This window comes from Hydra vulgaris, chromosome 11, assembly GCF_038396675.1.
Source record: "Hydra vulgaris chromosome 11, alternate assembly HydraT2T_AEP".
Taxonomy (NCBI): Eukaryota; Metazoa; Cnidaria; class Hydrozoa; order Anthoathecata; family Hydridae; genus Hydra; species Hydra vulgaris.
The window spans coordinates 45,425,023-45,482,237 of NC_088930.1; the positions used below are offsets into that span (position 1 = coordinate 45,425,023).

Below are 57,215 nucleotides of genomic sequence, written 5' to 3' on the forward strand. Positions count from 1 at the left end.
ATCACGCTTCTCAAGGCTTACCGTGTTACATTTACCTTGTGATGATACAATAATGATCTGTGGAACACAACGTCTTGGTTGGATGTGGACTGTATTGATGTAATGAAACACTTGTTGTATTTCACTTCTTGTATTGATGTTCTTCGATAAAACACTTTGATAAAACTCACTTCGATAAACTGTCTTGATAATACTGACTGATTGACTTCCATATACTGACTGAATTACATGTCGATTTACATATCGCTTATATTGTAAAATGAACCTGTGTGAACCTGTTCTGGAAGATTCTAGGTGCTTCTTTTCGATGCTTCTGGAAGCTTCTGGATGCGTCTGGATGCTTCTGAATGATTCTGGATACTTCTGGATGCTACTGGATGCTTCCAGATGCTTCTTCTGGAAATTTCTGGAATCTTCTGCATGCTTCTGGAAACTTCTGGATACTTCCTTTAATTATTAAAAAACTTCCGTGACGTTGACACGGACCAGACTTAAGGAAATGAAACAAACCAAAAAAGTTGCACTTGTTTTGTCCGCTGCAAAATGGCACTTGTCAACGAAATTCTGCCTGTGTGCTGTCAGCTGATTGCTCATGTCATGGCATGCTATGACTCCAGACTCCTGAACTGTTTGCTGTGGTAGTATAGTGCGTTTCGTTTTTAAGACATATAAAATTAGGAACACTTTTTAGCGTTGTTCGATGTTGGTTGCATATGTTTTGTCCAATACTGTATATGGTAAAGACATTCTAAGTACTTGCATAATAGTTTTCTCTATTTTTCAATTATATATTCTTATTTGAATAAAACATAGATCCTCTTACACCATTTTTTATTCTTTTCCTGTCGTATGTAGATGTAGTTATGCTCTACATCTTGGTAGAGGCGTAGGCTGGGGAGGGGAGAAGAAGGCGCAGGGAGAGCGAATGCTTCCACTGCAAAAAAAAATTTGAAGCCGGCGGCGTCAGGGCTTTTTTTATTTGACATTATTTTATTACGTTTTAATTTCATCGCATAATAAATTGTGAAAAGACGCCAACGCAACGTTGACGTCTTTTTAATGTCCACAATGTAATCATAAAAGGCGCAGATACATGTTTCCCATTTTAGTAGGTGCCTAAAGTTGTCAAATCACAAGTCTATATTTTTCTATAAACTTTTCGCGTCATCTATGAATTAAACATGTCAAATTTAAAAAAAGAATATGTCTTGAAACGAATATAAAAAACTAAAAGACGCCGAATGTTGGAAAAAATTCCGAAAAAATGACAGTATTCAAATGTATTTAAAACCTAGAGACTCGCCTAAAGATTTCATTTTAAGTGATGCTAATGATAGTGACTCAGTCACAGATCGTGTTGATATACCACCACAACGTGATGATAGTGACTCAGTCACAGGACTTACAGTCGTCACAAAACCTGCTGATAAACCACCACAGCGTAATGTTGATAATAGTGACTCTTTCACAGATCGTGCGGATATAACACTACAACGTGATGATGATAATGATAGTGACTCAGCCACAGATCGTGCAGATACACCACCATAACTTGAGGATGGTGATAGTGACTCAGTCACAGATCATACTACTCGGTGAAGCCCGTTATTAATCTCCAAGTAAGCTACCCAATAGATCATCACATATTTTGTAATGAAAGCATCACACTTGCAGTTATTCGAGACTTACTACAATACGGACCGTGCCAGCCAGGACTCTGTGATAATTTTAATGATTTCTCAAGAGATGACATGGAAAGGCAATTTAGCACAGCATAGTTCTAAAAATAACTGTTAAAAGGTTTACGAGAAGAGAAACATAATCGTCACTAGTTATTTAATCCCCACGAGTTAACACTATGTTTTGTTTTGTATGCTAGCTTTTCAGCAATTATAGAGCAGACTGTTCTTGGAGCGATTGCGGAAAAGATTGTTCAAATTTTACAAAAGGTGTCTCCAAAATTGAGAAGCACGAATCATCAAAACCCATGAAGAATCTGTTAGACAGTTATTTTTAACAAAGCTTTGCATACCTAATGACAAAACGGTTTTGGCAGAGCTTGTGGCCTCAGAGAGAAGACAAATAGAAAAAATCAGGAGGATTTTAAAGACTATCATAGATGGAGTAACGTTTTTAGGCAAACAAGGATTGGCTTTTTGTGGCACAGAGAATTTGGTGGTAGGGGTTCCTGTAATAAAAGTAATTTTCTCGAACTTATAAAGCTTCTTGCTAAATATGACAATATATTAGAACAGCATGTCAATCAAAATGACTGCAATGCCTTCTTTCTCAGTCCAGACATCCAGACCTTATACAGTCTTTGGCATCTGAAATTAAAGCAAAAATATTTTCAGAAGTGAAGAATGCAAAGTATTTTGCAGTTATTATAGATTACAACATATTAAAACAACATGTCAATCAAAGTGACTGCAATGCCTTCTTTCTCAGTCCAGACATCCAGAATGACCTTATACAGTCTTTGGCATCTGAAATTAAAGCAAAAATATTTTCAGAAGTGAAGAATCCAAAGTATTTTGCAGTTATTATAGATTACAACATAAATATAAGTATAGTTGATCAATTTTCTATGTCTTTCAGAAATTTGATCTTGTTGTTCTTCTAGTCTTTTGGAGTAAGCTGTTAACACTGGCTTTTCATTTGTCTCAATATTTACAAAAGAGTACTATAAATATGGTTATTGCTGCATGTTACATCAAAATCTTTGAATCTCAACTTAACAATATTAGAGAAAACTAAGATTCTACCCAGTTAGCACACTTACGTTTGGCCAAAGTGTATAAATACATTGCGAACGTCGGCTATTTTTCCCGATACAAATACAACGTTGATCCAATGATCTAATGTGTATAGATCAACGTTGACCAAATGTGTATAACCCCACACCCGTTGGATTATATACGGTGGATCAACGTTGTGTTTGCATCGAAAAAAGGCAGATATAAATATATATATTTGTATAATTTATAAGAATTATTTTTCATTCAAATATTTCAGTTGAGTACGGAAAAACCTTTTTCTACTATATTTTTCTTGATTTTTTAACAAAATATAACGCAATAAGCAAAACAACATAAATAATGCGTCTTTAATTTGATGCTTTTTACTAGCTACTATAAGTATTAACAAACGTTATAAGATATGTTGATTTAGAAAAATGGTTACAAAATGTATGCATAAGAAAAATGCATGTATAAGTGAGCAGCCGTTGCGCAGTGTAGCGCACTTACCTCAGAAACGAAGGATCCGTGGTTCAAACCCCACCTCTGGGAAAGTTTTGCGACATCGGTTATGTCGCAAATTAATTCTCCTCCACGGTGCTGCTCTGTGATAAGACGGTATATATATATATATATATATATATATATATATATATATATATATATATATATATATATATATATATATATATATATATATATATATATATAAAACAAAATATAAAACAAATAAATTTAATTTTACATTGTGTAAACCTAAAATAAAACGTTGAATTAATTTAAAATACAACGTTTCGCTAACGTAAAATACAACGTTTTGCGAACGTAAAATACAAAATTGAATCAACGTAAAATATTACGCAATGCCGACTTAGAGTACAACCTGGGCCAACGTTGTTTTTTGGTTACTGGCAACGTCGTATTTGTAACTAAAATGATGTAGAAACAACGTTGGCGGTCGATATTTGATCAACGCAACGCGCAACATTTTTCTAACGTTTTATCAAGATTTGTGTGCTTGCTGGGTAGTTTGAATGATCTGGAAAAAGAAACCAATGACCTTGCTTTAAAATGCAACATAGCAACAGCTTATAAGCAGAAAAGAGTTGGAAAAAAGAAACGACATTATGACGAGCTTGCAATAAATGAGAGAAAAGAAGATCGAAAAGAATTTTGTGGTTGATACTTACCTGGTCTCACTAGACGCTGTGACCAGCACAATAAACAATCAATTTCAACAGTTTGTGAAAAGTTCAAATGCATAGATCCAAAGCGTTATGAGGATAGGGATAGCTTAGAACTTATCAAATTTCTCTCAGAGCAATATCCGATTGATATCACAACTCTGGATGATGTTGTTAAAGAATTTCTTTCATTCAGAATTCTTTTTAAAGAAATCGACACGAAAGAGATGAACATTAACAATGTGTTAAAATTTATACTAACTAATGATCTCTGTGACATTTACCCAAATATCACAACATTGTATAAAATATACATGACGTTTCCTATTTTGAGTGCATCAGCAGAGAGATCCTTCAGCGGATTAATGCTCCTTAAGTCATATTTACGGTCCATTATGAGCGAGGAAAGATTGTCGGCATTACCATTTCTAGCAATTGAAAGAGACTTAGTGAATGACCTTGACCTTGAAGTTGTGTTAAATGGTTTTTCCCGGATGAAACCTAGAAGAATGAAGCTTAATTAAGTTTCACACACCCTACTATTGTTGCATTGTTGAGAATAATATATTAAATTATTATAATTATCATAATTAAAGTTATTGAAGAGTAATTAATTGTTGTTTGTTATTGTGGTGTTGCCAACATTCAGGGGGAAAATTTACATACCCCCGCTTCTGAGGGACTTGCCATCCCCCAGGCGCCTTTTCAAAAAACATTCGCTTCCTCAGTTGTCAAACCCTGGCTACGCCTCTGCATCTGGGGTATATCTTACTACAGTCCAGCAGTAATCATCCGACATCGAGAGAGGGTTCTATTTTTCCTGTTACCTGTTTTTCATCGTCGCTATGCCTAATAAAAACGCTCATATGTGCACAGCTATCAGGGGAAAAGTCTAAACAAGAGTTCAGAAAATGAATATTGCATGACATGTTGCAGCCTTATTTCTGGAAGATTAAAAAAGTTTCATCACAAGTTTTTCATAATTACCTGAGTTCTTATTTCTTAAAAGGATCTCAAGCAAAAGTTTGAGGGATTTTCAGGTATTCAGCTTAAAACCACAGAGAATTTATACAATTGTTCATCTTTCAGAAGATTACGTATCTGAGGACTAATAAAGACACCTTTTTTATTTGGCTTAACTCAGCCATGCAAATTTCTTTTTATAGTACTTGATAGCAACTTTACTTAGAACCTTTACACAATTTTTTTTGTCGAGACAATAAACAAAGATTCAAATTTATATGTAATGGTATGATGTTTATTTTATATATATACACATTATATATATATATATATATATATATATATATATATATATATATATATATATATATATATATATATATATATATATATATATATACATTATTAAAATAAAAGCACTTCTTTCTAGATCCCTTCTGATTAGCAACTGGTGGTTGTAGCTAATAAAGTCAAAAGGGAGCTGACTGTTGACACAAGACTTTTTTATATTTACGGCTGTTTACATGAAGGGGTCTTATATTCAATATTACACCCCACAAGAAATGATGATAGTTCATTGCCATTACGTTATAACACTGCTTTAAAGTCTTTACATTTGCCTGCAGCAGATTTCACTGCTGCAGGCAAATGTAAATAATTTAGTCCAAAACTACGGCTTTTTTTTTGATAAATTTATGAGTCTGATCAGGTCACTTTATTCATTCTGTGTTATTACTTAATTCATGCTTTGTTATTACTTAATTTATTCTGTGTCTCAAAAATCGAAAAAGAATTAGGCTTTTTAATGTTGGTGATTTAGCTTTAGCATGATTTGATTATTTATCTTTAGATTCCAGAAGCATGGAGGCATAGAAAAGCTCTCCAAAGGTTTTATAGCAGCTACTATTTACTTTAAACTACATAGCTTTAATACCTGATTCTACAAAAAATCAATAATAACGACACTTTTATTTATAAAAAAAATCTCTTTAAGATGGAAAAAACAAAGAAATAAAATAATAAATTAAAATATTATAAATAAATATGTTAAATAAAAGAAATAAGATAATAAATAAAGAACTATAATCATAAGATCGTGAACAAAAAATATACTAAAAGATTATTAAATCTGAAGATTTTGAGCCGTAGAACTGCGGGAAGTTTTTTTTAATCTGATACCTTTATTAGTGGTATTTTGTCAAGAATAGCTTTGTTGTCAAAGAATAAATATAATCGTATCGTAAAAAAATCGCTGTCTAATTAAATTTTGATATGTAGCTATCAACCAGCTATAGATTTGTAGATACTTTGTAGCTTGCTACAAAGCAACGATGTGTAGCTAGTGACGCATCGCTACAAAACTGCAATGTTTAAATTTCAACTATTCTAATAATTCGATAGGTTCGACACTAAAAATCAAATTTTTAAAGATGTTAAAGACATTTGGAAAAACTAAAATAAGAAAAAAAAATCGCTTGAAAATGGCTTTAAAGCTAGCTAGTCGCTCGCTTGTCGCTAGCTCATTTCCTACCGTGTCTTTGCCTTGATTTTTGCTCATGCCAGTTTTTATTAGACTTAAAAAATTAAATTTTTAACTTCTGGTTATTTTGACTCATTGCTTGGTTTACATGAACTTGATGCAAACATCGTGCAACTCAATATTTTTCTCTTTTGTTAATGTTATGAATGCAAATAGAATTTTCAAACATCAAAGCTATAAATTTCTTGCATACTAAAAACCAGTTTGAAAATCTATAGTTTAAAAAAGTTATGAAAAACTTTTTTTAAACCTGGAAAAATAAAATTCTAAAAATCGGGAGGAATTTAGGGAAAAATAAAAAATAAAAAAATAATTAGTAAATTTTTACTGCTACAATTATTTCACGTTTAATAATAAATAATCATCATTGAGCCATATATATAAAATCACTAAAATAAAAACCGTAATAAAAAAATACAAAATTGCGTACGAGATCAAACGTCAGTTTTCACACCAAACGGGAATTTACTTAACCGGAGTCAAAATTCAATAGAAAAAACTCTTTTCTGTGCCTACATGTCAAAAACAATTCACTTTTTTTATTTAACAAAGGTTTTTTATTGTATGTTAAAATAATATATTTTTCATTTATGCAAAGATTATACCTTTTTGAGGATAGATTATAGAGTTGACATTTTTAAACAATACTCAACTTGGTTATCGGTTTAATGCCTGCTTCCTTAAGTTTCTAGATCTCCTTAGAAAGTTCAGTGTCTTTTTTATACCTGACCAAGCTAAATGATTTTAAGTGGTTTGCAAACCTGATCTTAAAGGAGTTTTCGCTAATACCAATGTAATATTTCTTTGCATGATTGACGTTAGGTGGTGTTAGAGTAGCTTTATAAATAATGTTTTTAGTTAGGTATTGATTTTAATCACAGCCAACCCATTATCTCCATACAACCCAAAATCAAATTTGTTAAATAAAATTGAGAAATTTGGAAAAGAAGTAAAATTCCAACCAGCTCACCTACCTCGGCACCATCAAACGCTCCCATGGTGACGTCAAATAAATCGCCTGATTTTTTTATCCCAACTTCGTTATCGTTTAATAATAATATCCATTTATTATTTCAATAATTTTAAATATATGGCTAAATGATTGCCAAATGACATGAAACTTAAAGTCCCATAAAAAAAGTTGTATTTTTTTTTATTTAAATAGGTAATATATTTTGATCTATTTTATATATGCCGATGTTAAACCGACAAAGAGCTGTATGAAAGAGTTGTGTTGCATTCCAACAGAATATGACACAAGTCTCTCTCTCTCTCTCTCTCTCTCTCTCTCTCTCTCTCTCTCTATGTATATATATATATATATATATATATATATATATATATATATATATATATATATATATATATATATATATATATAGATATATATATATATATATATATATATATATATATATATATAGATATATATATATATATATATATATATATATATATATATATATATATATATATATATATATATATATATATATATATATATATATATATATATATATATATATATATATATATATACACATTAATGATAGATAATCAAAGAGCAGACGGTTTGATAATTGGTGCTGCATGAAAATTTTTTTTTTAAATTTGGTTTTAATTTTTTTGCTTTTGTTTTGTTTTGTTTAGGTACCCCAAGAAGTCCTTACGGTCTTATCACAGAGCACCGCGGATTTTAATTTAATTATTGCTATATCAACGCTGTATGATAACTTTAAGGTTTTGGTAGAAGTCACTGATAATATAGTTTATTACTTTTTGAAAACAAACATAAAAAGTGTAAGGGATTTTTCGTTATAACAAGGGACATTTAGTACACTTTTATAGGGCTAGCTTGATCACGGGATCAAGCCTCCAATGAACATATGTATCTTGATACTTTTTTTTTTTTTTTTTTTAGAATTCGGTGTGCCCAGAATACTTTAGACAAGAGTCTCATAAAAGAATAAATAAAAAAATAAATGAAAACAGCTGTGAATGTCGCATTAGAAGGTAAAAGTATTAATGGAACTGTAAAAGCATTTTAATAGTGTTTCTTGAAAAAATTTCAGTAATGTATCTCAAAAGATGTGTACAAAAAACAAAAAATTATTCTAGTGAAATTGAACATGTTCAAAATTCTAGACAGTCACAATTACTTTCTAATTAAAAGAAAGAATTATATGACTAATTAAAAATGACAAGTACACTTTATCGTGGATTAGCCCCAAAATCACTTAGACAACTTGCATATCAATATGCATGTGCTATTGCCTTCAATTGGAACAATGTAGGCTACTTTTTTGAGAATTTAAAAAGTTTATTAGCCCAGTACATTATTAGTTCAGAGAAAGTTAGGAATGTTAATGAGTCAGGTATTACTACCCAAAAACTAATAAAAAAGTAGATTGCAAAGGTATCAAGCAAGTTTTATAAGTTTTTTTAGGAGAGTATGAGCAGATTGTTTTGGAACGATTAGGAATTAGGACAATGAAATTATATTGTAACACAATGTGATAATTGGATGGTCTTTCATCCTGGGCTTCCAATAACTATATATGGCTTAGCTTTGGCTAAAAAAATGCAAAATTTTGTGAAAAGTGTTGCGGTATATTGACTGTTAAACTCGTCGTGTAGACTAAAAATACCAAACCCATTCGAAATTTATTGTTTTTATTTGATCATTAAATACCGGTTTTTGCATCCATTAAAAACAACCATGACATTCATTTAAAACAACTATGACATTTAAAGCATCATGACAATCAATGAAAACAATCGTAATTTCAATTAAAACATTTAACGCATGCGCAATCTCAACATTTTATATTATTCAAAAAAAAAAGGTTTTATTTTAATATACATTATTTTAATATGTATTTTTATTTTTTTTATTCAATTTTCTGAAATTATTTAAAATTTTATTTTATTTAAAATATAATGTTTATTTTCCAACTACTGTCGAGGTATGTCATCTGACCTAAGACACGCTTCGAAAAAGCTTTCGCAGTGTGAGTAATAGTTCAATACGTTAACATTAGGAATAGATAAGCATGCCTCTAATTAGTTCATTTCTTCTAGCTGGGGCCGTATTTCTTTGCACGTTATTCTTAAGATAAAAAAAATCTCTTCACACGGATTCAAGAATGGTGAATATGGTATAATATATTGTTTGAATGTTTTGGGCCCTCATTTCAACATCACGATGGATTCTGACATTATCCATCACTAGGGTAAATTCTTCCTCTGTCCTTAAAACTTGTACAACTTCATCTATATATTCTTAAAAAAAACTGTGGTTTAAATATTATTCACTGCGAAGCTGTCAGTGTGACTGACACACTGACAGCTTCGCAGTGAATAATATTTAAACTATAGGCGACCAATATCATCGCTGCCTAGGGCGAATGATCGGGTTTGGTGTTACTCCTCTTCTTGCCCATGAATGACTACGAAACACGTGTAAATCAAAATCAACTTTCATTAGAAAGACTGAAGTATACCACCTAATATATTCAATTCGAAGATTTTTTACATCATTGTTGTTTCTTCTTTCATAAATTGGTCGAGCAATTTTATATGTGTATCCAAGACTGGTCACCCATCTCCAGACAGTTGTAATTAATACATTTACATTTAAAGCATATTTAATTTTAATTATAGTTGTTGTTGTATCATCGTTTATAAGCTCTTCAATTCTTCTTCTAATTTCTTCATTATAAATAACGTGACGAGCGCCACCTCTAGAACCAGGAAGTATTGAATTCGTTCGATCATACCTCCTTAAAATTGGTTGTATTGTGTTTCGATTAACTCTTATTAACGATGAAGCTTAAGATTGAGTTTTCGCTTAATCAACGACTAGATTTACAACAAGATCTCGCATATTTTGGAAAACGGAATATTGCGGCATGAAGATTAAGATTGAGTTTTTCGCGGCAATCAAGCTTCAGATTAAATTTTTCTTTGATCAAAACAAGTTTTTCGTCTATTTTAAAGACAAACGTTCAGATAAAATTTAGCGAAAAGTTTTTGGCTTATGTAACAACATTCTGGTTTTTTTACAGGGTGGTCAAAGTTACCCCGTAGGTTTATACTCTTTTGGGGTAACTTTGGCCAAGTAAATAATATTCATTTTTAAGTAGTCTGATCGTTATTTATTATAACTATAATATTTTTTTGAAGCATGTTATCCAAATAATTTATTTTGAAAAACGGTTTTTAGCATGAATATATTTAAGGATTTTACAAAAAGTATATTTTCTTTTTAAACTATTTGTTGTCGTTGTTGCTAAACCATAATTTTATTAACTTTATAACAAAATTAAAATTTATAGACACTTTTTTTTAAATTTAATTGCAATTTAATAAAATTATATAATAGTTTAATAAATTACTGCATTGCAGTTTGCTTGTGTTGTTTATATTTACTTTTGTTTAAAGCATAATGCCTCGTAAATATAATAAGCATAGTGTTGGAAAACGTGCATGCAACACTTATTCTAATACCATTCTTTTGAAAGAGTGTATGGGTGCAATTAATGAAGGTATGTCTATTCGTCAAGCCTTAAAAAGGTTTAGTATACCAAGAAGCACTATACATAATAAAATGAAGTCAAAGCATAAAAATGCATTGGTGCACCAACCATATTTACTGTCTATGATACTCATGTGTTAAATGATGTTAATTTGATTTAAAAAAATCCTTCAAATTTTCAACCCGGTAAATTGAGGTTCCAAGTTCGATCCCCACCACGTCCCTGGTAGTACCGCGCTCAACTTGTTTCTCCGCGCAGCGGCCTTGTTCGTCAAGGTTCGTGTTTCGGAGTTATAGAGTTGAGAGAGGGTTATAACCACTATTAAGTAGCCTCCTCATCTGTAGTGGCTTTATCGGCCTTGAGAAGGTGAATAACAAAAAAAAAAAAAAAAAAAAAAAAATTTACTAATGATGAGGAGCAGTTATTTTCATCTAGAATCAAGGTTATGTCTGGTTGGGGATTTCCATTAAATAAACTTGATGTTAAAATGTTAGTAGCTGGTTATTTAAAATCGCAAAATTGTTCTGTAAAAATATTGAAAAAGAATGTTCCTGGTTATGATTGGGTCTCAAGTTTTATGAAACGTTCACAGTTAGCCCATAGAATTGCAGCAAATATTAAAAGAAAACGTGGAGTTATAAACAAAGAAAAATTAAAAATTTATTTTGACCATATTAGACTTAAGCTTGAAGGAATTCCACCTTGTAACATTTGGAATTATGATGAAACTAATTTGCGTGATGACCCTGGAAATAAAAAAGTTGTTATGAAACGTGGAACTTTTCATAACAAAAAAAAGTACCCTGAGAGAATGAATAGCAGTAAGGCTTGTTTCTCTTTAATGTTTTATGGAAATGGTGATGAAGAAATTCTTCCAACATACACAATTTTTAAAAGCACACATTTATACGATTTATGGATAAAACATGGTCCAAAAAATCTCGCTTTAATAATCTGGCTGGTTTGATGAAGTTACTTTTGAGGATTGGTTTTTTCGAACATTATTGCCGTGCATTAAGAAACAAACTGGGAAAAAAGTATTAATAGGTAACAATATCTCTTCCCATTTAAGTCATAAAGTTATTCATTTTTGTGAAAAACATAACATTAGATTCATATGCCTTCTGTTCAATTCAACCCATTTGCTTCAACCTCTTAATGTTGCATTCTTTGCACAATTAAAAAAGCATGGAGAAGTATACTTCCGGATTGCAAACTTACTTCTTATGGTAAAAAAATAGCAACGTTACCAAAAGAAGATTTCTTTAAGTTGCTGAATGATTTAATGACATCCATTTATGAATGTTCAAGAAAAAATTTAATAAGTAGATTTAGAGCTTGTGTTTTGGTGCCATTTAGAGCTTGTGTTTTGGTGCCATTTAGAGCTTGTGTTTTGGTGCGATTCCTCGTAAAGCTTTAGACCAGAGCCTTTTAGACATATAAAAAAAAACATAATAAAAAAAACCGGTATAAATAATAAATTTTGAATTGAAATATGTCCTGTTAAATTGGGCTTGGTAAAAAAACGACACGATTGTGTTTTAGGTATCCCCTAAAAAATTTTAAATGTTTAAATGTTTTAATAATCCTGCAAGAATGCTTTTGTAAGCTATAAATTTTTTAAGTTTTGATGGTTGGGTGCCCATCATATGTTTGCATAGCTAATTTTCAACTTATAACAGGAGATGCATTTGTCAAAATTGTTGACAGATGCAGCTGTTATAAGCTAAAACAATTTTTTTCAAAGACAAGATAGACATACATTTTTCTAAAGCAAAGTGTGCAAATATTTGATACAGATATCATTTTGCTCATAATGAGTAATCGCATGTTTCATTTGGTCTTTAAATGTGAATGCTGTATATAAATGTTTAAAGTATATGGCCTGAAATCAAAGTGAATCGCAGTATTGTAGATACTTTTTTCCACGCAGTATTGTAGTTCATAATAAAAACAATCGCAGTATTGTAGTTCATAATAAAAACAATCGCAGTATTGCAGTTCATAATAAAAACAATCGCAGTATTGTAGTTCATAATAAAAACAATCGCAGTATTGTAGTTCATAATAAAAACAATCGCAGTATTGTAGTTCATAATAAAAACAATCGCAGTATTGTAGTTCATAATAAAAACAATCGCAGTATTGTAGTTCATAATAAAAACAATCGCAGTATTGTAGATACAGTTTACGTAGTAACGCTGTTACAACTGCTGAAAAAAAAGCAAAAGTTTTTATGCTGAATCTTTACTTATTACTATAATTGGTTTTCATTTTAAAGTTCCTTTTTTCCAGTGTACATGCAATCTTGTTAAAGAGCAGTAAAAACCCTGCAAATGCCTAAATCAACAAGTTTACTTTCCCAGATATTACAATCCCTGATTGGTAAAAACAACTTTTTTTCGGAGTTAATATTTATAAATAATGACACCATAAAATGATTCGCCGAATTAAAAAGTTTAAAAGTAAGATGTACTTATGATAAGCACTCGTACTTATAACTTATTATTAGCTTATGGAGCTTCTCTGTGCTTTTTTTAAGTTTTTTTTTTAACTTGGTATTTCCTATTGGATTTTTAAAAACGGTTTTGTTCTTCTTAAACACTCTAGAACAATAATAAAACAAAATATTTATTAGTAAAAGTATTCTATTAAAAAAATCTTATTAACAATTTGAATAATAAATTATTACCTAAATTATATATTACAAACTGTGTTAATTCTAGTAATATATAATTCCCAAAGCCAAATAAATGACAATATGTTTGTGTGTGTGCGAGGAGAAAGGCGGGACTGATTAGAAAGCTTTTTTTCTGACTGGAAAAAGATCTTTATTTTCTTGAAGTTGTCAACTAGTTTATAAAGTTGTAAATTGATGACTTCTTTTTTTTCAAAGTTCTTCAAAAATTATTAGGGAGATGCTACTTTCCTCCGCAAACACACATTTGCATTGACTCTAATAACATTATACTACTCAAAATTTAGTATCTAACTTTTATATAAATTTATGGTAATAAATTAATATATAATATAGTAAATATTCAGTTGTTATTCTGCTTCTTGAAAATGTTTTGAAATTTTTTTCTTTACTAGAATTATAAATAATATATTATAATATCAAGTTTTTTATGTAATTGTTAATTTTTAAGAAAATCGTAGTCAGATTTTTTTCAATCAAAGTATTTAAAAAAAAAATAGTTTATCACTTTCCAAAGCACCTTGTTTGAAAAAATTTAATTTTGTTATTTGTACTAGTTTTTTTAAAAGCTGTTATCCCACATTCCTTTTTTAGTATGAAAGTAATGAAAGAAATATGGCACTCTAAGACGTTCGATTTCTAAACCACTTTTTATGACGCGATCTGCAAAATCCCAATCTTCTCCTCCCCACTTATTTTGAAACTTTTCAACATCCATACCTAAATATAAGAAGTAATAATAATAATCTAATATACTCCTTGCGTTCACATAAATATAACTAACGCGGTAGCATTTCGCACTAAGTACATCTAAATTTTGTAAACGTTTTTTTTTTTTGTATGAAAAAGAGAGGGCATGATAAATCAAAAAAGTGTTATTTTTTCTTAAATACTTGTAATGGTATTTTAAAAAGCTCTCTAACTTATGACTTTGAATCTGAATCTGACTTATTCTAAACCTACCTCCCATATAATCCCAATCACTCTTAAAGATTCCAAATATGCCATATCCAAAGGCTTCCCAGAATCCTGCAGCATTATGAATGTACCTTCCACAAGCTAATCTCATTAAAAGTGGAGTATAACCCATTTTTCCTTGGACGCAATGCTAAAAAAAAATTGGTTATCAAACTTTTTCAAAGAATAATAAAGTTAAACAGTATTAAAAATAATTAAAAAAAAAATACTGTTTATAACAACGTTATACCTTCCGTGAGTCGTCAATAAAGTTTAAAGGAAACTCCAAATGCAAATCTGTCTGCAAAGCAATGCTGTCTTGTTCCTTTATCGAATTAATAGCATTTTGAATAGCAGATGTTTTATGAAATCGGCCAGTTTGTGTTATAACCTAAAAATTATCGGAGTTGCTTAAAAATGGGTAAATTGCTCGTTATAATTATTTAGTAGTTTTAATATAACTTGTTAAATTTTCTATTTGCATCAAAACTAAGATTTAACTTTTCTAATTGTTTTAAAACTTAGTTTTAACTTTTCTGTTTGTATAAAAACTTAGTTTTAACATTTAATTTTGTTAATTTTAACTTTTCTTTTTGTATCAAAACTAAGTTTTAACTTTTTTGTTTGTTTCAAAACTTAGTTTAACTTTTATGTTTGTATTAAAACTTAGTTTTAACTTTTTTGCTTGTGCCAAAACTTAGTTTTAGCTTTTCTGTTTGTATCAAAACTTTGAGATTTAACTAACCAAGTTCGTTAATTTTTTTTTTAAATTACATTTTGCTATTCATATTATAAAAAAAAATAAAAATAAAAACGTTTACATTAAAAAAAAAAAGGATTTATAAAAACAGGCTTAGGCTCCAAGAGGATACAGTTGACTTCAGAAAACCTATTGACTCATTGTGAATTAACCAATGAAATACTTGTTAATTACAAGTATTTCATTGTTTTATCATTTCCAAAGTGCTTTTGTTCCCATTTTTTGTAAATTTATTACCATGGTTGAATAGAATCATGCTGTTATAGTATTTTTACATAAAATTAAGCGTTCATCTAAATACTAATTACATATAAATAATTTTGTTTTCATTTGTATCATGAATAGTTTTGCATGTTCATATTCTTTTTCTTTTATAGATCTACATGCATGTTTTTGTAGAGGAAATATTTTGAAAGGAGAAAATTTGTATTGTCAGCAAACATTATTGCGTTCAGTTCAGAAAACCTTTACATTCTAAAATCTAAAACTCTATTTTCTCGGAAACCCAAAATATGGGCATACAGCCTCCTTCTCGGTGGTTCTCGGTCGTTCTCGGCGATATATAAAATATATGATAAGTTTATAGTTCATAAAAGTTGTAAACATAAAAAGTATTTTAAGAATACTATTGCAGATTGAACCTTTTAAATGTCATTTAAAAGGTTCAATCTGCAATAGTATTCTTAAAAGCTACGACTTTTAAAGGTCCTAGCCGTAATTATTATTTCTTAATTGTTACATCCAGGACTGTTAAATTGTTTATTTATATATTTAATTCTTAATTTTGAATAGTTATACACCAAAACTAAATAATTTTTTTTTGTTATTTTAATCTAAAAAAATTGCTATACCTGCCAATGAGGAAGAATACTGCGTTTCATTAGTTCTGTGATATTCACGTCAAAACTTTCAAAGTCAATAATAATCAAATTAAAGTTTTCGTCTTTAGTTTTAGCATATATATTTGATAAAGATTCAACGTATTGTTGTACCCAGGCTCCTTGGTTTTTAACTAAAAAAATAACTCAATTATATTATAAGTTTTAATAAACAAGCTGTTATATAACAAAAAAACAATGTGCTGTAAAATACAATATGTTTGCGTTCACTATATACGCAAATTTTTTATTAACCTTATTACAAATAACAATCTGAATATTAACAAATCTGAATGGAAGACAATCTTATGCGGTATGTTATAAGGATTTGATCTCGGTCCACTTCTATTTCTCATCTACATAAATGGTCTACCAGACAAATTACTACACCATTTCAATATGTCTGCTGACAACTGTAAAACAATCGGGGTTATCAAAGCAATATTAACAAAGCAGTAAAGTGGTCACACACATGATTTATATCTTTTAATGTTAATAAGTGCAACGGACACCGGTCTCATAAACAATAAAATATCAACTGCAATATACACAATGAACCTCTGAAAAGGTGTTGTAATGAATGATAATTTAAAGGTCAGAAAACAGTTATTATTAACAGTATGCTTGACATGCTCAAGAGTGCTTTTTGAGGCCGTAGTATTGTAGTATGGTGCGCATTGTATATATCATACGTCGCCCACACTTGAAATTTTAGGTACAAGCCATTTCATGGTCAAGATATAGCCAAACACGTGCAAAGTCAATACCGAGCCATGAACAAATTTCTACCATAAAGCACTAACCCTACTCTCAGCGGCTATCAAGATTTAACTGACAACGCTAACTGAACGGCTAGCAAAAGGAGATATTATTGAAAAATACAAAATTAACAGCAACATTGGCATAATCAACTTTGCGGTCCCTCAACAACAACCAAACATAACATTTTCAATATAAAGTTTTAGAGCTCGCAGGCACACCAAACAACTCAAAGCACAACTTGTTTTAAACTTGCGCGGAAAGAAACAACTTCCTCACCAAACGTGACCACACGGTTGGTGGAACCATAACCACGCTTTAAGCCAAAACGCAGTGAGCTCAACAAATCTAAACAAATTTAGATTTGGTGAGCTTAAACACAAACTATCTTTACTATAACTTTTTGAACGCTAAAGAATTTTCATTGCAGAACGGCTTGGCGTGCCGCTCTTTGTCAATAAATTGTAAATTTTATTGATTGCGAATAAATTAAATTAAAAACTTAAATATTTTGCCATTGAAAATTTAAATATTTGTGGCTAAATATTTTGCTAAGTATTGGAAATAATTTATGACAAAAATGCATCCGCTATAAAAAATATTTGAAAAAATCGTAACCGTAAAAACGGACTTAAAAATAAAAAAATTCCAGCCACATCAATACCAATTAATAGATTTGTGTATGCGCATGTAAAAATTAATTTTGTTTTGCACTTATAAAGTTTATAAGTGCAAAATTAATTTTTGCCATGTTTATAATATTAACGGGTGATGCGGAAGTTATCGGACAAATCCTAATTTCATTATTTGAGCATAATAATTAGTTTTGTGGTTTTATGCGTAGGCATACACGTTCTATAAAATATAAACTATTATTTGAAACACAATTATTTAAAATGAGGTTAAATGCAGCTGAACGAGAATCTTTTAAAAAGCGACTAAAAATGTTTTTTGTAAATAAAGCTAATATAAAAAAAAAAAAAAAATGAAAATCATTTTGAAAAGGAAGGATTTGCTCGAAGTACAATATATGATAACCTAAAAAGACTTGAAACTGTTCAATCGTTTTCTGATAGAAAGCACCCTGGTCGTCCGACATTCTGGACTAGAGAAAAGAAAACCGAATTAACGAGACTTGTCAACAATCGAAAAGGGGTCAGTCAGAGAAAAATAGGTATTAAATTCGGTGTAAATCAACCGACAGTTGGTCGTCAGTTAAAAAAATGAATATTAAATATAGAAAACGTGAAAAGACTCCAAAATACACTATAGAACAACAAATAAAGGCAAAGAAAAGAAGCAGGAAACTAGTTAACCAACTCTATAACACAAAATCGCTTCTAGTCATCGATGACGAAAAATACTTTTGTTTTGCAGAGGACAACATGCCTGGAAATTCTGGGTACTACACAAACAACAAAAAGACATGCCCAGAAAGTGTTCGTTTTATAGGAAAAGAGAAGTTTCCAAAAAAATTATTAATGTGGATAGCCATATCTGACGGTGGTGTGTCCGAGCCATTGTTTCGCACTTCCAAGGCTGTAGCGATCAATTCATCAATCTATATTAATGAATGTTTAGAAAAGCGACTTCTTCCATTTATTCACAAGTATCATGGAGACTTTAACTATTTATTTTGGCCAGATTTAACAAGTTCTCATTATTCTAAAGATTCTCTAAATTGGATGGACCAATATGTCTATTACGTTGATAAAGAATCCAATCCCCCAAATGTGCCTCAAGCACAACCAATTGAAAATTTTTGGGGACATTTGGCACAGAATGTTTACGAGGGAGATTGGCAAGCTTCAGCAGAGCAAGTTTTGATTGATCGCATTAAACTAAAACTACAAGAAATTGATTTAAACTTTTTACAGTCGCATATGAAAGGCGTCAGAGCAAAATTGAGATCAATTGCAGATGGTGGTATTTTTTCATATAAAAGATAATATATTTTTATTAAAAGATAAATGCTTTATTTAAAAAAAAAATATAATAGTAGTTTGTTTTTTTATTTATAAATAAGTTATTGACGTTTTTATTTTGTCCGATAACTTCCGCATCACTCGTTAACATCTTTTTTGGTATTAGGCGCATAATATAGAAAGATTATTATGTAAAAGTATTGCCAAGATATATGTAGGATATCTCGACAGTACTTTTATACACTGTAAAAAATGTCACGCCAAATTCTTAAATGTCCCAGCAAAATGTTTAAACTTCACGCCACTTTTAAATCTTTACACATAAATGATCTAAGTCGCGCGACTATTTACAGTTTACAAGCAGTTATAAATGTCACGGAGTGTATAATTGTTTAAATGTCACGCCATACGAATAAATTTCGCGCCACGCGCTAAATGCCGCGTGACTATTAAAACATAGTTTCCGCAGAGAAAAAAAGAAATATCACATTAATTAATTTTTCGTGGTTATTATGTGACTATAATGTCTAAAAGAATTAAAATTTCCTATTTATTAAAATTTATGCCAGTGGTTTTGGCTGTAGATGATAATTTGTTCACGCTTAAATCTAAAGGTAAATATTACTTTGCAACGAGTTTTACTTTTTATTACATTCCATTAATTATTAATGGTGTAATAAAAAGTTAAATTTTTTTTGTAAAAACTCGGTAAAATTTAAAATTAATGTTTAAAATATTAGCTAAAAATACACTCTACATAAATTGTCATAACTTATGACAGTAAAATAAGTTAATAACAGATTTGAGATAAGTATTTTCAATGATATAATAGGAATATCTATTCTTAATTTATAATTGTTATCCTTAATACATCATTGAGTATTTCAAGCTCGTACAATGGCATACGCTATGAAAATGATTATCTTTACACAATGTCATTGTGTACATTGCTATTATTCGCAATTGGACTGCCAATCGATTATTTACAATTGTTATTGTTAAAAAAAATTTTTTTTAGGCTATTTGTGTCACAGTTTCTGTGTGACCTGGCCTCACTAGCTTTTTCTTAAAAAAATAGAAGTTTAAATAACGATTGTTCAAATACATTGATTGTTATGTCATATAAATTTAATTTATCTATTGGTATAATTTTGATATCATCTAAGTCCTGCTTTTTTGTTTTTTGCTGCACTAAAATATTTACTTTTATTGCACTAAAAGTAAATGGTTTATTGCAGTAAAACCTGAAAAGTTAAATTTCGATTTAAATTATTCTAGAATTTGTTCTGATAACTTGATAACAGGTTTAGTTTTTAAAACTCCATATAACTGATAACAGGTTTAGTTTTTAATTTTTATTTTGGTATTTTTGTTTAAGATTATCTAAACTAGTAAACTGTAGAGTTTACATAATTTAACTCTTACATTTGGCAGAAATGAATTAGTTGAAAACCCAGCTGCATTTTTAATCAATCATTGAATCCATTTTTTTCTGTTAAATGTTTTTACAGACAAGGTTATTCACAAATTGTATAAACTAATCAAGTCAACACACAATAGTAATAATTACAATAGATACATATGCTAATACCTTTAAGTATACATAGTTACAGTTAAGAACATGTTTTTTCAATTTTAAGATAATAATTTTACTTTTAGTATATATTTTCCAAATTTGTGTCAATAGCATTATCAAAGTAAAATTATAAATTAAGCTTAAAGTACAATTTGTAAAATATTATCTATTAAATAATCTAATTGCTATTTTTATACTAATATTGTATTCTATGCCTAAAGATATTACTATCTAATGTTGTTTAGTTAAACTTAGTTTGTAATAGAATAGTCATAGTTTTACCCAATTTATGCATAAAATATACAAAAATAATTTTTTGTTGTAGTGTCCTCAAAGATCAATGTATTGCCAGATGACTTTGATTTGATGTTTTCTGACATGGTGTTAGAAGATGAGATGATAGTTGCTCTTCCTAATCCATGTGAAATCGTTGTCAAGGTTATTGGTAAAAATTTACTATAAATTAGTCTAAAATCATTATGTCCGGTTTTTTCTAATTATTTTAAAAGTTTGTTCTAAACTAATAATATTATTATTTCCTTATGCTTATCTTATGTTTAATATATGATAATTATATTTCATGTTTTTCAGAATCATACCCATCATTCCAAAGAATATCATACAAACCGACATTTCTTCAAATGTTAAACTCTGTTCCAATTTATAGCCAAGAAAATTCTCCTGGTACAAGTAAAAGCTTGCCACAATCATCGTTTATTTTACAGCCACAAAGTATGAATGTCCGAGCTACTGTCCAGTCTCCACTTTCTCTAGAGATTGGAGTTAAGGTATGTAGCTGTGAATTTATGTCGGAAAATAATGCACATATCGACAGACATTTAGGTATAAGTTCAATATGTAAAATTGTTTGTAAAATTTTTAATGCCTCATTCAAATCAACAAGAGGAGTATCAAGGCACATTTGCAAAAAAAATGAAAAAGCAGTTTTACCTTTTCCAAAGATAAAAATAGACTCGCAAACAACATTAGCAATTAAACTATGTGGTCAGTTGAGAGTGCCTTCAACAACTGTCAATACAATATTTAGTATTCCGCCAATATTTTACTTAATATTCGGAAGTTAATAAAAGAAGAGCATTTTTATACTTTTGACAAGTATTTTTTACAAGTGGATATCCTTAGTAATAAATATCAAAGAGAAAAATTTTTAAATGATTTGTTTGACATTTTGAAAATAAATGAAGTTTTGTTTGATGGTGGCAAAGGTTATAATTTTTTACTATTTGACATTATTAATTTTCTTTTGAAAATTGATGAGTTTGTAGAGCTTTTAAGTAGGAAAGATGCTGAATCAAAATATCGTACAAATTTCTCTACTCACAAGCCATTAGAATTTTCTCTTAGTTTATATTGTGACGATATAGAATTAGCTAACCCTATTGGCAAACACAGAAAACTTCATAAACTAACTATTTTCTATGTTCAATTTCATTCCTTGCCATCATATATGCGTTCTACGTTAATATCAGTTTTTCCACTTGCAGTTGTGCCTGTAAAGTTATTTAAGTCTAATAAAAAAGGGGCTTATTTTCAGTACTTAGAAGATTTTATTAATTCCTGTAATCTTTTGAATAATGGTGTTACTTTTAATTCAACGATTGGTTGTGTAAAACTATTTTTAAAATTTGTTATATATTTGGGAGATACATTAGCTTCAAATCACATTTGTGGATTTAAAACCAGCTTTGCACCAAATGTATTTAGATGCTGTCGTACATGTCTTACCACAAATATACAAATGTCATCAATTTACAGAAAAGATTTGTGTATGTTACGTATTCAAGCAAACCACCATCAACATATCAAAGATTTCAAGAGTGTGACAAGTAAAAAATCTAAACTCTATTAGTCAAGATTTTATGGCATAAATTATGAGAGTGCACTTTTATTAATCACCGCTTTTGGTATTATTGAAAACGCACCACACGATCCCATGCACATTTTGCTTGAAGGACTAGTGCCCCATGAACTATGTCTTCTGCTGCGATTGCATATTTGTGAAAAACGTATATACTCATTAGCTGCACTTAATAGTTTTATTATTCAGTTTCCTTATTCATACTCTGAAGGCAGAGATAAGCCCAATATTTGTCCAACTACCTTTGATATTTCAGGGTCTCAAACATCTGCTCAAATTTCGATTCTTGCTCGTATCATTCCACTTTTTATTGGACAATACAGCAATTCCAATGATCCTCATTATGTTAATTTTCTTGATCTTTTACAAATCCTTCAACTTACTTTGTCACCGATAACTACATATAGAACTATTTTGGATTTAGAAACTCTTATTGAAAAGCATAACAAATCATTTTCTTTATTGTGGCCAAATAATCTGATACCAAAACATCATTTTTTACTTCATTTTGTTGGACAAATGCATCGATTTGGTCCACTAAAAAATCGATTTTGTATGACTTTTGAAGCAAAGCACACTAAAATAAAAAGTGTACGCTGGCATAACTTTAAAAACATTGCCAAATCAGTTTGTCAATATCTTCGATGGAACACAATTTCAAACTTCCTTGATGATAATGGTCAACTGATACCTTATCCTTTTACGGCAAAGACTAAACATTTAAAAAAAAGAATTGTTAATGGTTCAATTGTATACCAAGTTGGTGATATTATTTCGACAATTGATGATTCTTATCAACTTTATAAGATCACTGACCTTCAACCTAGTTGCGTAAAAGTTTGTATCATGACAATTGACAGCTACATACCTCATAAACTGGCTTTTCATGTTAGAAGTACTAATATGTTTAAATCAATTATTTTAGAAAATCTCCAAATTGCGTGGCCATTGACAAAATTTACTGTAGATGGCACAATATTAGTTGTGCCTAGGTCAAAACATTGTCTCATAGTTTCTTAATTACAATAAATGTTTTGAATATGAATATATTTTGTATATTTGTTGGTGTTTTTTAAGAAAGATTTGTAGTTATTTCGTTCATTTTTATATAAGCGTATTAATGCATGCAGAATATATACTTGCTAAAGTATCTAAACAATAGAATGTTTATATATATATATATATATATATATATATATATATATATATATATATATATATATATATATATATATATATGTATATATATATGTATATATATATGTGTATATATATATATATAATATATATATATATATATATATATATATATATATATATATACATATATATATACATATATATACACATATATATATACATATATATATACATATATATATACATATATATATATATATATATATATATATATATATATATATATATATATATATATATATATATATATATATATAATAATATATATATTATAATATATAATTTTTTAATACTAGTTATCGATTAATTTAATCGATAACTTTAAATTAGTTATATTTAATTTAAATTAATTTAGATTAAATTAACCGATTAATCTACCACCCCTAGTTGAAGCAATGTTTTACAACCGGATGCCCTTCCTGGCGTTAACGTGAAGCAGGTTGCACAGGATTACATGTTACCAGTAGCAGGTTAACCTGACTTGACGTAAGGATAACCTGACCTGACCTATATATATAAGATACACACACACACACACACACACACACACACACACACACACACACACACACACACACACACACACACATATATATATACATATATATATATATATATATATATATTTTTTAATATATACATATATATATATAGTATATATATATATATATATAATATATATATATATATATATATATATATATATATAATATATATATATATATATATATAATATATATATATATATTTTTAATTTTTTATTTTTTGGAAAAACTAGTTACCTATTTTTTCGATGGACTGCACCAATTATTTAAATGGTTTGGTGCCTTGCCGCAAGCATATCTTAAAAGATATTGGTAGTGAATTAGCACATCATCTCCAAAGGTGTCTCCCTGAGGAAACCCCTTCCATTAGAAAGAAGTTTTATTGTCGTGTTACTGTCCTTTTGAAAGAGTCATATCCAAACTGTACTTTTGGAGAAGAGGGTGCAGTAAGTTTGAATTATTATTTAATGTTTTATTTTAAAATATTTCACACACAAACCAATGGCTCACTATAAATTCTTCAAAATGTTTAGTTAAACATAAGTTACGCCATTATCCTAAATAAGGTAAATTTAAATCCAACTAGATGTTGGTCAAGATAAAGATCTAGATTTAAAAAATCTTGAATTAAAATTCTTTATACATGTCATATTCATGTGTTACACAAGATTTTTAGTTTTACATTTTGTTTTTCAGGGTGGTGTTGTAAAACGTGTTTCAAATGTTATTCGTAAGCGACGTGAGCGAAAAATCAAAAGATTCAAAAGAGTCTAAGAATGCAAACAGAATGCTTAATATCTCTGGAATAAACTATGCCTCATTTGATGATGATATCCAAGTAATACTTCATAAAATTTTAAACTAAATATCATTTTTTATCAATATTTTTTATAATAATAAAAATATATTTTATATTTTTAGTAATTACAGTAACAATTTAGTTATAAGAGTTATTGCAATGTTTTTTGTTAGTGTGCTTTGGCGCAAAGAGTTCCAGATTTAGAACACATCCGTTGTTTAGTGAGGAATATGTGCTGTTCTCTGCCGTATTTAGAGCACAAAGATCATCTATTCCATCTCGAGATCGTAAGAAAACAATAACTATACTTTTGTCACATATATCATTGATTGTTATATGTGTGCTACAATGTAGGACATATATAGCACTGTTACATATATTTTTAGATCATGGACGAGTTCGAAAGAGTGAACATTATAAAAAGAGAAACAGCATTAGATAAGCTGATGCAAGTCGTTGATAAATTGTATCCTGGTATGCCTATTGCACCTGCCCTGATTAAATTTCACAACAGCACTACCAGAAGAGGGGTGCTGTGCCCAGTTGTTATTGATGGTGTAAGTTTAACGAAAAGTTGTTTAATTTTGTTTTTTTAATTATATATTTTTTAATAATATTAATTAAGAAAGATAAAAAGATTAAGATAATGATTTTCTTTTTTACAAAATGTTTAGGCTGAAGATATTATTTTTTCTCCTGGGCCTCGACTCATCTTAGCCGAAAATGTAAAAATTGTCGACAAAGTAAATATTGTTGCAATAGGACAACGCCATAATGATGCACTACACGTCCTTCAACTTCTGGCATATTATTATATAATGGACCTATCGTACCCAAGGTCGTTTGGAGGAGTTTTAGGGCTACTGCAGCATTATGTCTTGCAACTACCATTTGATTGCACGAATAAGCTTTGGCTCAAAAAATGTAAAATCTTGTGAAATCTGTTGCCGTGGTATATTGACATTTTATATTGACTGAACCATGAAAATTTATTCGTTTATATATATAAGCAAATATATTTGATGAGTTTTTTTAAAACAAATAAAATATAGTTTTTATCGTTTCTTAGGTCTTCTTATTTGTTTAAGTATGGCGTGACATTTAATTTTTAATTTGTCACGCGACATCTAAAACACTATCGTGTCGCATGTCACCAAGCCCGATTTTTCACGCCACATTTAATTTATCTAAATGTGGCGTATTTAAATTTAATTACATATTATTATTATACATCATAATTAGGCTACATTTGGTCAACTACATTTGGTCAAATAAATTTTTGTATCAACTTTGGTCGCCAGTACCGGGGTGAATCAATATGAACCGGGTTCAGGGTAACAATCATTTACTAGGGACCAAGAAAGGGTTGCTGGAACAAGGGTCAACGATACCGGGGGCCAGGGGCGCTGACCCCCGGCTTTTTTTCTAAAAGGCCTTCTTATTCTTTTTTTTTGAAATTTCTAAATATTTAGACATAACTTGAATTAACTTTGTGCCCCTCCACTTTGAAAACTTTTATCTGCCCTGGTAGCGCCATTAAAACCATAACCTATGTGCTAAAAATATTTTACAGTAAAGAAATGCGGGCAGATAATGCATTCTAGTTTTGTTATACAAAGGTCGCATACCAAGGTCTGCAAAGACAAGTTAATAAGCCGCTTCAATGGACCAAGAGTAAATAAATTTGTACAGAAATAAGCGAAAGTAACAGAAGTAAATAAAACTAAAGTCGTAGGTAGCCAATTTAGAAAGATAGCATACAGAAAAGCGTACAGGTAAAGCATTGTAGTTTTGAATGTGTAACTTGTTGTAGTCTGAGCAATGGATTATAGAATAGATATTGTGGTTTATTCTCGTCAGGTTAATAACCTTAAGGAGGCTACATGCCTAATTCCGCAAAATTCAGCTTTCTACAGAGCGTCTTTAAACTACGACATGAGAACTTTAATTTTTTTTTTTTACAAACAATGTGTTTTTTGAAATTTAAAAAATTTAGATCATTTTAATTACCGATTTAGACGTTATTATGTTTCAAGCTTTTATATATTTATTAAAAATATTGATTAAAGATTTACAATATTGACCATTAACAATTTTGTCAATATTAAAAAATTTTAATCAACGTTTAAAAAACGTAACATTAAAAGGTTTGTAATGTATGTAAGTTACAAACCTTTTAATGTATACGTTTGTTAAACATCGATTTGACGCTTACAATGTTGGCTTATATTAGTCAATATCGTAAACAGTTAATCAATGTTTAACAAACGTATACAGTAAAAAGCTTGAAAATTAAATCTAAATCTTCCGTTTATTTTTGATCAATTATTGTTTGTTAAACATATTAGTCATTTTTCAACAAGACTCGACTAATTATTGACGAATTCTAGACGAACACTACTTCACTGGGTAATCTTAATACTTACCTCACTATCAAGTAATGATACTTATGACGTTTTAAAGACTAAACTTCCCACCATAACAAAACACGTAATAGTTGTATCATTATACGTATCCCAAAAAATATTTTGTGACGACTTTGCGGCACCTCCCACTAATAAATCAGTATATTACAAAGTAACAAATAATGTAATTAATTTTTATCATTATTTTTAATAATCTTATTGTACTTTTTCAAGCATATACAATTAATAAACAAGGTTTTTTTTTAAAGCAAATATAATTAATAATCGCTGGGTACGCAGCTTTTAAATGAGCCAATTCAATACCTTAATTTGCATTTAAGTTGTTTGATTGTTGTACGCAAGACTTTACTGATGTCAGAACGTTTCTAATGACATTTTCATTTTTTAAAACTTGACTTTTATTATTTTGTTCACAGACTTTTTTTATTGCAGTCAAAAAAGTCTTTATGTGAAATAATTTTTTTTTGCCTATTTGATCATTATAGACTTTATAGATTTGTAATTTATATAATTACCATAAAAAGAATTGTCTATATTAAAATAACCCAATAATAGTTCAACTTTTGCTCCATGCACACCCTGTCATTAATGAAAAAGGCGGTGAGAAGTTTCAGCCCCTATTGGTTTGTCCTTTTTCTCAATTAACTTTTTTACCGCCTCTTCATTTTTAGTGTGATTTTTCTTAAATTTGCAATTGTAATATAGTTGCTCGTGATTACCTCTGTTGATAATTAATTCTCAAACCTCAATTACAGTAGGAAAGTATTTTTTTTTTAACTTTCTTCAATAATACTTTATCTGCAAGTAAACAACCTAGTTTAAAAATTATATATCATTACGTTAATGGTAGTAACATATGCTAATTGCAATGCATGTAGTTTGGTATATAACTTTTCAAATTTTTAATGATATAATATATCTCATATCAATAATGATACAATATATCAAATATCAATGTATTACATTAGAATCTGATGGTGTAATTCATAGTGGTAAAATACCTGTAAGAATCAAATGAACCATTGCATTTTTGTTCCATTGAAAGTTTTTTGGATAGCACAAATTATCTGATTTGAGTGGACGAAATACGTATACTGACAATCTTCTTATTTGATTCATTGCATTTGAATCTTCTAGAGCTAGCTCGATCAAAAAACGATTGCCTTTAGCGCTGTCGTATGCGTTTTCAACGTTTACAATTGAATGCAACTTAAATCGACTAAATTAAAAACATTTTAAAAAGTCGGTTGAAAATTTTAATTACTAAAAAAAGCTTAAAAGTAAAAAAATACTTATGAAATTTTTTCCTCAGAGTTTTCATATATTTGTCAACTGTCCAATTGACAGAACCATTGTCTTCTACTTCGTTTCCTTGGCAGTGTGAAGGTTTTAAAGACTCGCCCACGCATTCAGATGTGTGATTCCAAGTTTGATCTTTTGGAAAAACTCGAGTAGATATATTGTAGTAATGTGGTAAATGCACTCCTTCATATTCTCCTAAGTTTCTTGACTGTTCACTATTAGGTTCAATAATCCAGCTGGGGTGATAGTCGCACGTTGAAAGAACGTCTGCCACCTCACTAAAATCAATGTGTGGAAGCAATAAAAATTCTGCACTGTCTCTTTCATAAAGCTTTGAGCGATCTTTAAGTTTTTTATTTTGTTCCTTTGAAAACATTTTAATATGGCTCGGGAGATCTGGTAGACTTAAGTCATTTTTTAAATGATCAAGGTAGACAAGACCACTTTCAATATAAGTGTCATCATAGTACCGCGAAAGATACTTGCCGTTAATTGGTTGGAATTTACTATCAATAGGATTTTTCCATACAACCTAAACGAATATTTTTATTTATAACCATTTTTTAGAAAGAACAAAGTTTTAATTTTGACAATTATAAAAGTGTGTTCAAACCTGAATGTGACCGTGTGCTCTTTCTTGCTTCCAAAGAACATCAAAGAAATACTTTTTTCCTGCATAAAGTTGGATTTCCATTGATTTTTGTTGAGGGTATTTATCAAATTGATTCTCGTAAGACCATTCATTTCCTAAACAATTTTTATTTGTAATAAAGATACCGATTTTTTTAGAGCTTCAGAAATAGGTGCAAAAAAAATATTTAGGATCCCAATTAAAATTTAAAAAAAGAATACTAATCGTTGTGTTAAAATGTCATTTGTGTACACAATTCAAATATTGTGGAAATAATATAAATTATTTATTTTGTAAAACTTTTTTAATTTCTAAGTTTTTTTCGTTGATATTTTATAATTGTTTATACTTTTTGTTAAATACCTGAGATAAAATGTAAATCTTAATTACACATAACTTGATAACTTAGTTTGTTAAGTTTTAAGGTGACAAAAAACAAATAAAAAGTTAACACCATGTTGTTTTACTAAAATCTTTAGAGTTTAAATTTGAAAATTTCAAAGGATAGACCTTTTCAAATTAGTACTGCGCAGGTAAATAAGAAATACTACTAGGAAAATAAGAAATCGAAAAAAAATTTTGACTTCAAAGACAAAGATCGATTCAAATAGCAAAAAAGGTCTGAGAGTTGATGGTTACGTAAATGTAGATGATTACGTAGTTGTAAATGATTGCGTAAATGTAGGTAATGGTTAGAAAAAACAGACAATACTTTAAACATTAAGAATAATAAAAAAAGTAATAAATAAAGTAGATGGTATATTTTGAATGTTATATCATGCTCACGTTTATTTGCTTTTAAAAACTTAATAGTTAAAAAGTTACTTAAAAACTTAAAAACTTAAAAAGTTATGTTAAAAAACAGTTGAAAAATTACTGATGCCAGCGGTTAAATCACAATTACTGAAAAATATGGTAGTCAGCTACAGGTGAAGGTAGCCAACTACAGCTGTATCATTTTTACAAGTTTAAATAAATCTATATCAGTAAATAAAACCAATAAATATACTACATTTATCAAAATCTATAAGTGTTGAAAAAAATATTTTCATTATATACCAAATAAACTTATTGATTTTAGTTGCCTCTGAATTAATAAAAAAGAAAGACGAGAAACAAAATAAAAAGATTCTAGTCATAGCAACTGACTGTTTATATTGTTGACAAGATTATATCGTTTTCTGCAAGTAATATACCCAGCCGGCATTTGGTTCCAAAAAAACGTCTTTTGAACGTTCAAAAGACGTCTTTTTAGGACCAAATACCGGCTGGGTAGTAATATAAAACTTGCAAAAAATGATATAAACTTGCCATTGTGTGCCTTACGTTAAACACACAGGTCAAAATTGCTTGGTAACTTACTACGTAGTTTGAGCTATCAAAGTCAAACAATTTAGAAGGTAAAAAAAACTTCTTAATCATGCATTTATTTACCTAAAAAAAATGTGTATGTAATAAAAAAGCAATTAGCGTAGTTCAAGTAATATATACTTACTCTATATATAATTAAAACCTACTAAGTATGCCTTAAAGCTATACTAAACATGATGTTCAATTACCACTATGTATAGCTTTGAAAAACTATTTGGAAGATCTGCAAAAAGGATAAACAATTAATCAAAAAAACTTTTGTCATAAAATAAAGGTTTAAGTTTTACTTAGGATCAAAAAATAAATAAATTTAGCTCATAATTATTTTGTTCACAGATTAAAAAGACTTTTAATTTAACATTTTCACATTAAATTAAAATAATTTGGCGTTATGCCTACCAAATCAATATTTTTTCCCGTAACAACGCCATAGCAACCGATGTAGAAACAAAACATTTGTAAAAAGTTTGCGAAACTATTACTTAATAAATAGTTATGCAAAAGAGCGTTATAATTTAAAATCTTTTCCTATTCCGTCGATATAGGAAGAGGTTTTAAATTATGATAATATAATAATTGTTACTTATTACCCAGTCACAACTGTTATTTTATAAAAATACTTGTTTATCTTATCTTAAATACAGAAACTATAATTTTTATCTTGATTTTTTTTTGGAAATAAAGTTCATGTTTTTTCCTGTTGTAGAGAAGTTGAGGAGAAGAGGGAGAGGCGCTCTATTCCTATCTCAATTTTTACATCAAAAAATTTTATTATCTACTAAATCATAGTTTTATACTTTATACTATACATACTAGTAATGTCTTATACTAATTTAACTTATCTTAATAAATATAGAAATATATCTAATAATAAAACATTTTAAGATTAAGGTGTGTTATACCAACACCGCCACATCAACATCAAACGTTTTTCAGCACCCAAATCTAAATTACACCTCACATTAGATGTTGTATTCAAATAATCTTATAACAATAAACATATATTTTTTATATTTAAAAATATTTGATGCCATCATTAAAACCTTTTTATGAAAGATATATATATATATATAAATATACGAACTATATAAAAATTTATATGAAATTTTCATACAATTTGCTTCTTTTAAAACCCAGGTTGCAATAATTTTAAAAAAGATAATAGAAGTATTAAAAACCCGTCGAATCTTCTATGGTCATGTGGCACTCTAAAAACTGTATAAATAATGTATATAAATATTTATATACAATATACTTAAATATGAATTTTTGGAAGTTCATCAATCTAGTTTTTTTTATGAACTTCTTCAATGGATGTGTCTATAGCTTTTCTTTGAATAATTTAAATGTAGGTATCTGACACGAAATTTTTAAATTGATCAAATCTAGACTGTTATATATCTTTGGAAAGACCTTGAAAACAGTAGTTTAACGGTGAAAAAACTATCAAAATTAAAGAATTCTACGAAATGTTATTGCGTTTTAAGTACTAAATTTTTCATATATGGATTTGTTTAAGAAACCGTGACCAAATTTCAAGTTTCTCTTAACTTAAAATGTCATAACTTTGTCAATTCTTATCAAAATTCATAAAACCTAGTATCAAAAGAAAGTTCTTTAAAAGGAGAATAGGGATTCATGAAAGATGTATGCAGGGCGTTAGAAGGGCGTCTATAACACACTTTAACATATTCAAAATCTAGATTTTTTTAAATAAAGTTTTTATTTTTCATTGAAATTTTGTATTTTTTTTTTTTTGCGTTTTTTTATATTTTATATATTTTATATATACTATTCAATGTTATTTTATATAATAATATACATTTAAACATTATTAATGTTCAAATGTTTATTATGATACGCCCTCCTCAATTAACCGTGGGTAAAGCGGAACTCAAGTCAAAAATTGGTACCTATTTTGGGTGAGTTAGTAGGGTGTCTGAGGGTGCTTTTTTATGAAATTTGACGTGTAGCAAGAAAAAAGGTTTTTACTGATGTCTGGTTATATAAAAAAAAAGTCTCAGCATTCCTTCAATGCATACCTAATGCACAAACAACAAGGAAGTTTTAAACTAAATAAACGAAATTTTTCAAAAATAAATTTCGTTCAATTTAAAGTTAAACTATTCTAGTAATTAAAAAAAAAATTTATGTTGATACAAAAGTTTATAAAAAAATAACAAAGCAAAACATGTTCATATCATGCCACTCTTAAAAATACTGAAAAATAGCGTGGCACAAAATTTGGACGAACAAAACAGCTCCGTTAAGGTCGGATTTACGCGTACCTATTAAATGGGATATGACTTCACCTATAAAAAACTTGTTTCATTTTTCTTTGCTATGAAACTCATATTTTTTTCACTCAATGAAACTTTTATTTTTTTCTTATTTTTGTTCTAAGAATGAACAATAAAGATTTTAAGTAATGAAAAAATAATTAACTTTTATGTAAAATAAAAAATAACTATATTAATATTTAAAACAAATATTTCAAAGTTAAGAGTAAAAAATACCTGCGCTTCCACCAACTTGCGCCAGAAGCTCCAAGTTTAAAGGGTCTGTATCACTGCTCAACCATAATTCTGAACAATCGTTTGAGCTAATAGCAAAAATGTAGAAACCATCAATTGGCGGATGTATATATCCAAAAATGCGTGCACCAAATTGCAACTCGCTTCGTTTAAAGTGCAACGAATCGATAGTGTCTCTATGAAACGGTAAATAGGGAAACAAAGGATGACTTCTTAGATCTTCAACTGTATATCCGCATATGTAATACCAATAATGAACGTTCACTGAATGCTTTAAGGTTGCGTAGTTTTCGTTGTTTGAAATTATACTCATCACGTGTCTTCCTTTTGGTTTTTCGTCATATTTTACATTGTTGTTTTTGATATCGTCTGGCACTTTTAGTATAATTTTAATTATGGAAATGTATAATAAACTTAATACTAATGCTAGTACAATAACTTTCTTATATGGTTTTTTTACAGCTAATAAAGGCATCATCTTGCGACTTTCGTTTTTTTCTTTTTTTTTAATGTTTAATAGTTTTTCTTTGTTTGTATTTATATATAGCATCTACTTTATCAAAATAAAAATGGTTATACACGGTATAAAACGTCTACATTCTAATAATATATGTAATAACAAAGTACACAAACATTTAAGATTTTGATTAAAAGTTTTATCTATCTGTTAGGTTTATCATTAGATATGAAATTTAGTTTGCTAAACTTTTGACAGAAAATCATCGTAAGAAAGTATGACAAACCTTTTAAATTAATTGAAATGATATACAATTAGTTTAACATTAAATTTCTTTTCACTACACTTTTTTCTGAAGATAAAAAGTAGCATGTTTTTTACAAAATATATTCAAATCTAAATAACATTCTTAAGAAATGTTATTATGAATTGAATAATTAGTCTTCGTTTGTAACTTAATAAACAATTACTTCCTGTATAACTATAAAAATTAATTCGGACACATTATAATATCACCTTTCTAATATTAAGCAAAACTTTATAATAATTCGATTTGAAATAGTACTGAAATAATGAATATTATACAAGTAAAAGTTATAATTTTAAAAATTGTTTATTATGGGACAAAATTAAAAAATGTATCCTCATTAAAATATTAACTGAAAATATCAACTATAATTAAAAACAAAAGTTAAAAAAAAATTATTAAAATAGTTACTTTTATATTTCGTCAAAATATCTTCAAAAGAGTAGCTGTAATATTTTTCCCAAGAGATTTCATAGCTTTAAACATTTACAAAAATTTACTATAGATGTTTCATGACGTTGCCTTTAACAACTTAAAAACAATATATTCTCATAAATACATTTTAATTTGTTTAGCTCTTTCATGCTTTTAAAAACAATAAGACAAAAATAAGTTTAGGATTATGTAAAAGTATGTTTAAAAAAAAATGTAATAAATCAATTTAATAATCGCAGATTTTACGTTTCTGGTTTGTTTATCATTAAAAATACGCTGCACACATCAAAAATGTGTTGAAAGGGATAACTGAGTTTTAAAAATTTCATTTTTTACCCTAGCGTGGGTTTATTTATCGTTATAACGTACGTGAATTAACAAAAAGTTAAATTACGTAGGATTTAATCCAACAGTTGAATTTTATAAACTCTTCAACATCTTTTTTTTTATCATTTTACTTTTAATGGGTATTGACGTAGATAACACGCTTTTTATTTTGAGCGTCAATCTTGAGCTATTTTTAACAGATTAACGTGATATCTTTTTGAAAATAAAAATATTTTGGAAGGTTTGTTTTAAAAAAAACTCTTCCTTAAGTATACGCTGTAGTAAATAGCAATGTTTTAGCTGCCCAATATTTTATTAGCGCTATCAAAATAAAACATTGGGAGGATTAGTACACGGAATTTATAAAATCACAAAGTTGCAACTTGCAAATTCCATATGCTGCATTACCTCATTAATGTATAATCAAATACCTATACACTCCCTAAAAATTACTAAAAATGTTTATATTTGGCTTTTTTTTACCTTCATCTAAATCCAAAACTTTTAGCGTATGTTGTAAGTATGTTATAGTGTATGTTTTAACTGCATTGCAGATAAAAAAATCAACCGGTTACAATTTCTGTTTATTTATGATTGCTAAAAAAACTCTGCCGCCTGTTGAGTATTTTCGCACCCTTTATCAGTAAATACTTATGCTTGTAATGAACTTTTATTTGAAATACCTAAAAATATTGGTATTGGCATATTTATCTAACCTTTTTATTTTATTTATCTATTTTGTGATTAGTTCAAATAGTATTGACCACTCTCAAAAAAGAACAAAAGTTACTTAATATCATACGATCAAAAACAATATAATTTTTGATCCATATGATGATCGTCTACGTGATGAAAAAATAAACTGAGTTATTCGGTCAACAATATTCTGATGCCATCTATAATAGACTTCTAAATACAATTATTGGATACAACCTTAATCTTTATATAGTTTTTTACCTAAATATACCCATTTTAGGCTTGCTGTCAACATAAAATTTATATCGCATAAGCCTAATACAAAACATCATAAAATTTCTTTTATTTATTTAATTTGTCTTTACTAAATTACGACAAAACTATAGATTTAATCTAGTTAAATAAAAAAACTAATTCAAAACTATTTTAAATTATGCGCTGATGTAATAGAATTTTGCTTAAAGTTCTATTTAAATATAATTTTTTTTTTTTCAAGTCTATACAAACCAAATAAATAAAAGTCAGTGATTTTTTTCTTTTCCTATAATTTTTATTTACGGTTTTGCAGTACAATTTTTTTTTATTGTTTAAAAGTCATTTAGAAATAAAATGAAAAATTTTAATATTGCAAGAATAAAAGCCTTGCAATTAATTGTTTTACCTGCAGTTTATTGTGGCCATCAAAAATGTATTTTGTTTTGCAAACACAATTTATTTTAAAAAAATATTTATGAAACAATTAATAAAAAATTGAAATGCGTTTACATTGTGAATTGCGCAATTTTAAGATATACTTCATATTTTATTTTTGGAGTGTCAGGCACTGGTTTCAAGAAACAAAGTTTAATTAATGATTAAATTAAAAAAACGGGCCAATTAATAGACACGCGTGAAATAGAGTGTTCTCACACATAATTTAAATTTTTTTTATTTCATATTTTTTCCATGGAACCATCATTTGAATAATTGTTCTATAAAGATTATTTAGCCAAAATATTTTCTAGTTAATCTATTTTCCAATCTATTTTTATCTTGTTATCTAATTAATTAATTTAGACATCGCTTACTCGTTTTAGAGTTTAACATAAACGTTTTTAAAATTTTTTTGTCTAACCAAAAACGTATTTTACAACTTAATTATCTATGTCAATGCATTTGTTTAGTTAAAGTGCCATAAGACCCACACAAGCAGACGTCTTTAAATAAGATTACTAATTTCAAGTAAGTTTTATTTTCAGCACAGTAAATATATGATACAATGTGTTTAACAACTATATTTTTGGTTTGGTAAAGTGTTTGATTATACTTGCACATAATACTGTTTGTTGCAATGTCAGGGCAGGAACTCTGATGGTATGGCCACCATGTATTTGTGAACGTAGTCTACTTGTACGTATTTTAGTCTAACTTGAACGTAGGTTTAGTTTTTAACTTTATTTCGGCAAGTTTTAAAAGCTTATTTGTTTTGAAGTCTTAAGTAGCAAGGAAGTCAAGGAAATTTGATCACTCAGCTACTTTAATTTTGTACTGAGAAAAATTGATGACCTTAATGATTCAGAACGAGTTTGAGGTTCAATTTTAATGTTAAAATAATCACACAAACTATTGGTGATTTGGGCTTGCAAGACAGGATTAATGATCTCTGCACAGTGGACCAGAATTCATTTTTACTGGACATAATTCATAATAATTTAATATTAGGGCTATATTCACTAAAATTAGCATGCTTTTAATATGATGTCTGCGCTTTTTATAAAGGTAATAGTTTTTTATTTCGTTTTATGGATACCTTTATTTTGCTTAGCTACAACCTATTTTTGGTATATTCAGATATCTTACGAGTGCTATATTCACTAAGTTTGACATGAGTACCAATATGAGATCATGCCTCTTATAAGAGAAATTTTTTTTTGATTTAGTTGCTATGGATACTTATATTGCTTAGTTACCAGATACTTACTTTACTTACAAAAGGGTCAATCGATTTTTGAATAAATTTTATTGGGTTTTTGACCCAACTATTTTGAATAACAATTAAGTATTTAGGTAAATAATGTTTTAGCAATAATAAAAACAAAAAATAGTGCAAGATAACATTCTAAATTCTAAGTTACATCAAAAGTTTATAAAAAATAATATTGTTTGAAGATTGTTTAAGCACGTGTAAAATATCTGAAGGAAATGTTTTATAATTTGTTCAGTGTGATGTTAATTTACGCAGTGATGAAATAACAGGATCACTGAAAACTAGTTGTCTATTGATCAGACTAGTATTTGTTGCTCTTCTGGATGTTTCTCGGCTGAAATTTTCGCAATAAGATTTGAAGTCTTTATTTCTAGCCTCTTGAGATTCCTTTGACAAGTCCAATGGATAATGTAAGGCTTTTAATTATGTCATGTCCATGTATCAATACTTTGTGCACAGATTAAGCTATGTAATACTGTGAATAAAGGGACACATATAGTCTAACAGTGTCAAGACAATAATCCTTGAATTTTAAGCAGTCTATTATCCTGAAGAGTGTATTACAAATATAATGTAAAATCTAAATAAAGGTTTTGATCGATACCCAGAACTTCAGCTGTTTGTTTTTATGCTGCAAAAGCGCGATTGGAAGTATTGCGTTTGTTGCTTGTTCCAGAACCACCACTTTTAGGGAAATCAACAACAATTCCATTTTGTTCATAAAATCAGTCTAAATCTTTTGTTTAGCTGCAGATACCTTTTCTTTGTGTTCTTTAGACCTTGCTTGCCACTTTCTTGTTTCTTTTTTATATTCAATGTACAAAATCATCTCATAAAGTTGAATCCATGCATGGAGACTGGAAGCACCATATTAGAACTCTTTGTTGTCTATATTAAGGATATCAAGACTATTTATATTTTTTGGAGAGAAACCACACTCTTAGCAGCATTGGTATGAGTTAGTTTTCCAGATAGTATCGTTTGAACCTTCCCATCAATCATAGTAAGTTCAATAATGCAATTCACTTCAATAAAAGATCGTCATACCTATAACAAAATCATACCAAAGCTTTATATCTCAATTTTAATGTACTAATTTTCTTAGATCACAGATTCCTTGGATTCTGCTTTGTATGCAAATCTTATTTGTCTACAATAGGCTGTGGATGACAAATTTTGATTTCTTTAAATAGACACCTTTTCGTTGCTGTTATTAAATCCAGTCAATTCCAATGGGATTCGACAGGTGATAAATAATGATTCTTCACGTTTTAAATCTCTGCTCATGTCAGGTTCTGATAAAACTTGTTTATAAATACTTTGATCAGTAGCAATTTTATTGCTTTGTTGTTCAATATCAAGTGCCTTATATTTTCAGGATAACATTTTTTGTTTTCTTTGCATTCTTGGCATCATATAAAGCGGGGTAAATCTTATATTCTTTCTCCGAGGCTTTAAGGATAAAGGGACACATATAGTCTACTTCTAATCAATTGATTGAAAGCTTTTAGCAGTTAGCATCAATTATTAAGGCCAGTTCTTCGTCTGAATATTTACTTGCTTTATTTGTATTTGAAGTATTTAAAACGTTTTTGGCTGCAATGACATTAGATTCATCTCTTAATTTTTTACTAGAAGCAAAAAATAATTCATTGTATGAATGAGATTCAAGCAAGCCATATATGCGCCGTTTTTTAGTTCTGTTATATCAACAATCATCAAGTGTAACTGGTTTTCGACCATGTCTACTTGCAGTTGGTTCATTGCCTTTTTTTCTGACAATTAAATATTCATAAAGCCAGTTTACAAACTTCTTTTCAAAATTTTTGACAGTATAGTTTGCAGATTTTCACTTTTTTTTATACAAGTAAACAAATCGTTGAACAGCATGCCTAAAATCAACGTCTTTAAATTCAGTAATTTTTGGCTGAATTAATTTTAATAAATATTTAGTAAAATTTTACTTTGAAATACTAAGATTTTTTTTTTGAGAAAATTATGAATGTCTAAGTTTAATAAAACCATATCTAAATAATTCTTATAAAAAGTATTTTGTATTAAAAAGTTTAAAATTATAATGTATATGCCGTGTGGACTATAATATATGCCGTGACTACTAATTCTTTTTAGTAATTAAGTTACTACAAGTGTTAGTAATTAAAATTAAAAGTAAATACTGTTATTGCTAATAATTAAATTACTAACAACTACCGAAAATATGTTGTTGCTATGCTATGCAAAGGTAGCCATAACAACCAAAAAAATTAACCTCGTAAGAATTGTGAATCTCATTTTGATACATACGCCCAATATTGTGTACTTTGCGCAAATAAAATACCTTAAAACAACGTTAATGTAAAAAGAGGTTGTTACTGTGCAAAATTGAGTACCATAGGAAACAAGTTAAAACATAAATAAAATCTGAACGGGGATGTAAGGGGATGAGCAATTAATGGAAACTCGATTGAAGCATCATATAGCTCAAATAAATATAAGATAGCGCAAGGCAAATGATGACAACTATTAGTTATTGTGGCAAAAAATAAATTTCTTAAAGATTTTTTTTTTAATCGTCGATTTTTAAATTATAACTGATGACATGCTATGATAAATGTATTTCACACAACAATTTTTCTTATCTCTAAATACTTATTTTTGTTTTAAAAACGTAGATGTAATTGAAATATCACACAACGTTGATGTCACCGAAATTACTTTTTTTTATATATTTTTTTTTAATTTCAACATTTAAATGCTCAGAGTCTTTGTACCTATGAGATTTAAAATAATTAAATTATCAATAAATTTCTCTTATTATATAAATATTAAATAAGTTTTCAAGATTAGATAACTAAAGTGTTTCCCATATTATCCAGGATGCGCGTTTTCCTAATCGAAAAGCAATGTAGGTAGGTTCAGAATAAGTAACAGCAACTGTTTTTTCAAGACCATCTTTTTTGATTGTAATTCCAGCGTATACAGATGGTATAAGCTTGTGTTTAGCAGCCACGACCCAGTCGTGGTCCGGGAGAGTTACCCGGTACTCCAAATGCATCAACAACGGCGCCTGTTTTTTGGCTGCTGTGATTCCAATTGGCACTCTAGCCTTGTCATTTTGGCTAATGAAACACACTTCATCTGGCCCTAAAATAGAACAAACTTCTTCCACATATTTTATAGTTGAACTGCAAAAGAGTCCGTCAACATGTTTTAAATGAGATTCATTCTGAGGACTTATCAATCTAACAAGGACTGTTTTGACGTGGCTTTTGCCTTCTAATGTTCTGTAACTTCTCGGAAGTAGACGAGTATAGAGGGCGCTCTTGCTGATTGCAAATCCAATTTTGTTCATCTCGGATGTCAATTTGTCGAGTGTTTTAATGCTCTAAATAATAAAAAAATATATTTGGATATAATTAACTTTTTTACAGAAAACGGGATTTATTTTGTAAATAATATTCAAATCAAATCTTGAAATTAGTTGTTAACATTTCAAGGATATTTACAATAGTGCAAGTACTAATTAAAAGTAAAATTCTATCAAATACAATATTAACAAACATAGCTAAGCTATCATTACCCGAAGAACCTCTGACCGACGTCTTTCATCAGCGAACGAGCGAGAGCAATATCCATAATCGCCTTCAAAAGAAGAGGTTGATCTACTTCTAATGACGGTCGACCAGGTTTATTTCTGATTTTTAGTTTTTCTTTGACTTCTGAATGCTCCAAGCAGATTTCCTCCAATCTAGCTTTTTTCAGTTCTCTAGTTTTCTTCTGTTGAGCTTGATCATACTTATTTTTTGGCCAGTTCTTTACATAGATGAGCTAGTTTCTTCTTTTTCTTTTTCAAATCATCCTCTTCAGCTTCAGCAATGAATCTACTTCTCTTTCTAGTCTTCAGTCCAGCAACTTCACAATTTAAAGCAGCAATCTCAGAATTGAGTCAATCTTGAGCCACTGTTCTTGCATTTTTTTGATTTTTCGTGGTCAACAAACTCAAAGTTAATACACTTTGTTGATCATCAATAACAGATTGCTCATAAGTGGGCTCAACAAACTGTGAGGAATTCTTGTCAAATTCAAGTGGAGAATACGTCAGGGCAGGCTGTTTTGGAGTATTGGCCCAAATGATAATTGCTTGCTCTTAAACTTCGATGCTTTTTCATTAAATAAATTGATTAAATACATTACTCTTGATTCAAGATCCTTATGCACCAGTTTCTCTTCTTTTAATGTATTCCATATACTATGGACTTCTTTCTGGATATTAGCCTTTTTTTCATCGGGATGAGCATTTCCATACGAGACCATGTTAAGTAATGCGGTTTTATCAATGTTTTAATATTGATTTATTAGTATTGTTTTCATCACAATCAGAATAATGGTTTTGCTCATCGTTAGCGCAAGCTTTTTAAAAAAGTTTCTTCAACCCTCCAGGGAGAAATTAGCGTTTCGAATTTTCAATAGACTTTACGTGTTCGCTTTGCATCGCGTTTTACAATCAACTAGAGAGCATTTAGAGTTTCGTATTTGAAATAACGACAATTTAATTTCAAAAAATGACAAATTTATGAGTTTACTTTTATGAGTTTACTTTGAACCACATTTTATAATCCGAAAGGGAGCGAATAACGATTGTGAATTTTATATACAAAGAGTTAATATTTCTAACATAATTTGATTTGCAGTCAAATGGTAATATATTAATAAAACGATAGCAATTTTTATTTTACGTTAGTAGTTGTTATTTATTTAATGTCTCTGGGAAACTTATTATATTAATTTATAATATTATATTATAAATAATTTAATAAATATCAAATTATAAAATATAATATCAAATTCCCCGCATTTAATATTAATTTCCCCACAAACAAAACATCATTTCTATACCATTTAGTAGATGTAAATACCGTTAAAATCTGCTCATTAAAACTAAAAAAATAATTTAAATTGACATCATTTTGGCCTCAACACCCCCTCCCTATTGTCAATTAGTGTCAAACTTTCCAGTACTCCCTCCCCCCCCCCTTCCCCCTATATTTACTGACATTTATGGATGATCCCATATTCAAAAATTACATTATTAGGCAAATTAAAAATAAGATTTGACTACATTCGACTTACGTGGTATATCATAAAAAAGAACGATTTCCAAGATAAACAAAACTTCTGATGTTTTTCGATAGTTCTTCAAAATTCAACAAACTTTTATAGGAAAAAAAATATATTTACTTAAACAAAGAAAAAATTCTTGCTTAAAACTGAATGCTTACAATTAGTTTAAAGTAAGACCACATACCACATGCTTATAAATTCTAAAGTTTTCATTTAATTTAGTATTACTTTTCTGTATTCTTTGTCGCTCATTTTGCTTTCATCCCCATCATTAATAAAACAAACGCCGAAGAATTTAAAGTTTTGTATAACACTAACTAATTGCATATGTAAAAAAAAAGATTTTTATTTGGTTAATGCAATTTTCATCAATAGCAACTTTAATATTATACAAATCAATAACAACTTTTAACATAAAACAATAAATACATAAATACATAAAAACTACTTTAACGTATATATGAATTGGTGAGCTTATTTTGAATTTATAATCGGGTATATAAAATGTTAATTATTACTTTCTATTAGCTATATAGGGGAGAGTCGCCCATTATGGACCGTCCCCTTTTATGGACCACCGATGAAACAAATAAATGCGATTTTATTTTTAAATTTTAGACGTAGCATTAAAGAGTGACTTCCGTTCAGTTAAATCGCATTTCAATGATGGTGGTCAGCAAGATTACTTCAAAAAGGTAAGTTAGTATTTTATTTGGTTATTTTTTTCTAAAAGTACACTCGCTTTTTTTTGTGTATCATTCTACAAATAAATGAACCAGGACAATGCTTCTATGCAAAATGGAAAGCTTTTTCATTTCATTTCTTACTAAATACAAGCGTGTTGCTCCAAATGACATCGTTTTGGTTTTATTTAGTAAAATTAGATGCCCATGTGGTTCTCCCAATATGGACCAACTGCTGTCCCTAAAATGGACCAGTGGTTCAAGATGGGAAACTGTAGTCCATATTAGGGAACATAAGTTCTTATTCTCTTGGATGTTATTATTTTATCGTAGGCTATTAATAAATTAAATTATCTTAATCTTATGTTTTATTTTAATCTTTGATTATTATTAGTATTTGAAATTTGACTAGACTATAGCCAGACTATAGAATCTATTATAGGTTATAATTATTTAATTATAGTAATTATAGATCTACTAAGTATTTACTATTATTAATATTATAGTATTATTATAGTTATAGGCTATAGGCCTAATGATTAAAAGTAAATTAATAATAATAATAGCCTATTAATAATAATAAATAATGATAAATATTTATTAAGTATTATATTTGTAGTGGTAGATTGTAGTGGGTAAATTTAGACAAATTTATTTTTAAAATTTTGCCCTATCCTACAATTTATTTCAATCTTTTTTTTTTAATCAGGGGCTGCTGGACTAATGATGATCTTCAATGTGCTATTGCAATAATTGTGATTCACAATGCAAACAAGAATGTGCTGATGTATGGGAGATAAATCAGATCTCCTGTCTTCTGAAAACAAAAATTGTGATTCACAATGCAAACAGGAATGTGCTGATGTATGGTGAAGAACATAGTGGTAACCCCATCACAGTGAAGTACACCATGTTTGAAAATAATTCTGGGCACTATGACGCACTAATTTTTTACATCCGGGCTTTGTCTCCAATTTATGGGAGTTAAATCAGATCTCCTGTCTTCTGAAAACAAAAATTGTGATTCACAATGCAAACAGGAATGTGCTGATGTATGGTGAAGAACATAGTGGTAACCCCATCACAGTGAAGTACACCATGTTTGAAAATAACTCTGGGCACTATGACGCACTAATTTTTTACATCCGGGCTTTGTCTCCAATTAAGAGACTGGTCCCTGTTCTTCCCCCAAAGGGTGCAGGCAAAAGGAAGTGTCGCAAAGAACAGTCAGAAATTCTTACTTCAAGTCCATATAAGAAGCTGTTCCTACAGGAAAGTCCAAAAACAAACACAAAAGTTAAAAAGTCCAAAAACACAAAAATAATTAAAGAAAAAGTAGTAAAGAAATGTAAGAAACCCAAAATGAATTCAACAACTAGTACCAGTATTTTAAATGAAAGTTCATTCTCCCACAAACGAGTCTGGTTTGGCAATGTGAGCAATACGCTCTTCTAACAAGTTAAAGTGAAGATGCTGGGGTTGGTCAGCATTTAAGGCATCCCCGTGCATGTCAACAGACAATATTTCCAAATTAGATATCAAATGGCTAACAAGCTGATTACGAAGTGAGTCAGCCATAGCAGTTTCCTTCAGATGAAGCAGTGGACTGACCAGCTTGCCGTTTAATCGCTGAGCTGCACACAACAACTGACCTAAAAAAACATTTCCCATCAGAGTAAAAATGATGAGCAAAAAATTTTCCAGCACCTGTGGCAGAACTGTTTTGGAATGAGACGTTTCAACAGCCAGTTACACTGGGTGGGTCACATAAGTTGTTGGTTTTGGAACCATCTCATCCATTATGCCTGGAAGTGGTGGAACACCCTCCTGGTCTTGTGCTGGTCTAGTTACACATACCAGTGCTGGTATCAAAGCTTCCTGGGCTTGTGATGGTAATGTCCCTGATGTAAGTGGTGAAGACAGCATGGTCTCGCGGTCTCCTGCTTGAGAAGCGAATGATGGCGCATAATCCTGAGGTTTAAAAACATCTTGTGAGCATGGCCAAATTCCACACGATGCAAAACCATTAATTGCTGTTGACATGGTAGCAGCCTTTGCATATGCCAGATGAAAAAGATTAGCCACCTGATATGAACTCACTGAACGTCCTGGATTTAGTCTCAGCCATTTTTCCACCTCCTGGTGGTAGTAGACATGAAGGGGCTTAAAAAAAGCTTTATCCAGAGGCTGCAGTTTGTGTGTTGTGTGAGGTGGAAGTGACAACATTATGACATTGTTGTCAATGGCAAGCTGAATGGCCTTAAGATTTTTAGTATGGGATTTTTGGCCATCTAAAATAAATAAAACCTTATCATCTTTTGTTAGCTTCACATGACTGATGAACATAACAGAACATGTTACAATGCTGCCTTCTGGTGCACCATCTCCCAGTTCATTAGGAACCCGTTTTCTTTTGAATATAATCATTGGTGGAACATAATGTGTTCCACCAGCATTTACGCAACAGACAACTGTTGTGTTAACACCCCTTTCTGCACTGGCTATGCTACCTATCTGTTTTTGCCTTTTAGACCAAGCACGCGCTGGCATTTCTTTTGCACGGTTGAAATACCAGATTCATCAATATTGTAAATGTTATTGGCCTTGAGGCAATGATCTTTTATTAAATTTTCTAGTAAATTAAAAACCTGTCAACATCCCCCAGGTTGAAGCCGCTGGCTCGCGACATGGAAGTAGCTTCTGGTTGGCGGAGGCAGAGGTCAGGGAACCTGGTTAAAAATTTGTAATACCACTTTTTCCCAGTTTGACCTTTATCCTTATTGAATGGGTGATTTAAACCCTTGTGTTCTGCAACTTCAAATGCCTGAGTCATTAAATCTTTCCTCGACATTCCGAAAAACATGGCCTCCAATTTTAAAACTAGGTTGTGTATTTCTAGCTCAACATCCGCAGTTGCACGTTGCAACTGCGGATGTTGCAACGTGCAACTGCGCAGTTGCAAATAAATAACTCTGGGCACTATGACGCACTAATTTTTTACATCCGGGCTTTGTCTCCAATTTAGAGACTGGTCCCTGTTCTTCCCCCAAAGGGTGCAGGCAAAAGGAAGTGTTGCAAAGAACAGTCAGAAATTCTTACTTCAAGTCCATATAAAAAGCTGTTCCTACAGGAAAGTCCAAAAACAAACACAAAAGTTAAAAAGTTCAAAAACACAAAAATAATTAAAGAAAAAGTAGTAAAGAAATGTAAGAAGCCCAAAATGAATTCAACAACTAGTACCAGTATTTTAAATGAAAGTTCATGGCTTTGTTTTATGTGTGGAGAATGTAACATAGAAAATATGATATGCTGTCGATCCTGCAAAAGATGGGCACATGAAGAATGCGCAGGAACTTCAGATTGTGACTTTATTTGTGAACTTTGTAAATAAATTTTGAAATATTATTACACATCAGTATTAATGTTTTTGTGTGTGCTAAATGTTAAAATAGTAAAACACTTTATAAATAAAACTGAGTGTATGCATACATGTGCATGAGACTGGTAGAATTAGAATCAAATAAATGGCTGGCTTAAACTTAATAACTTTTTTTTTTCTACAAAAAGAACATCTAAAAACCTGTTAAAAATTAGAAGCTTACATACTCTTGAGTATTTATATTCTAATAATTCTATCTTTAGTGTGTATATAATTTGTTTAAATGACCAAGTCAAACCGTTTATAACTAGTCCATAATAGGAACCTCAATGGTCCATATTTGGAGCACAAGCTTAAAGTACCCCCAATATGGACCACTTACGTTTTTGACACATTTTATAGTTATTAATACATCAACCACTACAAGCTTCATATAATATGTTCAGCTGAAGGTAAGAAGTGGTTTACAATATAAAAGTTAACTATTTAAGCAAAAGTGAGTGAATTATACACTCTGCAACAAAAGTGGTCCATAATCGGCGACTCTCCCCTACTATTTATATATCAATTTTTTTTTATTAAGTTAATAAATTATATTTGAATTAAAATAAAGTAACTTTTTTATTTATAGAAATTACAAAATATTAATAAATTAGTGAAACCTCTAAATTAATAAAAATAAATCTCCGAATTAATAATAATGCATAAATTTATAACGTAAAGAAGAACAGGTAATGATTTGTAGTTAAGACAATTTATTATAAATTATAAAATTGATGTTATTAGGAATATTGCTTATGACTCTAAAAGAATACTTTTATTATCCCTCGTTAAGAAGTGTTTCCATTACTTTACAATATATTTCAACTTTACTTAAAAAGAATAACCCTTAGACACCTAGCTAAGTCAGAAGCAGTGAACTGGTATATTTCCAGCAGTTGATTTAAATTTGTTTCTGAGCAAAGCTGATATAAATTTTTGATTTAAATTTCACACAAAATAAAGAAATCAATGACACTCCAAGGAACAACTTGCGCAAAGACTAAATTGCAAATGAACAAACCATATCTAAACTATTTATTAGCAAGCATATATTGTAAATATTCTAATGCAATGGGGTAAGCATTAACCTAAATTCAGCATCAGTTCTTATATTTGAATTATCATTTGTATAATTTTTTAAAATGCTCTGCCACAGAAGTACACCAATCACATCCATTATTTGATGTGTAACATAAGCAACATCTAACAAATACATGTGCTATCACAAGTAAATCAATGCAAAATAAATTTACACTTTTTTTCAATAATAATTAAACCATTGATTGTTAGATTATTAACTTCTGTTACCAAATCTTGTAAATGAACTTGTACCAAGAACACTTGATGACTTTGCTTTTTCAATATAAATAGTCACTGTGAAAAGTAACTATTTATAGTATAATAGATACTATAATTACTATTAAATAAAGAATTGGCTCCATGTGCTAATTATCGGAGCACTAAATAGAAGTCCCTGAGTGCTTACTTTAACAGATATGACGTTAATATCTACTTCAAACCTATGTAAATATAAATACCGTAATACTTGCTCAGAATCACTACCACTGAATACAAAATCACTAAAAAATTCAACCCTATTTTGACTATCATTTAATATACCCAGTTTACCTTGAGATAATTATTTTAAACCATTTTTACTTGTTTTCTGGTAACGATAGATCTTAATGTAACAATTCACCTAGTGAACTTTACTACATATTAGTTGAAACTGCACTAGAGATATATCTATTTTCACATAACATATATGTGATAATAGATATATCTCTTGTACAGTTTAAACTGATATTTTGATACCCACAGATATGTTGATATTGTGACAATGCTTTAGCAGAACGATGTATATTTTTCTGCTAAAGCATGTCTACATGCCTCAATATATCAGTGGAAACTGTAAGGGAGATTTTTCTATGACAACAACACCAACAATAATAACAACAACAACAACAATATAATTTACTAGAAGTATAGATAGAATTATTCTATCTATAATTCTTTCAAGTGCATTAATATGGGATATTCATTTAGTGGCAAACATGCCACTAAATGAATATCCCATATTAATGCACTTGAAAGAGTTCAACGTTATAATGTTGAACTCTTTCAAGTGATTTAATATCACTTTTAATGTATGGGCACCATGCTTGTATAGCGAATTCAAGATAAACGTAATAATTAAAAAAACACTTATTTAAAAGAAAATTATGAGAAAAATAATTTATTCTTGTGATGAGGTTGAGCCGTTTATAGGTTTTGAATTCAAAACATTAAACACCTTGACATAAAAATATTACAAATGTTTTTAACTTTTTTTAAACATCCTTTTAAATAGCTGGTATTATAATATTAAAGATTGGTTGCAGGTAAGTTGCAGGTAAGTTGGAGGTAAGTTGCAAGTAAGTTGCAGGTAAGTTGCAGGTAAGTTGCAGGTAAGTTGACTTTATGCTTTATCAGTTAGTTGACTTTAGAGTTGATACTTTATCAGTAAGTTGACTTTAGAGTTAATGTTTTGTCAGTAAATTGTCTTTAGAGTTGATGCTTTATCAGTGAGTCGACCTTAGAGTTGATGCTTTATCATTAAGTTGACTTTAGATTTGATGCTTTATCAGTAAGTTGACTTTAAAGTTGACACTATATCAGTAAGTTGACCTTAGAGCTAATGATTTGTCAGTAAGTTGACTTTAGACTTGATGCTTTAACAGTAAGTTGACTTTAGAGTTAATGCTTGATCAGTAAGTTGGCTTTATAGTTAATGCTTTGCTGATTACTTTGGAGTTGATGCTTCACAAAGTATGTTGAAGCAAGATGTAGTGTAAATTCAGAAAGCAATGGCTAAGATGGTTTAGCTACTTGAAGCGGTGATGGTATTGATGATAATGCCATTGGTTCTGGTAGCTTTTATGAAGAAAACATATAGTGCGTGTAAAAACTTTGAAAGTTTTTCTTGCAGTTGACGGAATAATTTGTGCGAAACTGCATTAAAAATTATCCGACTTGTTTGTTTTTGATTGTGTGGCGTAATTCCTGTATGTTATCCAAATGGAGGTGCTGAACTGAACAATAAATAAGCTAAGAATTTGTGATTTCAAAAGTTACTTTGTTGTTTAAAAGGAGGATAAATAGGTTTATTTTGTTTTGCTGTATACGTTGTTTTGCTGTATACGTTGTTTTGTGTAAGTTGACATTTCCTGGACTTTAAATAGAGAGTGTATATAGTTTTTACTATACTTGGAGTAATTAAAAATCGGTTTAACTGCATTCCTTCCAAGTTTGTCAAGTTTTTTCATTTTTGAATCTTTATTTTTACAGAGTTCTAGACTGTGAGTTAGCGTCGAAACAGCAATGATAGTTTTTATGATCACATTTGTGTATATAAAAATGATATGAGTGAAATGTTTTGGCAAAACCAATCTTTTCCGAAGAGCTATTGTTCTTCTAAAGGTTTTTACATGTATTAATGATATTTTCATTATGTTATATATTGAGCAATATTATATTAAATAACATATTTTTAGTTTTATATTTTTAAGTTTTAATTAATATAATATTATAATACTTAGTTATAAAAAGAGATATCTTTCAGCTAAAGCACTATCACAATTATCATATCTTATTATTAAATATTATTATCATTTGAAAACAACGTTATAAAACAAGAATTAAACTTGGCTTAACCACACTGGAAAAAAAGACGTAAAAGAGGCGTTTTCAAATGTAAAATTTATTTTAAAAAATAAATATAGAACTAGATAGTAATACTTTTTGCATCATATCAGCCCAACATAAAGAGCCATAATTTCAGAATCAGAAGAGAAATTCTGATTCTGAAATTATGGCTCAAAAGAAGAAAAAAAATGGCAATCTCGCTTTTTACTAATATATATACAAAGTTTATATATTAGTAAAAGGTGCTACGTTTAGGTACGCATACAAAAGAAAATACGAAAATCTTCTGAATTTTTAAAATGGTTCTTAACTATAGAGATTTTTTATATGGCAACCGTTCATTTGTTAATTTTTTTTTCTGAAAACTTAGTTTAAATTGATACTAGTAAGAAAACATCTGATTAAAAAAATTATCTTGTTATCGAGTTAAGTTGCCAAGGGTTAAGGCAGGTTAGCCCACATACAGTTTATGGTTGAATTTCATTAGGAAAAAGATGCATTGAGCAAAAGTTTCAACTTGCCTATATAATTTTGTATCATTTTTTTGTATATTTAAAAAAATAATGCAAAAATTGAAAGTCGAGAATAAACTCAACTGGGCCAATCTATTCCTATGGCCAACGTTCACCGATCTACTTTTAATCAATATTTTATTTAAATAATTATTAGTAATGCAAATATTTATTAAATTATGCAATAGCTGTATGTTGTTGCACGGAAAGAAAAGTTACAATATCTTTATCGCGGCGAAATAACTCATTATTTGAGTTGTCTTTTTCCATCAAAACCTTTTCTCCTTCAAAACATTTTTTTAGAGGTTTCTCTTGAAATTTTTTAACTTGATAGGCTCCTATTTCTATTTTTTTATTATGAATTGAAAAAAAACAACAACTGTAGTTTTTTTTCTTCGAAATAATTATTATTTATTTATTTGTATTTGAAACCAATTTTATTTTTCTTACGGAGCACCATGTCTTTTTGATAAAATCATTTATATACTGATTCTCTTCATTTTCCAATTTTAACATCTTTAATAACTTTTATTTTGTCTGTGAATAATATACCGATGTAAAAATATTTTGACTAAGTTTAACTTTTATTTAAATTTTATAATTTAATTATATTGGGTCCATATTGATGTATAAATTTTATTATTATTTTACTATTATTTTCTAAATTATGTAATAAACAGAATCCATTGAGTTTGTATATATGAGGTAATAGTTTTTTTTAAACTAAATTTTTTTATTAAAAAAGAATTACATAAAATGAAATTAAAATTGTTTGTGAATTGGTTTCAACATAACAAAAGTTTTTTTGACTATGCTTCGATTTTTATATCTGCACAATTAACGAAATGTTCTTGAGGACCTAATCCCATACCACAATTTCCTTTGTCACATCCCCAGTTATTTCCACCTTTGTACCACCACTGCAGGACACATCTTTTACATTTTAAACCTGAAGGTAGATGGGCTTTGATTTTATACAAGTATTTTCCAGGTTCTGTTACAGTAAACTGCGTTCCTCCAGATTGTAATTTCAAAAGTGTACCTTGTAGTTTTCCAATGGAATCTCCTGAGACTTTAGTATTTGTAAAGTCACCGACTCGAAACTCAAAGTATCCTTTATGGCTCATAGTCAGCAAAACTTCTATGTCAATGATTTGTCCGCTTTTGTAAACTTTTGATATTGTACCCGTTGCATAGCTGTAAAATTAAGTAAAATATATCTTTACTTTGTAATAATTTTTTTTCCTTCCCCTTCGCCTCTTTACCCCCTTACCTGTATAAGAAAAGTTTATAAAAAAATTTCATACAACAATTGTTACAATATACATTAGTTTTTTTGTAATAATAATATTATTTTATGAAAATATATATATATATATATATATATATATATATATATATATATATGCACACACATATATATATATATTTTATAAAATAATATATATATATATACATATATATATATATATATATATATATATATATATATATATATATATATATATATATATATATATATATATATATATATATATATATATAAATATATATATATATATATAAATATATATATATATATATATACATATAAATATACATATATTAGTCTGACCTTCCGCCGTCCATATGTGGCTGATCTTTTACGTGCCAAGGATCTCCACAAACTCCACACCGTCCCCCATTATCTATGTTCATAACTGTTGCACCTCCGCAAAATAGCTCATTGTCATTGTAATTTACTGGGGTTTGAAACCCAAATCTCCACATTGAATTCCGAGCTGGAGGATTTTGTAAATAACCATGCCCCAAACAAAGTTGGGCAATGCTTAAAAGAAAGATAACAGATAATAATTTCATTTTCTTTGGATATTATATCTTAAGGTTCATAAATGTGTATTAATTACAAAAAAAAATCAAATTTAATTTGAAAAACAAATTTATGCAGCTTTAAAAACATTTTTATATTTTAAGTCTCTTTGCTTACATGGAAGCATCTTATTGGGTACTACTAACCAATATTTTAATAGGTATATTTGATCGAAAGTTTGCTTACTTGATAAGTTTAAGCTGTTATTTAATCAAGTTTGTTTAAATAAACTACATTATTTGTTTAGTTAAACGTTAATTAAAGAAGCACTTATAGATGAAAAACGTTATAAAAACGCGAGAAAACGTTAAAAAACGTTAAAAAATATTATTAAACATTTATTTTGAAAAAGTTAAACACATGTTTTTGTAGAGTTTTTCTTTTTTCCTAATTTTATTTTAGTGTGTTAGTTCGGTGTGTGTGTGTGTGTGTGTGTGTGTGTGTGTGTGTGTGTGTGTGTGTGTGTGTGTGTGTGTGTGTGTGTGTGTGTGTGTAGTTAAAGTCAAAAATACTGGGCATCTCAAACAACAATTTGTAAATAATAAGATTTTTTGATTATTTGGTTTAATCTTTTATTTAATATCCAATGTTTAATTGAATTTTTATTTTGAAAAATTTTCATGTATATTTTAGTACTTTACTTTTTGTTATTACTTTTCATTAATTGCATTTAAATAGAAAAAATAAAAATAGATAAAAAAAGTTTTTTTCTGTTTGCTCTAAATATATTTAATATAGAGTAAAACCGGGTCAAACCGCACACTGTATCATTCCGCACGCTGATCGAAATTATCAAATAAAAACTAAACGGATATGGAAAAAACAAAAATAGATTCGAATACAGAACTATCTCCTTTATTCGAATTGATAAAATTATATGCCGATTCAACTTCATTTTTTTCTTTTTTTTTATAACTTTAACGGAGAGTCAAAATTTTTTATATATTTTTAATTGTTGCAAACAAAATAGCGCTTGAACCGAAACTGATATAAAAATTTTTTTAGCACTATCTTGTTGGGAAAGTAATTTTTAATTCTAATAGTATAATTTTTATGCAGCTAGAACAAAAAGTTAAATAAAAAATCAAAAAAGTAAAAAAAATTCTTTTTTCTGATAAAACCGCACACTCGATTAATTATTTAGTTTTTCGCAAGTGACTAAGCGCCTTTATCTAATTAACTTAATGTTAATTCCGGTTTAATTAAAAACAAACTATAATGTTATTTGTTACTATCATCATCTCTTACTCATTAAAAATCAATTATAATATTATTTCTCAATATAATTATCACTTACTCTATTCAATTTAACTCACTCACTTTAACATGTCAACTAAAAAAGCAAAAGCATACAAGACGATATACTAGTCACATTAACTGATATGAAAGAAAATAAAACATCACTGAGAAAAGCTGCATTCAAACATGGCGTTCCAGTCTCAACTCTTGAATCGCAAAAACAACAACAACAAAGGCTTCCATGGCTCAGGTACAACAACGGTACTCTCAAATGAAAGAGAAAGATTGACAGTGCATGCGTTCCAATTACTTGGTGACTGGGGTTATGGTCTAAACCGAAATGAAGTCCTAGAATTTGTATGTGGCTGCCTTAAACGCGAAGATCAATTGCACTTATTCAAAAATTGCATGCCTGATAAAGACTAGTTTTATGCCTTTATGAAGAGATGGCCGTAAGCAATTTCAACGAGAAAAGCGGATAACTTAGTATCTAAAAGAGCCTCTCCTTGAACACCAGAAATAATTGATTGTTATTTTGAAAGCGTCTCCAAGCAATATCAAGAGACTAGTACAATTTCTGGGTCGCATATTTGGCATTGTGGTAAAACAGGTTTTCAGATGTTCAAGGCAAAGCAACCGTAGTGTATCGAAAAGGGACAAGACGTGCATCTAAACATTCTGGCAACAATGAAAAAATTCATTATACTGTAAATAATTGCTGCAACGCTGATGGGCATTTTGCACTACCATTTGTGATATACGAAGCCAAAAGAAACTTTCGCCCTAACTGGATAAGAGATGGTCCAGTTGGCACTAAATATTCAATTTCAAAATCAGGTTGGATGGAGCACAATAAGTTTATTGAATGGATGAAAGAAGTATTTATAGAAAAAACTGAGCAAATTAGTGGTATTCATATTTTTGTATTAGATGGGCATACAACTCATATAACTTTGAAAGCAGTATTGCTGCGCAAAAAACACAGTATAATCTTGATTTGTCTACCAGAGCATTCTTCACATATTCTTCAACCATTGGATAGAGGTGTATATTGTTATGTCAAACAAGCATGGAAAAAAATCTTACAAAGTATTACAAAGACTCAGAATGTAAGAGTTTAGATAAACAATAAATTCCATTGTTGCCGTACAAGAGTGGTTAATGTTTTACACGCTTGCATGCGATCGCTAGTTTCCAGTACACTAGCTCATTTCCACATAATAAAAACAACATAAATCATAAGGCATTAGCAATCACACAAACGTTTAATCCATCTTCACTTACTTTAGCAGCTTCCGCAACACCTAAACCATCTTGCTCAGACACAGCTTCATCATCTTCAACAGCCGCCGCAGTACCTACTCCAACTAGACACCGATTGCCATCTTTCTTAACTACATTAGCTTCAAGTTTTGATAGGTATCAAGCATGTGTTGAGCGCTTCAAAAACAGTATCGAGATAGAGTTGAAGCAGGTTTTTCAAGCCAGAAATTAATCACATTACCGAAGAAAATGTGATCGAGTTCCTCAAACAAAAAGATGAAGAAAAAAGCAATAAAGGAAGTATGTCAAGTACTCAAATGCCTGAACGTAATGCCTTAATGCTGAACACCCTCCTCAAAACAATAATGAAGAACAAGTATCAGCAACCAAACGATTAAAAGTTGCAAAATAAGTCTAGTACAGTTACAAGTATAGAGTACAGTTACACACAAAAATATTGCCATGCGAGGTTGCACAAAGAAACATGTTTACCAAAGAAATATGTAGTTGGAACTAATTTTTTTTATTGCAAAAAATGTAAAAACTTTAATATAGTTTCTTAAGTCGTGTTAAAAAAATAATAAAAAACTCAATGTTTTCTCAAGTGTGCGGTTTTATCAGAATGTCGCCTAAAACCGTACAATTTTTTTTTCTCTACACTTGATATTTTCGATAATTTTAATATTATTTTTTTAACATATATTTATATTTTCTTATGTAGTTTTTTATTACCTATCTAATAAAAAAAAAAAAAAAAAATGAAAAATAAAAAAGTTATTTAATTTTTATTGCTAAGTGTGCGGTTTTACCCGGTTTTACTCTATTCTTTGCAAAAAAAAAAAAATAATAATGAAATAAAAATTATATTTCATTATTTAATTACGAAAGATGAGCCTTAATAACCATAAATTACTTAAAAATATTAGAACAAATAATTTAAGATTATAAATTCTAAAAAGAGTAGTGATGTAAATTTTCCAGTAAAATTTGATTCAAAATTTACCGGTAAAATTTAAATCGGAGAGGTTAAATTTTCAATAAAAATTTTTTTCTTTTAAGAAAAAAAAATTAAAAAAATTCTTTTAAATTTTCTTGAAGAAAAATAAGAATAAGTCAAAAAAAAATTTCATAATTTACCAGGCGGAAATTTTTAAAAATTTCCCGGTAAATTTTAACTTTGCAACACTAAAAAAGAGTAACTTTTATTTTATTTTATATTTATTACTTTATTCTACCTTAATTTCTTTCATTACCCCTCGCACTCTAACCTATTTTCTTGCCTTACCCCCTTGTTACCTGTTATCTGCAATAAAATAAAAGAAACTATGTATCCGTGTTTATATTGTATGTAACTGCTTATTTTATATTGCATGCAACTTCATATTTAACACTGCATACAATTGCTTGTTCTATATTGCATGCAACTATTTATTTTAAATTGCATGCAACTACTTATTTTATACTGCATCCAACTACTTCTTTTATGTTGCATCCTGCAAGATAAAAATTGCAACTGCTGAGTCTATAATATTTTTTTTAGTTTACTTTTAATTTATTTTTACTTGAAAATTACATTGCGGCATCATTTCCTCAATTTTGATTTGTAGCATTTATTTGGCGTTTCATAAAGTCTTTTGTTTATTAAATAGTATTAAAACATTTGAAGAGTGCATTTTCAAAAGGGTGTAAGTGCCAAAGTTTAAATTCTTACGTTGTTTTTTTTTTTGAGTTATTCTGTCGTTTGTTTATTAAACAGTGTTCAAAATTGGTATATGAGGATACCTTAGTGGCCGAAGTGGTTAGTTTGTTGCTCTTCAAAAGTACAACGCGAGGGTTTAAATCCTGTTGCATGCACATTAGTTATAGTTATTTTTTAAATCTTTTCCAATTTTCTAAAAAACAAAATAAAGTATTTTTAAAGTTGATCTTATATGCATAACATTTATAAAGATATTATATACTATAACAAACAAAGAAAATAGGCCGGATGAATAAAATTAAGCAATTACTTTTAGTCAGTAATTGCTCAGC

At 29.1% G+C, this 57,215-nt stretch overlaps 3 protein-coding genes across 6 annotated transcripts; 1 reads left to right on the plus strand and 2 right to left on the minus strand.

Moving 5' to 3' along the window:
* Positions 1–13,593: 13,593 nt before the first annotated feature.
* LOC100210795 (N-acetyl-beta-glucosaminyl-glycoprotein 4-beta-N-acetylgalactosaminyltransferase 1) lies at positions 13,594–34,510 on the minus strand. The gene is made up of 8 exons (XM_065808963.1): positions 33,186–34,510; positions 29,281–29,414; positions 28,658–29,199; positions 28,367–28,584; positions 16,230–16,390; positions 14,869–15,009; positions 14,625–14,769; positions 13,594–14,381 (listed from the first exon to the last, which is right to left on the minus strand). Exons 1-8 carry the CDS (start codon positions 33,751–33,753, stop codon positions 14,224–14,226), a joined length of 2,067 nt encoding a protein of 688 aa, XP_065665035.1. The 5' UTR covers positions 33,754–34,510; the 3' UTR covers positions 13,594–14,223.
* LOC136086697 (uncharacterized) lies at positions 19,406–25,958 on the plus strand. 4 transcript variants are annotated; one of them, XM_065808966.1, is made up of 8 exons: positions 19,406–19,554; positions 20,842–20,961; positions 21,108–21,304; positions 24,374–24,586; positions 24,837–24,978; positions 25,113–25,226; positions 25,326–25,496; positions 25,614–25,958. In XM_065808966.1, the coding sequence occupies exons 1-5, from the start codon at positions 19,464–19,466 to the stop codon at positions 24,912–24,914; spliced, it is 699 nt and encodes a 232-aa protein (XP_065665038.1). In that variant the 5' UTR covers positions 19,406–19,463; the 3' UTR covers positions 24,915–24,978; positions 25,113–25,226; positions 25,326–25,496; positions 25,614–25,958. The 4 variants fall into 4 exon arrangements, with proteins under 4 accessions (XP_065665038.1, XP_065665039.1, XP_065665037.1 ...); XM_065808967.1 differs by lacking the exons at positions 24,374–24,586; positions 24,837–24,978; positions 25,113–25,226; positions 25,326–25,496; positions 25,614–25,958 and adding an exon at positions 23,951–24,167; XM_065808965.1 differs by lacking the exons at positions 24,374–24,586; positions 24,837–24,978; positions 25,113–25,226; positions 25,326–25,496; positions 25,614–25,958 and having other exon boundaries at positions 21,108–23,105.
* Positions 34,511–51,524: 17,014 nt separating the features above from the next.
* LOC100202451 (uncharacterized) lies at positions 51,525–52,731 on the minus strand. Its single transcript, XM_065808968.1, has 2 exons — positions 52,428–52,731; positions 51,525–52,009 (listed from the first exon to the last, which is right to left on the minus strand). The coding sequence occupies exons 1-2, from the start codon at positions 52,670–52,672 to the stop codon at positions 51,622–51,624; spliced, it is 633 nt and encodes a 210-aa protein (XP_065665040.1). The 5' UTR covers positions 52,673–52,731; the 3' UTR covers positions 51,525–51,621.
* Positions 52,732–57,215: the final 4,484 nt, after the last annotated feature.

Coding starts and splice junctions, on each gene's coding strand:
- LOC100210795 (XM_065808963.1), bottom strand. CDS start 33,753: ATGCTATATATAAATACAAACAAAGAAAAACTATTAAACATTAAAAAA. Junction 16,391..28,366: donor GGTTCATTTGATTCTTACAG/GTATTTTACCAC, acceptor TTATTTTTTTAG/TTAAAAACCAAGGAGCCTGG. Junction 15,010..16,229: donor GTATTCTTCCTCATTGGCAG/GTATAGCAATTT, acceptor GATAATTTTTAG/GTTATAACACAAACTGGCCG.
- LOC100202451 (XM_065808968.1), bottom strand. CDS start 52,672: ATGAAATTATTATCTGTTATCTTTCTTTTAAGCATTGCCCAACTTTGT. Junction 52,010..52,427: donor CCACATATGGACGGCGGAAG/GTCAGACTAATA, acceptor TTAATTTTACAG/CTATGCAACGGGTACAATAT.
- LOC136086697 (XM_065808964.1), top strand. CDS start 22,471: ATGCACATTTTGCTTGAAGGACTAGTGCCCCATGAACTATGTCTTCTG.